This window comes from Trichosurus vulpecula, chromosome 3 (genome assembly GCF_011100635.1).
Source record: "Trichosurus vulpecula isolate mTriVul1 chromosome 3, mTriVul1.pri, whole genome shotgun sequence".
In the NCBI taxonomy this organism is placed as follows: Eukaryota; Metazoa; Chordata; class Mammalia; order Diprotodontia; family Phalangeridae; genus Trichosurus; species Trichosurus vulpecula.
In genome coordinates this window covers 190,515,911-190,587,999 of record NC_050575.1, presented here as the reverse complement: position 1 = coordinate 190,587,999, position 72,089 = coordinate 190,515,911, and the positions used below count along the sequence as shown (strand labels likewise).

At 39.5% G+C, this 72,089-nt stretch overlaps 1 protein-coding gene and 1 long non-coding RNA gene across 3 annotated transcripts; one reads left to right on the top strand and one right to left on the bottom strand.

Annotated features, from left to right (window-relative positions):
• The first annotated feature begins 17,112 nt into the window (after positions 1-17,112).
• Positions 17,113-23,844, top strand: PCK1 (phosphoenolpyruvate carboxykinase 1). 2 transcript variants are annotated; one of them, XM_036749150.1, is made up of 10 exons: positions 17,113-17,210; positions 17,434-17,645; positions 18,045-18,226; positions 18,944-19,147; positions 19,247-19,434; positions 20,589-20,751; positions 21,215-21,439; positions 21,530-21,661; positions 22,246-22,341; positions 22,774-23,844. In XM_036749150.1, the coding sequence occupies exons 2-10, from the start codon at positions 17,434-17,436 to the stop codon at positions 23,226-23,228; spliced, it is 1,857 nt and encodes a 618-aa protein (XP_036605045.1). In that variant the 5' UTR covers positions 17,113-17,210; the 3' UTR covers positions 23,229-23,844. The 2 variants fall into 2 exon arrangements, with proteins under 2 accessions (XP_036605045.1, XP_036605044.1); XM_036749149.1 differs by having other exon boundaries at positions 17,375-17,645.
• A 10,492-nt stretch (positions 23,845-34,336) lies between these two features.
• Positions 34,337-54,602, bottom strand: LOC118840758. Its single transcript, XR_005009815.1, has 4 exons — positions 54,454-54,602; positions 52,718-52,819; positions 36,910-37,045; positions 34,337-34,688 (listed from the first exon to the last, which is right to left on the bottom strand). It is a non-coding gene; the product is annotated as an uncharacterized LOC118840758 (long non-coding RNA).
• Between the last annotated feature and the right edge of the window lie 17,487 nt (positions 54,603-72,089).

Sequence of the window (72,089 nt, the reverse complement as noted above, 5' to 3'; positions counted from 1 at the left end):
TAGTTGCTGATGTTCAGCTAGAAACAGTCCTGGACAAATTTCTATCTTGTCATTACTCATTTCTATCTACTGTTCTTCAGACTGCTGCACAGGTGGATAAAGTCATTGCTTTGATAGTTGAATAAAGTATTAGGTTGTAAGTTCATTTTCCATAGGTTCACTTAAAGCAGTATCCCTAGCACAAATCCAGGAGCTTTGTCAGGGATGACATGCACCTTGTCCTTTTCCCGTATGATTTTCACTTCTGATAGGTCTCAATAGTTTGATATCTTTCCATTCTCAACAGCTTGGAAACTGAGTATTCCATACGGTAATATCTATTAAAAACATTGTCCTAATATTTTCATAGATCAGTGTTATGTGTGGGCAGTTACAGGCAATTTAATCTTTGATGATACCAAAGTTCAAGAATAGGTTATTGGGTTGAGTTCCCAAGACTATATTTTGCCCCTGTAGTATGAATAATTGCTATCTGTCAATAGATAAAACATAGCAAGCTTCTGACATAAAATTTTAGTCAGTGGGCCATGTCTTGCTAGGTATGTGCTAATTTTTTGTAGCCTACAGTGATATGCTGCCAAATTTCTACTATTTCATTTTGTAAATTTTCATTGACCACTAAATCTAGGCTCCTCAAGGTTACTTCTGTCATTCCTGGTGGTAATGACCTGCTTTTGAATTATCATCCTAAATTTCTCCATTTCTATAAATAAATCTGAATGAGTCTGCCATTTGTTAAACACTTCCTTATCAACATATTGTTGCTTGAAGTCTTATGTATGTTTCCCATGGAGGGCCATTTGGTTCCACTCTTGGATCTTAGCTATTTCATAGGCTGTATCTACAGATGGTGGAATATCGGTTTGTTTGTTGTTGTTCAGTTATTTCAGTTGTGTTTGACTCTTCATGGCCCCATTTGGGGTTTTCTTGGCAAAGATACTGGAGTGGTTTGCCATTTCCTTCTCCAATTCATTTTACATATTTGGAACTGAGGCAAATAGTGTGAAGTGACTTGCCCAGGGTCACATAGCTAGTAAGTGTCTAAAGTTGGATTTGAATTCAGGAAGTTGAGTCTTCCAGAATTCATGCCCCCAACACTTTATCTACTGCACCACCTAGCTGCCCCACAATACCAGTTATATTTGATAATTCCAGTGGCATATACTTATTTTTCCCTTTGCTGCTCCATTGCAAAGTGGCAGTTACTTGTTTGTTCCAGAAAGACTTATGTAAACACCTTAACCTGTTTTTTGAGTGATTGAAAAACATGTTAGTCATCTACACTCTTTTTTTATGAGGAAGAATTAATGTTTCTAGAGTTGCCTTGAATGATGTGCCCTGTGTTTCATTACCATTGCATGGATTTTTGTTTAGATACTTTCTAAATCTGTTTTCATTCAGTTTTTATTCCAAAAATGTACATTGGTAATTTAATTACTCCAAAAATATTCTTCTCATTGACTCTAGGATGCCAGTAAGCCTCTTGACATATACAGGCTTAGCTTTCTCTTTGATAAGTTTATTTTTGTTGTGTCTTGTCAGGAGAAAACCAAGGCATTTTTTTTCTTTTGCATTAAATAGTATTTTATTTTTGTCCTACAATTACATATCAAGAAAAGTTTTGCATTCATTTTTATAAGATTTTGAGTTCCAAATTTTTCTCCTTCACTCCTTCCCCTCCCCTCTTCTGAAAATTGTAGGCCGTTTGATATAGTTTATAATATGCTATCATGTAACATTTTCATATTCATCACAGTTGTGGAAGAAGAAACAGATCAAAAGAAAAAAACACGAGAAAGAATAAAGTAATTAAGAAAATATGCTTTGAGCTGCATTCAGAGCACATCAGTTCTTTATCTGGATATGGATAGCATTTTCCTTCATGAATCCTTTGTACTTGTTTTGGATCATTGTGTTGCTGAGAAAAGTGGAGTCATTCATAGTTGACAATCACACAATGTTGCTGATGCTGTGTACAATGTTTTCTTCGTTCTGCTCATTTCACTTTGCATCAGTTTGTACAAGTCTTTCCTGGTTTTTCTGAAATGCACCTGTTCACCATTTCTTATTACACAGTAGTATGCCATTACATTCATATACCACAGCTTCTTCAGCCATTCCCCAGTTAATGGGCATCCTCTCAGCTTCCAATATTTTGCCTTCCTGAATAGGGCTGCTATAAATATTTTTGCATATGTAGGGTCCTTTTCCCTTTTTTATGATCTCTTTGGGATACAAACCTAGCAGTGGTATTTCTGGATCGAAGGGTACAGTTTGGTTGCCCTTTGGGCATAGTTACAAATTGCTTTTCAGAATTGTTGGATCAGTTCTCAACTCCACCAACAATGCATTAGTGTCCCGATTTTCCCACTTCCTCTCCAACAGTTATCATTTTGTCATATTAGCCATTCTGATAGGTGTGAGGTGGTACCTCAGAATTGTTTTAATTTTCATTTCTCTAATCAAAAGTGATTTAGAGCATGTCTTCATATGCCTATGGATATGTTTGATTTCTTCATCTGAAAACTGCTTGTTCATATCCTTTGACCCTCTGCCCCTATCAGGTAGTTTTGGGGAATGGTTTGTATTCTCATGAGTTTGACTCAGTTCTGTATATATTTGAGAAGTGAGGCCTTAGTTAGAGATACTTGCTGTAAAGATTATTTCCCATCCTTCTGATTTCCTTCTACTCTTGTTTGCATTGATTTTGTTTGTACAAAAGCTTTTCAATTTAATATGATCAAAATTATCTATTCTACATTTTGTAACTCTCTCCATCTCTTGTTTGGTCATGAATTTTTCTCCTTCCCATAGATCTGACAGGTAGACTATCTTTGCTCTTCTAATTTGGTTGCTTCATTGTCTATTGTACTTTTTAGCAAGATGTGCTTTTAATTTGTCTAAGTAACCTTTGTTGTTGTTGTTTTTTTTGTTTTTTTTTTTTACTTCAGCTGAGCAAAATAGATTCTGCTCCAGCCCCTCACCCTTACTCTGTTTGTGTGCCTCTCTGCTTCAAGTATGTTTCTTGTAAGGAACATATTGTAGGATTCTGGTTTTTGATCCATTCTGCTAATTGCTTCCTTTTTATGGGAGAATTCATCCCATTCACATTCACAGTTATGATTACTATCTGTGTACTTCCCTCCATTCTATTTTTCCTCCTGTTTGTCCTCTCTCTCCTTTCACCCTTTCCCACCTCACCAGCATTTGACTTTTGTCTACCACCTCCTTTGATCTGCCCTCCCTTCTTTCAGTTCCCAATTCCCCTCCCCCCCCTTTACTTAATGTCTTCCCCTCCTACTTCTGAGTCAGGTAAGATAGATTTCTTTCTTATTTTTTGGGGGGAAGGGCAATTGGGGTTAAGTGACTTGCCCAAGGTCACACAGTTAGTAAATGTGTCAAGTGTCTGAGGCCAGATTTTGAGCTCAGGTCCTCCTGACTCCAGGGCCAGTGCTCTAGTCACTGCGCCACCTAGCTGCCCCTCTTAAGATAGATTTCTATATTCAATTGATTGCTTATATTGTTCCTTCTTTGAGCCAATAACGTTTTATTACCTATAACTGCCCTGTGATGTAAGTTAGCAAATTATTATATTGATATATTTGGGAAATTCAAACAGTTTGGGAAATCAGAACCTAACTAACCCTCTCAAAACTACCTGGTATGGGCGGAGGGTGAATAATACAATTGCATATATAAAATTCTGAACCCATGCTTTAGAATTTGTTATTAAAAATATGCTCAAGGCCCTTGTATCCAGCTAGAATCACTTACATTTGACATATATAATTATCTGATCTTGTTGCTTTCTCAAAAAATGTTCCACTCCAATTATTTAGAACTCCAGTTAATTCCAATTCCCCTCTTAGAAGTAGAGACTGATAAAGATCTAGTGCTAACATGAAAACATTGGTAACAACACTCTTTTTAAGTAGATGACCTCTATTACACAAATGAATTTACTTAAAAGATGCTAACTGTACTCCAGTTGTAACAAAAGACCTGGGTATGGGATGTGTAAATATACTAAGTAATTAAATTCCAAATTGTAGTAAATAAGTTATCTATAGTAAAACATGTTCATTTATTAACCATGTCCAAATGAAATGGATATTATGCCATCAACTACTGTTCTCAAATACTCTCTGAACATGAGTACATATTTAAGATAACTTGTGTGTCAGAGAATGCTCTATATACAATTTCAGTTCAAGGACTTAATTTTACCCATGACTGTTAGCAGGCATATGACAAACCCAAGTACTTTTTAACTTAGTTGTTTACATACTAGCATCTTATTATAGTAATTTAGATGTGTTCCAGCATTAGTCTATTTAATAGACTAATTAAATAAAGACTAAATATTGTATACTTATGTTCTACTGACCACCTGTCATGATTGTTGAAACTTATCATAAAAGGAAAAGAGGGACATAGCTAGAGTAAAGGGAAAATGCGCTCCCTAGCTTGATGTCAATTCCAGGCAAAAGTCATAAGCATCCAATTGTATTGACAGAATGTCACAGTCAGGCTCAGAATTAGCCAGGTGGAAAATTTTCCTATTCAAGAGGAAATATCACACTGAGGAAATCAAGTCAGGAGAGTCCTGTCTCTTGTTCATTTGTTTCAGTCATGTCTGACTCTTCATGACTCCATTTGGGGTTTTCTTGGCTAGGATACTAGAGCTGTTTGCAACTTCCTTCTCCAGCTCATTTTACAGATGAGGAAACTGAGGCAAACAGGGTTAATTGCCCAGGGTGGAACAGCTAGGGTGTGTCTGAGGCCAGATTTGAACTAGAAAGATGAGTCTTCTTGATTGCAGGCCTGGCGCTCTATCCATTGCGCTGCCTAGGTATCCAGTTAGATCTCAGGACTCTGCCTTTCATCAGTGAAGATTCTTTAACAGATCTTTGCTATATCAACTTCACGGAAAGCCATTATCATTATCTTTTATATTTCTAAATAGTTTTCAAACATATTTACTTCAGTCTTTTAATGATTGAATCTATAACCCAAGAGAATTTAAAAAAGAGTTTGCTTTTCGACCAATATCTCTAGTACAATGAACTATCAAATATATGGTAGGCACTTTACAATCGTTATGTCACTTAGTTCTCCCAACAACCCCAAAGCACCAACTTTAAAACAACTTGTTTCAAGATCACACAGCTCTCAAACTTCCTGAGATTGTAGTGTAGTGTAGTTTTTCCTGTTCCATGCATTTTCCCCAACATTTTGTCTTAATGCCAAGTAGTAGAATAGATTCTGATTTATCACAATTTTCTTACTAGAAGATTACATCCCACTTAAAATGAAACCAGAATAAAGTCAATCGCACCTGGATCTATTTACACAAATAGTATCATATGGAACCTCAATTTTTTGTTTATTTGTTTACCAGCTCATCTGTTGCCAAAGATTTAAATGTGGCATTCTTGTGCTAAATTCTAATCTGCCATAATTTTCCTCATAGGGGAGCATCCTTTTGACCACATTCTGATTTGGTTTCAGGATATATTTCAATTAAATCTGGGTTTTAAAACTACCAATGGCAACATTTAAAATCTCAAAAAAAGTTCTGGCAGAGTTTGGAGATTGAGAACTCATTGTTATCATTTAGATCAGGGCTGTCCAAAATATGGCCCGCAGTGCGATTTTATGCCGCCTGCCTGTGGGTTTTAATTTTCATGAGTGAAAAAAATAAAATAATAATTTGCATGGAATGCATGTTAGATTTTCCAATTCCATCACTACTAAATAATCTCATTGATGTTAATTTTCTTTGGTGTTTTTAAGCAGTATTATGGATGGAACATATTGCATGGAATTTTCAATCAATCTGTGGGATGTGTTCTGTCTGCATGATACAGACTAGTTAGTATACACCTACCTTTATACTGTTATGCTGTCCCTTTGTTGTTTTGTGTTTGCTTTTGCACTTCGAGCCTTGGCCTGTATTGATAACGCATATTCCCCCATTTTCTATTAGTGTACTGTATTTTTTATTCTGGGTGCGGCCCTCGAATAATTATTTTATTTTAATGAGGCCCTAAGGTAAGGTTGGACGGCCCTGACTTAGCTCATTCTTAAAGACATGTACCAGTTACTCCCAGCCCTAATTTTCCTGTATTTACCTCAAATCAAGAGCCCAACCAGATTCTTGCTCCCACCTTCTTACTTGCCCTGAAGTGAGAGGTAGAATAGAGGCCTTGGGAGCAACTTCCAGTTCCCAATCTCCAATTTGGAGCCCAAGCATGTCCAGCTGCCAAAAAACAAACGAATGAACACGTGACTGTTTTCCATTTCTTTATTATTTCTATGAAATCAAAAATCTTCCTCAGACCATTTTCAACATGCTTAAACTCTCTTCCTTCGTTTCTCTTTCTATATTTTTATCCCCTCCAGTGGTCACACCTTTCTTATTTCCTTCATATTCTTCTCCTAAACTTTCCTTTACTTACTCAATTCTTACCTTCTCTGTTTTTTCAACTGTACTCCAAACTTTCTTCACTCCAGTGAATGTTTCCTTTGTAATTTTAACACATATTATTGTTAAACAAAATCAACGACTTAATTAGAACTTTTACTTCCTTAAGATGTTTAGTTTATTTCAACTCAAGTGAATTTTTCACTAATTTACCTGTAACAACTAAACTCTGTTAAATTATTGCTTGATTAGTTATTATTAAGGTATTCTCTAGAAGATTAACGCACTTCAGATCTCTCCCATTCTCCCAGAAAGGGAGGAAAACTTGCACTACCCATTCCTAGTCCCAATATATGAAGAAGTTTGTGCAACAAATGCCTCAAAAATCCATTAAGGTGTTCTTAGTAATTACAAAAACCTTTAAACCATAACCTTTCAAGGCAGAAGGCCTGTGGTGGCCTTCTGTTGAGGTACAGGGTTTCTGAGTTCTCTAAGACCTAGTTAACAACTTATAAAATCCTGATCTACTCAAATGACAGTTAAGGTCTGTTATGCTGTTTACAAGAGTCAAAGCATTTTTCTAAATTAAATCATAATTACTCTCTTCTCTTTATGTTTACTTACTCTTCATTATTCAGAATCTGGAGCGTTACTATTCTGTAATTTCTAAATCAAGAGAGTCACTTTTTTTCAATTCCTAACAACATTTCTTCTACAAACGGTCTTTACAATGGTAATTTTTGAACATTAGTTGCTGTCATTCTAAATTACTTGTATTTAAGGCCAATATAAAGAAACCTTGATGAAAGTATACCTTAAAGGATAAAAGCTTATTTTTGTTGTTTTAAGCACATCGCCCTGGTATCAGAAGTTGAGTAGGCACCTATAGGGATAGAATGCCAGCAGGGAGCAGAGAATGGTAGCCCCAAGTTTGCATAGGAGATCTCATCCCCAGTAGTTTTAGAAGGGGGTTTAGGCATAAGGAGAAAGTAGTGTTCTACAGGAAAGGAACCGGTAGATCCACGCTAGGGTCTCATTTAGGAAGATGCTGAGGTTTCCCTGAAACCCCAACAACATTTAAGAATTCACTAGAAGCTCATTCGGAATTGAACTTCCTTATTAGGAATGATTTGGAGGCTTCGGTATCTAGTGAATGTGTCCTCAGCTTTAAAAGTACCATGAGGTTCACTGTTTTGAGGAGAAGAATGCAGATAACTGGGTTTAGGTAGGACCTCAGGCTCTAAGAAAACAAAAAATCTTTCTTCAAAACCCACAGTCCTTAGCCCTATCCAGTACCTTCATGCATTACTGTTCCTTTGAGAATCTCCAGATCCATTCCCTTTTTCATTCTTGAGCTCTCTTCTTTTCTTTCTGAGTTCTACAGTACCATGGACCTCCCTTCTTCAATAAAAACACTCATGTAAATTGAGAGATTTTGAGATTCCCCCTAATATTGCCTGTGTGAGAACCTCTGGAAAAACTGGTAGGAGAATAAAATGATTTGGACTGACCCTTCCTGCACTACAGAAATGACAGCTTGCCCTTTCTCTTTCTCCTGCATGTCTCTCTCTCCTGTTTTTCCTTTTTTTTTCTTTCTCCCTCCCTGTCTTCATAGCCAAGTTGGCCAATACTCTTCAGCTCACCTATGAGTATCTCATGCCATCTGGGGTCTCTTTTGTAGAAATGCCTTCTTATTTCAGACAATGATTAATTAACAAAGTGTGTGTTAATAATGCATGCATATTGAGGGTCGATGGGGTCTAATCGTACATACAGTTTAGCATGCTTGCACAGCCTATCATAAAAGTGATTAGGATCCTCACCCTGCTCCTGCACTGTCTTCTGGGACTTCGTCCAGTTTTCTGGACATATTGTAAAATCATTCATACTCTTAAGCAAAAATTGCCTGACCTGCTGGAATCTGATGTAATCATCAAACAATTCCCTGTATGGGCCATCAAAATGATGTAGTTTGGGGTTGCTGGGAACCACAGGGTGGCATCTGCCTGGAATGAATTCATGCACAAAACAATCTTCCAGTCAAGAGGCAGTTTATTGTAATGCCAATAGAAGTAGGCAGGGGTCCTAGTAAACCTGCCTACTCATCATTTCTTATGGAACAATAGTATTCCATTACATTCATATACCACAACTTGTTCAACCATTCCCCAATTGATGGGCATGCCCTCAAATTCCAATTCTTAGATATCACAAAAAGAGATGTTATAATTATTTTTGTACATGTGGGTTCTTTCCCCATTTTTATGATCCCTTTGGGATACAGATCTAGCAATAGTATTTCTGGGTCAAAGGGTATACACATTTTTATAGCCCTTTGGGCGTAGTTCCAAATTGCTCTCCAGAATGGTTAGATCAGTTTACAACTCCACCAACAATGTGTTAGTGCTCCAATTTTCCCACATCTTCTCCAACATTATCATTTTCCTGTTTTGTCATGTTAGCCAATCTGGTAGGTGTCATGTGGTACCTCAGAGTTGCTTTAATTTGCATTTTTCTAATCAAAAGTGATTTAGAGCATTTTTTCATATATCTATAGAGAGCTTTAAATTCTTCATCTGAAAACTGCCTGTTCATGTCCTTTGACCACTTATCAATTGGAGAATAACTTGTATTCTTATAAATCTGACTCAGTTCTCTATATATTTTAGAAATGAGGTCTTTATCAGAGACACTGGCTATAAAAATTGTTTCCCAGCTTTCTGCTTCCCTTCTAATCTTGGGTGCATTGGCTTTGTTTGTGCAAAACTTTTTCAATTTAATGTAATCAAAATTATCCATTTTGCATTTCATAATGTTCTCTATTTCTTGTTTGATCATAAACTCTTCCCTACTCCCTAGATCTGTCAGGTAAACTATTCCCTTCTCTCCTAATTTGCTTATAGTGTCATCCTTTATATCTAAATTGTGTACCCATTTTGACTTAATCTTGGTATACAGTGTAAGATGTTGGTCTATGCCTAGTTTCTGCCATACTATTTTTCAGTTTTCCCAGCAGTTTTTATGAAATAGTGAATTCTTATCCCAGAAACTGGAGTCTTTGGGTTTATCGAACAATAGATTACTATAGTCATTGACTACTGTGTCTTGTGTACCTAACCTATTTTACTGATCCACCACTCTATTTCTTAGCCAGTACCAAGTAGTTTTGATGATTGCTGCTTTATAATACAGTTTTACATCTGGTATGGCTAGGCCACTTTCCCTTGCTTTTCTTTTCATTAATTCCCTTGATATTCTGGGCCTTTTGTTCTTCCAGATGACTTTTGTTATTTTTTTTCTAGCTCTATAAAATAATTTTTTTGGTAGTTTGATTGGTATGGTAATGGATAAGTAAATTAATTTAGGTAGAATTGTCATTTTTATTATATTAGCTCAGCCTACCCATGAGCAACTGATATTTTCCTAATTATTTAGATCTGACTTTATTTGTGCGAAAAGTGATTTGTAATTGTGTTTATATTGGGTTTGTCTTGGCAAGTAGACTCCCAAATATTTTATATTGTCTACAGTTACTTTAAATGGAATTTGTCTTTCTGTCTCTTATTGTTATGCTTTGTCAGTAATATATAGAAATGCCGAAGATTTATGTGGGTTTATTTTATATCCTGCAACTTTGCTAAATTTGTTTATTATTTCAAGTAATTTTTTTTACTTGATTCTCTAGGATTCTCTAAGTATACGATCATATCATCTGCAAAGTGATAGCTTTGTTTCTTCTTCGCCTATTCTAATTCCTTCCATTTCTTTTGCTTTTCTTATTGTTAAAGCTAACATTTCTAGTACAATATTGAATACCAATGGTGATAATGGATCCTTGTTTCACCCCTGATCTTGCCAATTGTATTTTTTTAAGGAATTGTTTTCTACGGTCACTTTTTATCCTTTCTTTTCCAAGCTTCTGATTCTCTTTTGCATACCTCCCATTTCTTTTCCTAATTTTTCTTCTACCTCTCTTATTTGACATCTAAACTCTTTCTTGAGCTCTTCCAAGAAGGCTTTTTGGGCTTGAGGTCAGTCGATATTCCCCTCTGAGGTTTCAGATGTAGGTATATTGACAACGTTGTCCTCTTCTGAGTTTGTGTTTTGGTCTTCCCTGTCCCCATAAAAAGAGTCTATGGTCAGCGTTTGTTTCTGCTTTTTGCTCATCTTGTTTGCCTATTTCCTGGCTTTTAATGTTGAGCTCTGCTTCTGGGGTATAGGGGCCACTGTCCCAAGCTTCTTTGTGCTGGTCACTGGCTTTATGTGCTGGGGTCTCAGGTGCTGTCAACTGGAGACTGTAGGGGTCTGTCAACTTACCTGGTGCTGAGCTGGGATCCTAGTGGTGGTATCTGGCATGTACTAAGGCCAAGTGGGGTTCTTCTGCATTTTCCCAGGGCTATATTGAAGCATGTGGGGGCCTAGCTGTCGGAGGACATATGCCCACCCAGGGCTGCGCCAGCACATGTGTTGATTCTCCGAGCTGGAGTCTGCTAGCTCCCCTGGCTATGCTAAGGCTTGTGGGGGGTCCTGGTGTTGGCATTTGCCTGCTCCACCACCCTGGGGCTCAGGATCTCCTGCTGGTTTGCTGAGGTAGGGCTTGATGCTGGCTTGTGGGAATGATTCCTTTCCTGGAATGCGCTCCCCTTTTACCTGAGTGAAATGGACCTTTCCATTAAGGCAAGCTTCCCGGGCTAAGAGACTGCTCCACCCTGTCTTTCTGCTGGCTCAGCTGTTCCAGGATTTTTCCTGGGGACGTATTTTTGATTTTTAGAGGTCAATATGGGAGGATGACAGAGACTTACTGCTTACTCTGCCATTTTGGCTCCTGGAAGTCCTTCTTAATTCCTTTTAAAATGTGTATTTTTAAAAATTCTTAAATGTGACCTAGGAAAATCTGTGAGACAAACACGTACACACACACGCACGCACACATGCACACATGCACACACACAGGCACATGCACACAAAGACAGGGAATGCAAGGTTGTCCCACCAGCTGTTAGCTTGAAGCTTCAGTAACAGTCTCTGGATTTTATTTCTCTTTTTCAGGCCTCTTCTGTTTGGAGAAGTTAAAAAAAGATTTTAGTTCATTTTCCAACTCAGCTTGTTGAATGGGCAATAAAGTTACTGTCTCCAAGAGTTCTTTTCTCTAAGCTTGCAATTAATTCTCCAGAGTCCCTCCCAAGGAGCCACATGGTTTAGCTGAATAACCTAATCACAGGCCAAGTAAGTCCCTAGCAGGAATTCCTTCCTGACTATTCAAGATGTCAAAAAACTGGATGCCAGTTTTTTTGGCATCGGAACTAGGGGTCAGTTAATGGCTAAAGAAAAACCGGTGGGTCATGTTGGTGCTTTTGATATGAATGAAACCTCCTGGGAGGACACAGAATTCCTTCGTTGACCCTTGCTTTCTAGTCACAGTGCCCTGCTCATCCAGGGTAGGTGCAGTGATGCAGCTGCCAATGGGTTTGTCCCACTTACTGTTAGTAAAATGGATCACACTGCCTGGTGAGCTAGATTGAAAAAAGTGGGGTCTGACCAGGTAGGGAAAAGGATGGATTTCAGATTATGGTACAGCATATTAATTTTCCTCACTCAAAACTCTCATTCTCTATTTTCCTTATTATAAACAGTTTTATAATTGTTTAGTCCAAATGACATTTCGATATTATTTGAGAAAGTTATTATTATTTCCAAAATGAAAAGAGACATTTAAAGCTAGCTATTTCTATGGGGTTAGTAATAAGAAAAAAGTACTGGATCTGGAGTCAAGGAATCTAGGTTCAAATCCTGACTTTCTTAATACTTACCTGACTTTGAGAAAGTCATTTCATTTCTTGAACAACAATATCATTGTGTTATCTGTAAAATGAGGTAATTGGACTAGAATTAAGGCTTCTTAAACTTTTCCACTCGTGACCCCTTCAGTACTTCTTAAACTGTGGATCTTGACCCCATATGGGTTGCGCTGGACTAGATGACCTCTGAGATGCATTTCAAATTTGACTTTATGATCCCATGATGTGTAACATAGCCCTGTAAAGGCCTTTAAACCTGGACTATTTAATATTCTCTATGTAAATCTATGCAATGTACATGGAGTGAGCAGAAGAATCTGACTTAGGATCTAGCTTGGAAAATATATATATTTTTAATTCTCATGGAGAAAGATTGTCAGCTTCTGAAATATGTAAATTTGCCCTGTACATAGGAGGTGCTCATTAAATGTTTATTGAATTGAAATGAATCTTAGCTAAGCAAAACATAAAAGACATCTTTGACAGGACAAAGTACAAGCATGGTCCTGGCTGTCGTATTAACCAGCTGTGTAAACCTTTTTAAGCAGGTGTGTTCCCTTTGCTGGCTATAGCTATCTCTATAAAATGGAGAGTTAGACTAGATGCTCACTCATGTCCTTCTACCTGTAACATTATAAGGTAGGAAAACCAGTTAACTTTTAAAACACATGCCAATCTAGAGAAATATTGAGTTTGCCTGGTAAATGCAGAAAATGTAAATATTTGTTTCTAACAGAATCAATAAAGGTTGAATGACCAGGTAGATGTAAGATGATGATTTTCATGGGCCATCTTAGTGGAACCCTGAACAGTATTTTTCTTTGGGTGGAAACTTTCAAAGGAATGTTAATCAATTAATCCATCAAGTGACATCTCTGGCTAATAAAAGCCAGCAGTTGATTTACGCAAGTACATTGTTTGGTTTGAAGATTTGGGATTTGGACAGTTTCTTTCTTATCAGATTTTGGAACTCTCATGGGTCTGGAAAATCAAAGCTCCTTCGTTTTATTGATATATATATATATATATATATATATATATATATATATATATATATATATATATATATATATATATATATATATATATATATATATATATATATATATATACATTTTTTTATCCAAGCAAGGTTGGAATTCTTCTTGTGAGTTTAGATTCCCAAACCAAATGTCAGTTGCTCAATATGCATGTGCTTTACTCAACCCTTTGTAATTTAGCTTCCCAACTCCATGCTTTCATGGAAGCTGTTCCCTCCAGTTACCAAGGATCTCAACTGCTATCTGTTCTCATTCTCTTTGACATTTCTACAACTTTTGACACTTTCCACCACCCCTTCCTTTGGGGCAGTATCTTCTCCTCTGGCTTCTGTGACATTATTCTGTCTATTTTCTTCCTTCTTTCTGTCTCCTTCTTTGTCATTTACTGAATCATGATCCATCTCCTGTTCAGTAAGAATGAGTGTTCCCCCAAGATATATATATACACACACACACTCTCTCTCTCTCAAATGTCCATGGATTCAGTTATCATCTCTGTGTAAACAATTCCCATATCTACATTATCTCACCTTAATCTTTAGTCCCACATTACCAAAGCTTGAAGGACATCTCCACCTGGGTGTCCTATCATCATCTCAAACTGAAGACATCCAAAGGAACTCATTGTATCTTCCCTTCTCCCAATTTCCAAACCCATCCTCCTCTAAACTTCCCTATTTCTATTGAGGGTATCACCATCTTTCTAATCCCAACTTCAGGCTTATCCTATGCTTTGTTCTCTTCTTCACATGCTCCCCCTGCTTGATATCATTGGTTGCCAAATTTTGTTGATTTTACCACTCCCACCTTACCCCTTCTCTTCATTCATGTGACCATTTAGATCAAGCCCTCATCATCTCTTGCCTTTATTATTATTCCAGCTTCTATCTGTTTTCTATCCCACTCTCCACAGCTGCTATTTAAAATATTCTTGTTTCTCTTCAAGCCTCTCATAGCACCCACTCCCATCACCATTTCATCTGAAGACCTCCTCTCATCCTTTGCCAAAAAAATTGAAACTATTCACCAGGAACTCCATCATCTCTCCTCCTCATCTCACATCAGTCAGACATCTTTAATTCATCCATCATTCTGGTCTCAGATGAAGAGGCAGCTTTTCTCTTTGCTAAGGCCAACCCATATACATTCTCTAGTAGCATTCTTCTCTAGCAGATTGCCCCCACCATCATCCCCACTCTCATCAACTCTGTGGATTTTTCCTTATTTGGTTCCTTCCCTGTTGCCTAAAAACATACCCATTTCTCCCTCATCCTTAAAAAACTTTTGCTTGATTCTACTATCCCCAATAGCTTTCATTCTGTATTTCTCTTCTTCTTCATGGATAAAATCCTTGAGAAAAATATTGACATTAGGTGCCTTCATTTCCTCTCCCCTCATTCTCTTCTGTAGCTTTTGCATTATGGCTTCTAATTTCATCATTTAGCTGCACCTGTTCTCTCCAAAGTTACCAATGTCTTAACTGCCAAATCTAATGGCCTTTTCCTCAATCCTCATCCTTTCTGAGCTCTCTGCAGCACTTGACACTGTTGATCCCCTTCTGGATACTCTCTCTTCCCTGGGTTTCCCTGATGCTACTCCCTCCTGATTCTTCTATTACTTTCACTGTACCTTCTCAGTGTCCTTTGCTACTGCTCTTTTCATCGATGTGATGCTGACTTACCATGGTTGTTTCCTGAGGCTCTGTCCTGGGCTGTCCTTCTTTTCTCTCTATGCTGTGTCCTTTAGAAATCTCATCAGATTCCATGGATTCAGTCATCATCTCTATGCAGCTGATTCCACATCTCTGTGTTCACCACTAGTTTTTCTCCTGAGCTACAGTCATCAATCACCAGCTGCCTCTTGGACATTTCAAACTGATCATCCTGTAGGCACCTTGAACTGACTATGTACAAAATAGAGCTCATTAACTTTCTGCCCACACTCTTCCCTTTTCCATATGTCCCTATTACTGTTGAGGGTTCCACCATCTTCTCAGTCATTCAGAGTGGCAGCTTTTATGTCATACTTGATTCCTTACTCTCAAAAGAAGAAAGAAAGAAAGAAAGAAAGAAAGAAAGAAAGAAAGAAAGACAACCAACCCATCAATAGCAAAGCATTTAAGTGTTTTATGCCAGGCACTGGGCTAAGCTCAGGGGATGAAAAGAAAGGTCTAAAACAGTCCCTGACCTCAAAAAACTTATATTCAAGAAACTTACATCCAGTAGCTCAGGAGAGAACTAGTGATGAACACATAGATATGGAATCATCTGACAATAACTAGCAACCTATCAGATGTATTCAAAATGGATGGGAGGTATTCTTACCAGGGAAGGCACTAACAGCAGGGAGGACCAAGAGCTGTCTCCTGTAGATCTGCAGGAATCTAGAAAATCCTGGAGGTTACTCCCACTATGTCCCTCTTTTCTCTATATTTCTTCCTCTATCAAGACCCTGAGTTCTTCCCACTCTTCCCCTTACTTCTACTTTATTTTATTTGCTATCTTTTCCATTAGAATGTATGCTCTTTGAGGTCAGGGACTATCTTTTTTTTTTGTTTTGTTTCTGTTTGTATCCCTAGCTCTTATCACAGTGCCAGGCATGCAGTAAACACTTAATAAATGATTGCTGAATTTGATCTGCCACATCTGTCTCCCCACCCTTCTCCACTTTCTTCTCTCTTTCCTTGACTGAAGAAAGGCCAAAACTGTTTTATCCATTTTGAGAGAGTATTTTTTCCGAGTAGAGAAGCATAAGTGAAGCCAATAAATGTTTATTGACTGACTGAATTGTTCAGAAGAAAAAGAAAGCTCCATTTTGTCTGTTGCAGCTCATCTTATAATTTTAAAAAATGCATCATGGCTCATGTTTTAATTTTCTTTTTCCTCTGCCCCCTACGTATGCATAGGATTATCCTTACAGGTATAGAATGCCTAACCCCAAATTAGAAGTGAGGATCTCCAAATCCTTCAGCTATCAAAATAATAATAATAGACATATCTGGAAGGAACCTAAAAAGTCATCTTCCTCAATCCTCTCATTTTACAGATCAGAAAACCGAGGCCCAGAGTGGTAACAGCTAACATTCTTATAGCTCTTGGAAGTTTGCAAAGCACTTTACATTTATTAAAGTAGGTGGCAGAGTTGAGATCCCAGCCAGGATCCCCAGCCTCCTGCACGCAGGAGCTTTCTACCACACTTGGGCACCTTCCCTGTAGATCTTAATCAGAAAGTCAGCATTTAAATACCCTCAGTCCTTGAGCTCTCAGCCTGGGCCAATATACCAGACTTTCTCCAACTTCAGGGGATTTGGCCAAGGTGAGGAAATAGCCCTAGGATGATAGGCTAATCCAGTTTTTAGTCAGCTAACAACCTCGTGCAGCAATATACAAAGTGTGCTGGTTTATCTTATGCCAACAATCTAGGCAATCCAGGAGTCTTTTCCAACCTACTCAGGACTCATACACTAAGCCCCAACTGCCTTTTAAGAAAGGCCTCTGTTGGGGTTGTTGGTTTTTGGGTTTTTTTTTTTTCATCCACAATGACTTCGGTCAAAGTTTAGCAAGTCAACAAATTGTGCAAGGGCTCACAGGGGACAGTCCAGTGGAGAAAAAACTGCTAGTATTCATTAATCAGCTGTCTGTTAAATAAGTGATAAGTGAGAACACCCCCCCCCCCCCCTCCCCGGCCCATTATTGTCGCAAGTTGTTCCCAGACACCGCAGTTCCTGGCAGCTGTCCAAAAGATACAGTTCTGACGTAAGGGCCAAGCCTCCCTCATCCTAGAATGGGGGTTGGGCTCTCCTTCCTAGAGAGTATTTAAGGCGAAGGGTGTGCTTGCAGACACAAACTTCCCAAAAGGAAGAAGCACTCATCGGAAGGAAGAAACTGCAAAACAACACCACCAAAAAACCGCCTAGATCTCTGAGACCCTCCAAAGAGAGGAGATGTAAGTAGAGCTTTTATGCAAATCTGTAAATATTTTAAAATGTTAAACTCATTTTCTATTTCCAGATGCAATAGCTATCTAGTGATATGAAATACAGACAAAATGTTGAAAACTCCTTTGAGGGTGTTAGGCTAACTGAAAGGTCTCTGTTGTCTCATTTTTAGATTGTGCAGATAATTTCTGCCTGCCCATTCATTCTGCCAGTCTGGTCATGCCTCCCCAGATGCAGAATAACATGAACCACTCTGCTGAGGTCGTCCAAGGTAGCCTGAACACTTTGCCCCAAGAAGTCCGAGACTTCGTGGAAAGTAATGTCCAGTTGTGCCAGCCAGACAAAATCCATATCTGCGATGGTTCTGAGGAAGAGAACAGGAACATTCTTGACCATATGGTAGAACAAGGCATGATCAAGAAACTAAAGAAGTATGATAATTGGTAAGGAAAAAAAACCTGAGAATCCTGACCAAAGTTTGGGACACTTATTCTCTCTTGTTTTGTGTCTTCAAATGATCTTTAATGAACTATTATATGATCCTGTGATTTATATACAGATTTTGTGAAACCTCTTGAGCCTTTTAAAGAGTTCTTGTTCATTCATTTATTGTTTATTAAGCCACTACTGAGAGAGGTGAGGGAGGAAGGATTCTGAGACAGAATCCATTTCTAAACCATTTTCCCACTTATATCAGTTATATTTTTATGAGGTTTATCTGCTGTCTTCTGCCTGAGATTCTTATGCATTTCATTGAAAGAAACCCTGTGTATATACACTTATATTAAATTTTATCTTTAGATTCCACTAATAATGACATACACATTCTTGACTTTCGCCAGCTGGTTGGCTCTTACTGATCCCAGAGATGTGGCCAGAATCGAAAGCAAAACTGTCATCATCACCCAGGAGCAAAGAGACACAGTACCAATCCCCAAGACTGGAATTAGCCAACTAGGTCGCTGGATGTCAGAAGAGGACTTTGAGAAAGCCTTCAGTGCCAGATTTCCAGGATGCATGAAAGGTAAATAAAGCACTTAATATGACAAGATGCAAGTATAATTTTCCATCATTATTCTACATTTATGATTCTAACCATAATAAGGATACTTTTTTTTTGCTAGAAACATAATATAGTTCCCTCCGATATTTTAAATTTTTACATGTAAAAATTACTAAAGTCAAGAAGCATACTTATTATGTTATATTGAAGTATATATTATATATTAATAATGATAACAATGATGATAGCCAGCATTTACATGGCACTCTAAGGTATGCAGGATGCATTATACATGTGTTATCTCCTTGGCTTCTCACAACAGTCCTGTGAGGAAGGCGCTATTATTATCATCTTCATTTTACTGATTAAGAAATCGAGGCTGAGAAGTTGTGATTTGCCTGGGGTCACTTAGCTAGCATCTTCAGTAGGATTCAAATTCGGGTCTTCTTGGCTCCAAATCCAGCCCTCTATGCAACTTAGCTGCCTGATATGTACATGCCAAATAATAATTCAAAGTGAAGTTTCATTAGGATATTACGATTTAGTCTAATTTCAACACACACTTAAATCTCCTCATTGGTGTTGTTTATTTGGGGAAGATAGGATATTGCAAGCAAGAAATAATTTATATGTGGCTGTTAGCCTTTAACAAAACTTTACCTGGGAGAATGCTTCAAATTAAGCCTGAGGTTTCCTGTGTCTCATCCTGTTTCTCACCTACTCTTTCTTGTTCCCTAGGCCGAACAATGTACGTCATTCCTTTCAGCATGGGCCCCATTGGTTCTCCTCTGTCAAAGATTGGCATTGAACTGACAGATTCACCCTACGTGGTGGCCAGCATGAAGATCATGACCCGAATGGGAACATCAGTCTTAGAAGCACTGGGAGACGGGGAGTTTGTAAAGTGCCTCCATTCTGTGGGCTGCCCTTTACCTTTAAAAAGTAAGTGTACTGAAACCTACTTGTAGGACCTCCAGCCAAATTTTAGGCAAACTCCATTCAGAGAAGTTGATACTCACTTTCCTGTGTCACGTTTTATAGAACCTTTAATCAACAACTGGCCCTGTAATCCAGAATTGACCCTCATCGCTCACATCCCTGATCGCCGAGAGATTATTTCCTTTGGAAGTGGTTATGGTGGAAACTCCCTCCTGGGGAAAAAGTGCTTTGCCCTCAGAATAGCAAGCAGGATTGCTAAGGAAGAAGGCTGGCTTGCTGAGCATATGCTGGTAAGAGGACAGCAAAAAACAAAATGAGAATTAGCTTTATTCTGCAGCAGGTCTCAAAGGAAAGAACTAGGATTAATAGGTGGGAATTTAAGGAGGTAGATTGTGGCAGAATTCAGTTCAACAAGCATTTATTATTGTATGCAAGGCTCTTAGTGATAATTAGAACTGTCTAAAGCTGGAACAGGTTGCTCATGTAGTAATGAGCCCTCCGTCACATTCTGTTCCAAAGCAGAGGCTAGATTATTGCTGGTCAGGGTTGTTATAGAAGGGATTCATGTTTCAGGTAAGGGTTGACTTAGATTAACTTTGAAGTCTCTTTTAACTCTAATATAATATAATTCTATAAAACTTTCTTCTTGGTATTTGCATAGATTTGAATTAGACTCATAGGCTTATAGATTTAAAGATGCACAAAAGAGACTCCAGAGATCATCTAGTCCAACTCTCCTATTTTTACAGATGAGGAAACTGAGACCCAAAGAGCCAAAGTAATTTGCCCAACATCACACAAGTCCTATAGTGGCATGCCTTGGATTTGAAGCTAGGTCATTGGATTCCCCTCCTAGAATACCTGAGCTCTTAAAAGTAGGGGTAAATGCAAAAATGAGACTTAACGTGAGTCATAATGGTGCACATGTTTCAGAAAATAAGGGGACATTCCATTTGATGAACATGTTAAAATAATGGTTTAGCCTATTTTAAGGTTTCCAGAGAAGAGTGAACCTAAGGAGAGTGCTGAGAGCACATAGGTGGTTCAGTGGGTAGAGTGCCAGGCCTAAAGTCAGGGAGACTCATCTTCCTGAGTTCAAATCTGGCTTCAGACAGAGCAAAGACCCTGGGCAAGTCCCTTAACCCTGTTTGCCTCAGTTCCTCATCTGTAAAAGGAGCTGGAGAAGGAAATGGTAAACCATTCCAGGATCTTTGCTAAGAAAACCCCAAATGGGGTCATGGAGAGCTGGGCACAGCTGAAAAAAACAGCTAAACAACAACAAGGAAAGCTCTCGTCAATCTTTTGTCAGTTTGACTTTAGCATTTTGAAACACTAATACTTAAAATCAAATATTTAGAAGCAGGGGCTCCTCCCTTCTTTGGCTTTTGAAAGACATACTGTAGGGGGCAAATGGCTGTTCTACAAGGATTCCATTTCTCACCAGATCATGGGCATCACGAATCCTGAGGGCAAGAAGAAGTACTTTGCAGCAGCTTTTCCTAGTGCCTGTGGAAAGACCAACTTAGCAATGATGAATCCAACGCTCCCAGGGTGGAAAATTGAATGTGTTGGTGATGATATTGCTTGGATGAAATTTGATGAGCAAGGTAACTATTTTGGTCCTTTGTATTACCTGTGAGGATGAGGTGAAAATTTGGGGTTTTTTTGCTTTCAAAACATTTTAAATTATTTATATATATTTCCACGAGAAATGGTTCTGTTAGAAATGTATTTTTGAGAGCATTTTCCCTTAATTAAAAATCTGGATTAAAAATATAATCTGTATGTTGATTTTGTTTACATATATAACCATCAAAATGTTGTTTGATGGGAAGCTATCTGAGGAGCAAGTCTTGAAATTGAATGTAGTGCTTTACAGAAGCAAAACAAACCTAAATTCCAGAATAAAATGGCTATTTAGATTAGAGAGGGATGGAGGAATACAAAAAAAAGAGCTTTGAATTTGTCCAGAAAAAGAAAAAAAAAGTGCTTACACCTAATTAAAATACATTTTCAAGTATAAATGATCATTTCATATTCACCTCTATTTTAATATTTTAAAATTTTCAGGCAACTTAAAGGCTATTAATCCAGAAAATGGATTTTTTGGAGTTGCACCTGGAACTTCTGTGAAAACAAATCCCAATGCTATTAAGACCATTCAGAAGAACACCATCTTTACCAACGTGGCAGAAACAAGTGATGGGGGTATTTACTGGGAAGGCATCGATGAGCCTTTAGGCCCAGGGATTACACTTACATCATGGAAAAACAAGGAATGGACTCCAGAGGATGGTAAGAGCACACAAAGAGGACCATGATGGACATGCTAAATTACTCCTAATATATGCTTCTAACCAACATCTCCCTTCTTGCTTTGCCTAGGAGAGCCTTGTGCCCATGCCAATTCTCGATTCTGCACTCCTGCAAACCAGTGCCCCATCATTGACCCTGCCTGGGAATCTCCAGAAGGAGTTCCAATAGAGGGCATTATCTTTGGAGGCCGTAGACCTGTTGGTGAGAGCGGCATTTATTAATAATTAAAAGAAGAGGTGGATTATTATTCGGACCTGTGATTTTCCTGTTGTGGGCATAGTAACCCCCTCCACCAATCTATATTGCAACCTATCTATGTCTAAGATAAATACTAGAGAACTACTTCAGTTACATAGAGTTTAAATGATTCACCCAGTTATCATATTGCTAGTAATTATAAGAAGCAGGATTAGAATTCAGGTCTTCCTGAATATTGGCCTGTCACCCTGTCCATCACATCGTGCTCTCTCTCTCTCTCCTGATGTATGGCTTTTAGGGAAATCTAGAAATGTTCAATATTTCCATTGGAAATTGCATTTCTCAACTTCCAGGACAATGTTTCACAGAAAAGACATATTCATTGTGGGTACTGCTTGAGTCACTGAGCAAACAAATGTAACTAGGCTGCCCTCAGATGACAGTCCAGCCTAGTAGAACCTGCCAGAATTTATGTCCTAGTGATGTAGTTTTGGAGAGCCAAGGGTCACTTCCAGATTATATTGGTGTGTTTGAGCAGGACTTCAGTGGAATCCCAAGTTCTAAAGTACAGTTTTTCTTGCTCATAGGAGTACCTCTGGTCTATGAATCCATGAGCTGGCAGCACGGAGTATTTATCGGAGCCTCAATGCGGTCAGAAGCCACAGCGGCAGCTGAGCACAAAGGTAAGAGGAAAAAATTTTAAACCATAGAGTTTGCTAGCAAGTTTTACTATTAGTGTTTAAAATATTAAACATATTTACCCACTCAACATTGTATGGCATTTCTTTTTCTCTTATTGTCATCTATACTTTTTTTTCTTGGTCTAGATCTTTGGAAATTCTTTAGTTAGTTCTTGTGTCACTTATAGTCCTAGAGCATAGGAAAGGGTAACAGTATAATTGGTCCAAGGTCATATAGCTAAAATTTGTCAGGGTCAAATCTCTTGACTCCAAAGCTGGCCCTCTAGTCATAACCCCATAATGTCTCTGTCTATCACTCAGTATTTATTGTGCTATTATAATGACTTGGAAAATTCTGGCCTAGTCTATAAGGAATTATTGTTGCCAAATAGAGACATCATATGCATTTCATATTTCTCTCTGTTTCTTTAATAGGCAAAGTCATCATGCATGATCCATTTGCTATGAGACCTTTCTTTGGCTACAACTTTGGGAAGTATCTGGCTCATTGGCTTAGTATGGCTCAGCGCCCAGCTGCCAAACTCCCCAAGATCTTCCATGTCAACTGGTTCCGGAAGGATAAGGAAGGCAAATTTCTTTGGCCAGGATTTGGGGAGAATTCCCGTGTCCTGGAATGGATCTTCAATAGGATCGATGGAGAAGACAATGCTAAGCTCACACCCATTGGTTACATCCCTTCTGAAGATGCCTTCAATCTCAAGGGCCTGACAGATATCAATATGACAGAGCTCTTTGGCATCTCCAAGGAGTTCTGGGAGGAAGAAGTGGAGGACATTGAGAAGTACCTTGAAGTGCAAGTCAATACTGACTTACCTTATGAAATTGAAAGGGAAATCAGTGCTCTTAAGCAAAGAATAAGCCAGATGTAATCAGGTTAGCACAGATTGTTCATATATTTGTTTGCTTTTTGGAGTGGGGGGGAACTGATGACTAGTTTCCAATTCATAAGATGCCTAGCCAGGTAAATGACCACTAAGGGTAGAACCATAATAAATGCACTAGGCTAGCACTATAATGAATGCACTGATAAGCCTGGTACTAACTCTGAGAAGCATGATTTAATTTTTCAGATAAGGTATTAACTTCAGAGATTGAGAGGGAAAAATCTTAATCGTATCTCCATTATTCTACCTAGTGAATGGTTTGTTGTATTTTAAGAACATTTAGACATTAGCCCTTATTCATCTTAGCAATATCACAGGGGACTACAAAACTCAAAAAGAAATATACTTGAGATGTACATATGTGTGTTTGTGTGTGTGTCTGTGTGTATGTGCTTCTGTATGTACTGTTATTAAAACATATTTAACATCTTTAGAAAATTCTTGGGAAAGATTACTGGTTAGTCTTTACTAGAATGAAATGTCACTATTAATAATATATCTGTAAATTATTTTTATACACTACTGCTTACATTTATTATAATTTCTAATTTTGGCATGGCCTGCTTTATAAAATTATTCAATAAACTTTTTGTAGAAAACATTTTACTTGGCTGAATTTTTTTTTGAGTCACACAGGAAAAAGGTGTCTAGGTCTTTCTGGTGGTTGGCTGTAGAAGAGATTCCTTGCTTAAACATCACTTGAAACATTCCCACTAATGGAAGTAAAAAAAAGAGTATATTTATGACAGCACTCAGTGGCTAGAGATGGGGTAAGCCAAGTGGTGAGGGAAGGAAAACAGACAAAGAAGAAAGAGAAGAAGGAAAGGGATCATCTCAGTATGGTCATTGTTCCCAGAAAGGGTATGGCAGTCTATTCCCTGTTGCTCTGCTTAACATTCTGGCAACTTTCCAAACCAAAATACCCCACCCAGACCATCACTCCCCTTTGTAGATTGTCTCCCCCTATTAAAATGGAAGCTTATTAAGGGTAGAGTCTGTGGCTTTCTATTTGTAACCCAAATACTTAAAACAATGATTGCATACTGTAAGCACATTTTTTTTTATGGAGGAAAGGAAGGAAGAGAGGAAGTAGAAATGGAACAAAATGTGAGGTAATAGTGCAGAAAATTATTTGGATTAACTGAATTAACCAAACCATTGGGTAAAATATTTGGAAAATGCTACAAGAATTCAAAATGATGATGTTTTCTTCATCCCTCCTTACTGTAGGTCCAGGTCACGATAGCATATGTGCAAAAGGTATGCCCAGGTATGCCCTAAAAGAGGCCCTTCAGCTTCAATTTGTCTGTCAAACAAGGTATGAAACTCCCAGGGGATAATTAATTCCCTTCTTGAGTTTTTCTTGTCTCACTGAGGAGGCCTGTATTGTAGGACTGATGAAGTGTGAACTTGTTTGGTTTTAGTCCTGGGTACCTGGACACCTGTTGCCTCTAAAACACAACTTTAATGATAATTGACTAATGAATGATTGAGAATTCATACAGCAACTTCTGGGTGAGGTTTTTACCATGGGGATTCTGGTGACTCCATTTATTAATTTGTGGATGAATTGAAAGGCTTTCACAGACTCTTTGGGAGTCTATTATCTTTTCTGGAGAGGCAGCACCTTAAAAGGCACCAGTCAGGGGCAGCTAGGTGGTGCAGTGAGTAGAGCACCGGCCCTGGAGTAGTCAGGAGGACCTGAGTTCAAATTCGGCCTCAGACGCTTGATACTTGTACTAGCTGTGTGACCTTGGGCAAGTCACTTAACCCCAATTGCCCTGCCAAAAAGCAAAAAAAAAAAAAGGCACCAGTCCTGGAGTCAGGACACTTGGGTTTGGGTCTCATTACCAGCACTGCCTAGCTGTGTTGTGTACCAGGTAAGCCACGGAATAACACTGAGCTTTGGTTTCCTCATTTGTAAGATGGGATGCTAGGAGCTCTGGGAGAATGACAGACTTTAAAGGGTTGTACCCATGGGAGTTACCCTCATTTTCTAGCTATGGTTAAGTGGAGAAAACCCTGGCTTTGGAGATGGAATCCAGGGCCTGGATTCTACTAGCTGCTACCCACTAGCTGTGTGACCTTGGACCAGTCACTAACCTCTTACCAGCCTCATCTGTAAAATGAAGATAGTACCTGTATTACTTCGACTCCACAGGGTTGTCAGGAGGATCAAATAAGATAATGCATGTGAAGTATTGTTTTTTAAAGAAAGATGCCATAACAACAATAACCATAGCTAGCACTTACAGCACCTTAAGGTTTGTGAAATGCTTTACATACATTATATCTGATTTGATTCTAATAACAACCCTTGGAGGTAGATGTTATTATCATCCCATTTTATAGAACCAGGGACCAGATTGAATGAGGTGAAGTCACTTGTCCATGGTCACACACTTAGTAAGTGGCTAAGGCAGATCTTCATGATTAAGTCAAACGTTCTGTCCATTTCACTCCCATCTACTAGTAATAGTATGACAAATTCTTCCTGTGCGACCAGCGCTAAACTGGGCACACTGGAGTTGGGAGAGGAGTGGTAGTGGCAGAAGTGATGGTCTGGGCCCTCAAGAACATTGTAATCCAAACACTGCTTTAGATACTTTGACCCAAACTTTTTTTAAAGGTTTTGTTATTCGTCCTTAAGAAAGCCACATGTGATACACGTGCACATGCACACACATACACGCACACACACAATTCATACAATATATGTATTGGATTTGAGACATTTATTCTAAGGTGTTTTCCTACTTATGCATAGCAAGGTTGTTAAGATTAATTGGAATTATGGATAGATTAGGTACATAAGACACAGTAGTCAATGACTAAAGTAATCTACTGTTTGATATACCCAAAGACTCCAGTTTCTGGGATAAGAACTCACTATTTGACAAAAAATTGCTGGGAAAACTGGAAAATAGTATGGCAGAAACTAGGCATACACCAACATCTTACACTGTATGCCAAGAAAGGTGAAAATGGGTATATGATTTAGACATAAAGGGTGATACCATAAGCAAACTAGGAGAGCAAGGAATAGTTTACCTGTCAGATCTATGGAGAAGGGAAGAATTTATGACCAAACAAGAAATAGAGAACATTATGAAACACAAAATGGGTCATTTTGATTACGTTAAATTAAAAAGATTTTTCACAAACAAAGCCAATGCAGCCAAGATTAGAAGGGAAGAAGAAAGCTGGGAAGCAATTTTTACTGCTGGTATTTCCAATCAAGATCTCATTTCTAAAATATATAGAGAACTGAGTCAAATTTATAAGAATACAAGTCATTCTCCAACTGATAAATGGTCAAAGGATATGAACAGTTTTCAGATGAAGAAATTAAAGTTCTTTATGGTCATATTGTTGAGGTTTAGTCTCTGCCCATGCCAAAACTGTTGGGGTTTCATGATGTGTTGTGGTGGAACTGTCTCAAAGAATTCAGAGTCAGACCACCTCTAATCCAAGTATAGGCATTTATTGAGAGCGACACCTCACATGAAGTGGGCTAAGTTCCAAAAGGAACCAGCAACTTTAGAGAAAGCAAGATGGATTTTTATAGGGTGAAGATGCAATTACATAATCAAAATTTACATAGAATATAGGAATATGATTAATATCAAGAAAGCAGGAGGAGTTTGTTAAGGGATTAGGTAATGAAGGAGGGGTCCAGCCTCAGTGGCACTGCACAGGCACTATCATAGGTTGGGCCCCTTCTACAGTTTGGTGGTCAAGCATCCTGGTCATGCTGCCCTCCAGTTGTCTAGCCACTGTGGTCCTGCCAGGTCAGGATAGATAGTTAGGTATTGTGGTCCTGTCTTGGGCTAGATGGATGATGTGGTTGTGACTGAATACAAGAACATGCCTGTTTCTGTGGGAATGGGTCTGGGGGCAGTAGCTAGGTAGAGGCAGTGGCTGGGTTCCCATCATATGGACACACCTGCTGTTTCTGTGGGAACTAAGAGTTCAGGGATATACTTGTTGTTCTGGTGAGCAGTGAGGCGTAAGTTAGGACATTGGCGGGGTGAGTGGCTTAGGTAGGTATGGTGGGCCTATAATGAAGTTAGAATATTGGGGTTGGGAGCAGCTCTATTAGGACTCCATCAATATGAAAGAATGCTCTAAATCACTATTGATTGGAGAAATGCAAATTAAAACAACTCCGAGATACCACATCACACCTATCAGATTGGCTAATATGACAAAAAAGGAAAATAATAGAAGTTGGAGAGGATGTGGGAAAATTGGAACACTAATACATTATTGGTGGAGTTATGAACTGATTCAACCATTCTGGAGAACAATTTGGAACTATGCCCAACGAGCTATAAAACTGTGCATACCCTTTGATCCAGCAAACTACTAGGTCTGTATCCCAAAGAGATCATAAGATAGGGGAAAGGACTTACATGTACAAAAATATTTATAGCAGCTCTTTTTATGGTGACCAAGAACGGAAATTGAGGGGATGCCCATCAACTGGTGTATGGCTGAACAAATTGTGGGATATGATTGTAATGGAATACTATCGCTGTATAAGAAATGATGAGCAGGTGGATTTCAGAAAAACCTGGAAAGACTTACATGAACCAATGCTGAGTGAAGTGAGCAGAACCAGGAGAACACTGTACATGGTAACAGCCACATTGTGTGATGATCAACTTTGATAGACTTAGCTCTCTACTCAGCAATACAATGATCTAAGACAGTTCCAAAAGACTCATGATGGAAAATACTGTTCACATCCAGAGAAAGAAATATGGAGTCTGAAAGCAGATTGTAGCGAACTATTTTCACCTTTTGTTTGTTTTTTCTTTCTCCTGGTTTTTCTCTTTTGTTCTGACTCTTCTTTTACAACATGACTAATGTAGAAATATTTTTAATATCAGATTGCTTGCCATCTTGGGGAGGGGAGAGGAAAGGAAGGGAGGAAAGGAAAGGAGGGAGAGAGGGAGAAAAATGTTTGGAATTCAAAGTCTTGTAAAGTGAATGTTGAAAACTTTCTTTACATGTAGTTGGAAAACATAAAGTATTATTTAAAAAGATTAACTAGAATCTTGAGGTTAATATCTTGCAGATGGGAATGTTCTCTCAAACAGCAGAAACATTTTAGTCAGCTAGGCCACATTTATTTATTTATGTTTTAGTGGTCTTGATGCTTAAAAAACAGCTATTTCTCAGTATTGTACCCCATTAACAGACATCTTTCTTACAAAAAAGAAACGGTTAATTAAAGTGACACTTTGATCCTATCTGAATGTGTGTGGCTCATCCCTGCATTGTCTCTCTTCTGAAGAAACAAAGGTAGGTATGTATCATCATCAGTGGTCTGGTGCCAAATCTGGTCAATTCAGTTAGCTGAGTGACATCTTGTGGTGTTGCTTTTCCTTTACATTACTGGTATTTTAGTTAATAATAGGATCATAGATTAAAGATGGAAGGGAAGTTGGAGGACATCTAGTTCAACCCCCCTCACTTTACAAATGAGGAAAGTGAGGCCCAGAGAGTTTCAATGATTTGCCCAAGGTTTTCTTGGTTTTGCTTATTTTGCTGATTTCATTCAATTCATATAAGCTTTTCTGAATCCTTCATATTTGTCATTTCTTGTGGTACAATAATGGGGCAGTTAAGGGGTACAGTGGATAGAGTGCTGGGTCTGGAGTCAGAAAGACTCATGTTCCTGAGTTCAAATCTGGCCTCAGACACTTATCAGCTGTGTGACCCCGGGCAAGTCACTTAACCCTGTTTGCCTCAGTTTCCTTATCTGTAAAATGAGCTGGAGAAGGAAATGGCAGACCACTCCAATATCTCTGCTACAAAAACATCAAATGGGGTCACCAAGAGTCAGACATGATTGAAATAACTGAATAACAAGTGGTGCAATAATATTCCTTTATATTCATATGCCACAATTTGTTCAGCCATTCCTTCAATCAATGAGCATTCATCTTGTTCCTCATCTTTTTGGCACCACAGAAAGCCAGCGAGCATTGATTTACTGTGTCCTGTTGTGTGGCTTTTTATCTTTGGAACAATCTCTGCTATCAAGGAATCTATAGTTTGCTCTGGGAGAGAAAACACACTTTTCTTGTGTAATAACTTGGAAATTTATACAAGGTTTGTACCACCTGATTCTTTACTTGCTGACCTGTAGCTTTGTACGGTCTGAGGGTCACAGAGTAAAAGTGGGTTAATCACGACTGGCTTCTAGGAGGAGGTGAGTTGTGAGTAGAGCTTTCCGAGAAGTGGAAGAGCTTAGTACAAGGGCGGGGAAACTGCTTCCTTGAAGCCACGTGTGGCCCTCTAGGTCCTCAAGTACAGCTCTAATCCGTTCAAAGGACTGCCCTTGAGGACCTAGAGGGCCACAGTGGCCTCAAGGAAGCAGGTTCCCCACCCGTGGCTTGGTACAAGGGCAAGCCATTTCCTAACCAAGCTGTGCCTGGCATAGCCCCTAGCCACCATATAATACTCTTGTGACCTGAGGTAAGTCTGCACGATTTGTTATTTTTGGTTTGTAGTGTGTTCTCCTACAGCATCTTGCTGTTTTCACAACTACCCAGGGAGGCAGGCAGGGCAGAGATGAGAAAGAGCACAGATTCTGAGGTCACTGGATCCAATCCCTTCATTTTATGGTTGGGAAAACTGAAATCCAGAAAGGTTAAATTACTCCCCTAATGCCACATAGGGAAGGGGAAACGCTGAGTCAGACTTCGAACTCAGGTCTTCCAATACCAACTCCAGAACTCTTTCCGCTATACCTACAAATAAAAATGGACGTTTTACAAATAAGTTGGTAGATTTAGAGATGGATGGGACGTTTGAGCCTGTGGAGTCCAAGCCCTTTATTTTACAGATGAGGAAACTGAGACACAGAGAGGTTTCACAACTTGCCCAGGGTCACACAGCTAGGAAGTGTTTTTGAGGTAGGATTTGAATCCAGATCTTCCTGATTCCAAGTCTAGTCCTAAAATTGGAAAGTGACTCAGAGACAATCCAATTGAAACCCCTCACTTTCCACAAGAAGAAAGCAAGGCTTAGGGAGGTTGAGCTGCCTGTCCTTGTCACGCTGGGTTAGAACTGTGACAAAATCCCAGGCCTCTGATTCCCTGGCAGCTATTTGCACTACTCTCCCATGACTCTAGGGAACAAGTAAACCAGGCTTTTTAGCTGAATCTCTACCTCTAGGATTCTCTGTGGTCTGCATTAATTCCAGGAGCCCAGGTTAGGATTTGGGATAAATCCCTAGGTTTTTTGTGTGGAAATGCAAATATCATACCACAATAACAAACAAAACAGTAACCTGCCCCCTCCAGGCCTTTTGTGAAAACCAAACAAGAGGCAGAGAAGACTCAGGAACGTGAAAAGGTAATCTCATTAGCCTCCCTTCTGCTTCCACCACTCTCCCTAACAAATTTTGTCACCTTAACCCTTGCTTCCCCCATCTCTCATTGCTTTTCTACTTGGGCTCCATCAGATTTTTCACATCCCAGGGGCACCTATCCTAAAACAACAGAAGTCTCTTTGCTCCCGTCCACCAATACCTTGCCTGGGGAGGAAGGGATGGCCAGGGCTCAGAATCTCAGAGTTGGAATTGACCTTAGAGGCTATTTAGTTTGAAGTATATGGGCTGGAATCTCCTTTATACCATCCCAGGAGAGTAGTGATCCGACATCTCATTGAAGGCCTTCAGTGACATGGAACTCACGACCTATTGAGGAAGCTGTTCCTTTGTTGCACTGTTCCATTTGCTGAAAAAAATTTTCCTTATATTGAATCTCCATTTGCCTCTCTGCAGCTACCCCTGAAGAGCCTCCATTGCTCCAAATGCTACCAAAGAGGGGCCAAAGAGAGAAATTCTAAACTCATTTCTGATGAATTTAGAATTTCTAACTTAAGCCTTTCAATTACTTGAAAAGAGCTATAAGCCCCTTCTCTTCCTTTGCTCCCCTATCACCAAGATTTCTCTAATTTCAATGGATCCTCATCTGGCATAGCAATCATCCTGATCAGCCCTTTCTGGGCCTATTCCAGATTGCCAATGTCCTTCCTAAAGTGTGACACCCAGAGCTGATCACAGTTCCCCAGATGTCCTCTGTCCAAGGCAGAGGACAATGCTGCTATCGCTCCCCTTGCTCTGTTTTGGCTGCTGAGTCACAGTATGGACTAGAATCGAGCTGGCAGCACACCAGACACCATTGACTGATAGATCTCAGAATCCTGAAGCCCATCAGGAGAGGACTCCCTCCTTGTAGGTGGAGAGCAATGCCAAGTGCCTGTGTGACGGGCAAGGAGTGGAATTGGTAGCGTGGGAGAGAGGAGAGCATCAGGCTCTTCAGTCTCTTCGCATCTCCTGAGTCTCTTCAAGTTTGCCAACTCTACCCTGCTTCTCATGAAGGCACAGGGCATCACTCTCAGCCCATGAGGAGAGAGTCCCTTACCAACGAGCTTTGGGTTTTGAGTTACACAATAATGATTATCTAATTATGCTTTTCCTGACTTATTTCACACACATATCCTGCTCACATTTTATCCTGTTAGACTAAGTCTAGGGCTCTGGCTTGTCAAGATTTTTTTGGACTTTGACTCTGTTAGTTACCCCTAGCTTTGTGTACTGTGTGGAAGGGATCTGACACTGAGACCAAAATGGGATTTTTCTTCTTATCATCATCACCTACAACAACTTTGGACCAAAAAATACGCTCTATTGTGAGAAGTGTCAAGCACCCTAAAACCTCAAAGTATCATCCCTATATTTTATCTCTGATACTATCTTCCTTTTACTTGCTTAGATGTCTATCTCTCTCTGTCGCTGTATTTCTGTTTCCCACTCTATGTACATGTATGTGCATATCTACATTTCTATTTTTGTCTCTCTATCTGTTTCTCTGTGTGTGTCTCTTTATATTTCTTCTCTCTCTCTCTCTCTCTCTCTCTCTCTCTTTCTCTCTCTCTCTCTCTGAGAACCATCTCCACCATATTGTCTTGTGTAGTTGAAAAAGCAGTAGAGGAGGGGATTGTGGGAGGATAGTGGCATGTGAGGAGCCCAGATACCCCATAAACCTCCCAGAAAAGTTTTAAAACATGTACCAGTTTAAAAAGAAGTAAGAAAAATCAAATGCAGACTCCTCCAACCAGTCTTTCACAGAAAGATGGCTGGAATTCTTTGGAAACCCTGAAGTAAATGAACAAAGATAGGTGGAAGGTCTTGTACAAAACAACCCTTTGGTGGCAGTGGAGCCTAGTGGGGGCGAGGGGCGGGGATGGGAGCTCTTGCCCAGTGGTGAAGAGAAAGCTCCCCAGGAAAAGCCCAACTTTGGGAAAGCTGAAGCCCCATGGCAAGAGCCGGCTCAGAGGCAGCCCAAGAGTCCTGCGTCAAAAGCCCAGTAAGGGGACAGCACCAGAGATTGGTGATAAGAGAAATGCTCCAAGCAGAGCCTAACTTGGGAATACTCCAGAGCCCTGTGGTAAGAATCTAAAGGGGCAGAAACCCAGGGCTGCATCAAAAGAAAAAGAGAGAAAGGTCCCGGTGAGATATAAGATGGGATAGAACAGGAGTTTCTACCACAGGAAAAAAAAAAGCCTTAATGGCAGGATTGCCAGAGTCCCTAGCCACAGCAGAAGAAAGATCTTGAGGAGCATCCTGACAGTCTCATCTCAGAGCAGTATTCAGGAAGCCTAGGCTGGAACTACAACAGAAGATATCATCAGGCAATTCTTGTAGAGATTGGGACTTAGTCTAGTCACTGCCCTCAGCATCAATCAGGGCCTATCTAGGTCATCCAGGAGTTTTCAGAAGGAGTCTGGCTCTTGTGCAGTACCTCATCCCAGAACTGAGACTACTGCTGTCTATCTATCTATCTATCTATCTAATACTATAGAAGAAATGTATTATTTAAATAATTGAATATCAGAAAAATACATTGAACAAGCCATAAGGGAGCTCCTGGAGGAAGAAAACTCCAGGACCAGATGGATTTACAAGTAAATTATATCCAGCATTCAAAGAAAAATTAATTGTAATGTTACATAAACTGATTACAAAAATAGGAAAAGAAGGAATTCTTCAAATCTTTTTCTATGATACAAATATGGTCTTGTTACCTAAACCAGGAAGAAACAAAGCAGAGAAAGAAAGCTACAACATTATTTATCTAAAACCAAAAGCAAACATGACACATAATAGAGAAAAATTAGCCTTTCTATTAACGTTAGATGTAAAGCAAGAATGTCCATCATCACTACTATTTAACACAGTGCTAGAAAAGTTTCCTAATGCAGTAAGACAATGGCAGAATTGGTGTGAATATGGTTCCAGACTTGGGGGGGGGGGAATAGGGAGGAAAATGGGTACATCCAGGGGCAGGGCTGCTGTCAAAGCTGTGGAAGAGATGGCTGGACAGCTCAAGTCTAGAGTGAAGTGAAGCATGGCTGAGGCTATGTGACATTTCCAGCTCTAATGATTTGTCTATCTCTGTCTTTGACTATACTGGGTATAGTTTTAATATATCAAGTAGTATTTCTTGAGTACCAAATATGTGCATGCCATGGGTATTTGATACAGGAGTTACAAAGATGCATATAATTTGTAAGTATATTAGGTACAGTTAGTTAATCCATTTTTTAAATGAGAGGTCTAAAGGACCTTTAATATAGCTCTGACATTTTATGTTCCAAGGCCTCTTTCAGCTTTAGTGGTTTGAGTCTATGAATCTAAGTTCTTTCTTACAGAACAAATGATTCCTGAGAAGAAATTGCACACGTTTGAAAAGCCCCAGTACTCTGGCTAGTCCCTTTCCCCCAGATAGTTGGCGTGGAAACTGTTTATTGGGTTTAGACGCTTTCTGAAACATTGCCTATGTCCTCAGTTTTCTATGTTGGCAACTACCCATGGACCTTTCTCCTTCTGCTCAGGCTCATCAGAATTACTGAGCAAAGTGCAGTGTGCCAAAGGTTAACAAAAAAAGATAACCCCAGGAGAGAATGGGGTTCCCCGGTACTGGCCTATTGCATCAGCCCAGAGTCCATAGACCTTGGACAGAGTTTGAGCCCAACAGGCTGAGGCAGCAGTAACCTGCTGTGGGCTGCTTATTTACACTAATCTTTCCCTAAATCTTTTGTTTCATTTTTATTTTTTAAGAGATCATAGGATTTGGAGCCAAAGTGCTTATTTTTACAGATGAGGAAACTGAGGCTGAGGGGGGACAATAACTTTCCCATGGACATGTAGGTAGTAGGCAATAATGAATGAGAAGCGGCAAACTGTGTTTCTGACATAGGACCAGTTGTTCTAAATCCAGTGGCCTTTTGTTATCATCATATTCTTAATCATCCATCATCATCATTGTAATCAGTCAAATGGCAGCTGGTGAACTTGGATGCTTTCTGTGGGCTTCCAGTGCTCTTATGTTGTCTCCTTCTCTCCCTGTCTTCTGTGGTATCCTTTCAGGAGAATGAAGTGAAAAGGCCACAAGTTAGAGGAACCAAGTTTGAGTCCTGGTTCAGACCCTTCCTGACAGTGTGACAAGTTACTTAACTTCTTAGTGTTGGTGTTCTCATCTGTGAAATGGGAATAAAGCTTTCACTGCATAACTCATAGGGTTGTTGGAAAGAAAATGCTTTGTAAACCTTGAAGTACCATATTGATTATTATTGTTATTATCATGACACCTCCTTTCTTTCTGTCAATATTCCATAGACTCACAAAACATCAGAGGAGGAAAGGACTTTTGAGATTATCTAGACAAGCCTGTGCTTGAACAGAAATCCCCTCTATAGCTGACAAGTGATCATTTTTCCCTTCCTTCCCCTTCCTTCTTTCCTTCCTTCCTTCCTCCCTCCCTCCCTCCCTTCCTTCCTTCCCTCCCTTCCTCCCTCCCTTCCTTCCTTCCTTCCTTCCTTCCTTCCTTCCTTCCTTCCTTCCTTCCTTCCTTCCTTCCTTCCTTCCTTCCTTCCTTCCTTCCTTCCTTCCTTCCTCCTTCCCTCCCTCCCTTTTATCCTCCCCTCCTTTCCCCCTTCTCCTCTCTGGCCTGCTGGAATAGGCCTGTTCTTAAAGCAGCTTTTCCTAGCAGAGTTCAGGTCACTTGTAGAGCTCCCTGAATGTTTCTGTTAAAATTTTTTGCAAAACTAGCTCTCTTAAATTGCCTGATTTGTGCAGAGGGTGAACAATACAATTGCATGTATAAAATTCTCAACCCAATTTTTAGAACTTGTTATTAGAACTAACTCAAGGCCTTTGTATCCCATTAGAATAATTTCTATTTGACATATACAATCATCTGATCTTGTTGCTTTCTCAAAAAAAAATTTTACCCCACTTATTCACTTCAACTGCTCATTCCCCCTCTTATGAGCACATAGGTAAACAACACTTTGTAAGGAGATGACTTCTTTACCTAAGCTTAATTGCCACACAAACGAATTTACCTAAGAGATATTTATTTTACTCTAATTTTAACAAAAGACCTGGGATAAGATGTGTAAGTAGACTAAGTAAACAATTCCAAATTGTATCAAATGAGTTGTCTGTAGTAAAACATGTTCAAATGAAATAGATATTACAGCCATGTAGACCACCGTTCTTAAACACTTTCTAAACATGAAGACATACTTAAGGTAATTCTTGTGTAATTTGCTTGTATTTCAGAACATGTTCTATGTACAAGTTTATTTTAAGTACCTAATCTTACACACAAATATACAACTACTAGCTGGTAGATGACAAGTCCAAGTACTCATCTACTTAGTACTTAGATACATGGGGTGTTCTGGGAGAGCTAGCACCTCTGGCGTGAGGGCTGCTGAGCCTTTGCAGGGCTGCTCATTCACCTTTGGTGTCTATCTGATTCACCCAACTCTCACCTGTGACTCCAAGAAGGTGTAACATGTGCAGTAGCCATGGCCCAGCAAACTCTCTTGGCAAATGGGCTAAACTAGGCTGAGGGTAGCTGATAGATCTCAAACCTCTTAGTGTGTTAGGGGATGTCTACCCCAAGCATGGAAAGACTTTTGTCAGCAGAATAGGAAGATGAGAACAATTTGTTCCAACAGCCATGAAGGTGGTTGAAGCAGGTGCTGTGGAGCACTTAGAGCTTGGTCATACACCAAGGTCATCCACTGCATCTTGGCCCACCAACAGCTGCCTTGACTTTTTTTCCTGCTACTGGACTACTGACTCAAGAAGAGAGTGAGGCTGAAGATTTTGTGCAACTCTGCCTCACTTTAATTCAGTTTGTGCACAAGTCAAGACATCACCTGTGATGTCATTGGTTCTCTTTGAAAACAAACAACAACACTTGTTTGTCTAGGATATGGAAAAGACTACAACTTCAGGCTGAATAACTTAAATCTTACATATTTTCGTCTTATGATAGTGACTTAGATGTGTTCCAACATTAGTCTGTTAGATAAAGATTTAATATCATGTTCATATCTTCCCTTGACTGCCTGCCATGATTATAGAAATTTGCCAAACAAGGAAAAAGAGGAATATAGGTATAGTAAGAGAAAAATGCTCTTCCTAGCTTGATGTCAATTCCAGGCAAGAGATCCCCATTGTACTGACAGAATGTCACGGCCAGGCTCAGAATTGTTAGCCAGGTGGGAAGATTTTCTGGTCAAGAGGAAATGTAACACTGGGGAAACTGAATCAGAAGAGTCCTACCTCAGTCCATGCAAAAAGTTGCTCTCTCAACATTTCCCTGAGACAGAAATCCTCCTGTAGCAGTTCATAGGTGTCACTCCCACAGGGCTGCTGGCATCATGGTTCATTGGCTCAATGTCATTTCTGATAATCATACCTGGAATCAGAGTCAGAAAAATATCAATCACATCCCATAAGATTTAACCTTAAAACAGAAAGATTCAATAACCACAGCTTAGGACTAGAGTCAGTAATATTCCCATGTTATTGAGAATAAATATTACAGATTGACCTCTTAATTAAGTGCCTAAGACTGGAGTATGTTAAGACTAAGTTGACTCAAGATATAACTTCAATGTATGCCATTCCAGGTATAACTTTGTACTTTTCATAATCATAAGACATCCCGTATACCGCTACTATAAATTAAATTTTGTAAAAGAGTGTTAGTAATACAAGAGGAGATCTCATCTCTCAGTAATCACATTCTGATGTCTCATTCCTGGTAGAGTAGTAAGTCACGGGACGGATGGAGGGGATGAAGCTCTGGGTCAAAACACCCAAAGTCACCCTTTTCTCTGTTCTTAAAATAAAAGACTTGTAAAAGCCAGTATAGCTAAGTGTTAGTGCCACAGAGCACTTTTTAAAGTTCACACGATGGTTATACTTCAAACCTTCAGGAGATGAGAGATCTTGCTACCAAGTTAAGATGTAGCTTTAACACAGCTAAACAAATTTAGGTGGAACCTACTTTCTTAACATAATTTGATTTGTAATCTAGCAGGGTGTGGAGCTAACTAGTTCTTTCACCTCAGAATCTTGCAGATCTCAGGTGTAAGCATTATAGAGCTTTATACCATATCACCAGCAGAGCTGAAACAAGCTTATGATTGTGCCCAAATAACAAGTTCCAAATATCTGATTAAATAAAACAATGAAGAATTTTTTTGGAAATCATTGTTATAATCCTAATGAAATGAAACACTTAATGAAATAGTACCTTTCTTATTTTTTTAAAATTTATTTTATTTTTAATTTGTGGAATAAAGCAAGCATTTCCATAACATAATATAATAAAAAATTACACATGAATATGCAAATCTACTATGTATAACTTGCTATTTTAAATATACAACAAAGTTATCATGAAATTTTTTTTCTTTGTTTCCTTCTCTCCCTCCACCCCTGTCCTCGAGATGGCCACCATTAGACACAAATAAGTATGTGTATGTATGTGTATATACACATGTATGTATGTATGTGTATATATGTATATGTATATGTATATGTGCACACACATATATATGTAAAATTATTCTATACATTCTCCTATTTATCAGTTCATTCTCTGGATACAGATACATATGTCCTTTATAGTTAATTTAGGTATTTATAATAGTCAAAATAACTTATTTGCTCAAAGCTGTTCTTAATATTACTGTGCATATTAATTACTGTATACACTGTTCTCTTGGTTCTGCTCATTTTGCTCTTCATTATTTTGTGCAAGTCTTCCCATGTTTTTCTAAGATCATTGAGCTCATCATTTCTTATAGCACAGTAGCATTCCATCACAATCATGTACCACAACTTGTTTAGCCATTCTGTGATTGATGGACATCCCTGCAATTTCCAGTTCTTTACCACCACAAAAAGAGCTCCTATAAATATTTTAAAACATAGTTATTTTCCTTTTTTGCTAATCATCTTTGGAAATAGACCTAATAGTGGCATAGCTGGGTCACAAGTTATATGGGTGGTTTAATAACTCTTTGGGCATAATTCCAGATTGTTCTCTGAAATGGTTGGATCAGTTCACAATTCCACCAACTATGAATTAGTATCCCAATTTCTCCACATCTCCTCCAACATTTGTCCCTTCCCCCTTCAATCTGGTAAGTGTAAAATGATATCTCAAGGTTGTTTTAATTTGAATTTCTCTAATCAATAATGACAGAGCATTTCTTTATATGACTATGTTGTTTTGATTTCTCATTGGAAAACTGCCTGTTTGTATCCTTTGACCATTTATTGATAGGGAATGACTTTTACTCTTGTAGATTTGACAAAATTCTTTATATATTTTAGATATTAGACCTTTATCTGAGAAACTTTCTGTAAATTCTGCCCCTCCCCCATTACCTGCTTTCATTCTGATCTTGGTTACATTTGTTTTATTTGTACAAAGACTTTTTAATTTAATGTAATCAAAATTATCCGTTTTACACCTGACTTAGCTCCCTATCTCTTGTTTATTCATAAATTGTTCACCTATTCATAAGTCTGATAAGTAATATGTTCCATGTTCTTCTAATTTTCTTATGATATCTTTATATCTAGGTTATGTATCCATTTTGACTTTATCTTGGTAAACGTTGTAAGATATTGGTTTATGCCCAGTTTCTGCCATACTACTTTCTAGTTTCCCCACAATTTTTATCGAATAATGAATTCTTTTCCCAAAATGTTATCTTTATTCTTGTCAAATACAAGGCTATTGTGTTTATCTGCTGCTGTAAATTGTGTGACTGCTCTGTTCCATTGATCTACCTTTCTATTTCTTAGCCAGTACCAGATAGGTTTGCTAATTACTACTTTATAATATAGTTCGAGATCTAATACTGCTAAGCCTCCTGCCTTTACATTTTCCCTCATTATTTCTTTTGATATTCTTGATTTTTTCCTTCCAAATGAATTTTGTTATTGTTTTTTCTAATTCAGCAAAATATTTTTTGGTAATTTAATTGTGATGGCATTGAATATATAAATTAGGTTGGATAAAATTGTAATTTTTATTATATTGGCTCTGCCTACCCATGCACAATGAATATTTCTTCAATTATTTAGATCTGATTTTATTTGTATAAAAAGTTTTTTTGTAACTTTGTTTATAGTTCCAGGGTTTGTTTTGGCAGGTATTTTATACTGCCTAGAGTTATTTTAAATGGGATATCTTTTGTTATCTCTTCTTGTGAGGTTTTGTTTGTGCTAGATAGGAATGCTGATGATTTATATGGATTTATTTTATATCCTGCTACTTTGCTAAAATTATTAATTGTTTCAACTAACTTTTTAATTGAATCTTTGGGATTTTCCAAGTATATCATCATATTGTCTTGCAAAAAGAGATTTTTTAAATTTCCTCACTCTCTATTCTGATTCTTCCTATTTCTTTTTCTTTTCTATTGCTATTGCTAGGATTTCCAATATAATATTGAATAATGTTGGGGATAGTGGGTATCTTTGTTTCACAGCTGATCTAACTATTCTAACTATTTTTGTAATATTGGGGATTTTTATATCCATATTCATTAATCAAATTGTTCTATAATTGTCTTTCTCTCTTTTTACTCTTCCTGGTTTAGGTATCAATATCATATTTCTTTCATAAAAGGAGTTTGGTAGGATCCTTTCTTTACCTGTTACTCCAAATAATTTATTTAATGTTGGAATTAGTTGATCTTTAAATGTTTATAGAATTCATTTGTAAATCCATCTGGTTCTGGTGCCTTTCTTTTAGGAAGCTCATTTATGGCTTGTTCAATTTCTTTTTCTAAAATAGGTCTCTTTGGATATTCTATTTCCTCTTCTGCTAATCTAGGCAATTTATATTTTTGTAAATATTCTTCCACTTCACTTAAATTGTTAAATTTATCGGCATATAATTGGGCAAAATTACTCCTTATAATTGCTTTAACTTCATCTTCATTAGTGGCATATTCACCCTTTTCATTTTTGGTACTAGTGATTTTAAAAGAGTGGGTTAAAGAACAAATCATAGAAATAAATAATTTCATTAAAGAGAGTGACAATAATGAGACAGCATATCAAAATCTGTGGGCTATAGCAAAAGCAGTGATTAGAGGAGCATTTATATCTCTACATTCAAACATCAATAAAATAGAGAAAGAGTAGACTAATGAATTGGGTATGCAATTAAAGAAACTAGAAAAAGAACAAATTAAAAATCTCCTATTAAACACTAAATTGGAAATCTTAAAAATTAAAAGTGAGATTAATAAAATTAAAAGTAAAAAACATTGAATTAATAAACAAAGCTAGGAGTTGGTTTTATGAAAAACCAAAATAGATAAACAATTGGCTAATTTGATTTTTTAAAAAGTGAAGAAAACCAAACCATTAGTTAGCACCATTAAGACAACTCTTTAGGAACTGAGTTTATAACCTAACAGTTGTTTTGTTCATCCTTCATTCTTGAAGAGGACCGATGACATCTCAAGGTGATGTCTTGACTTGTGCTTAAACCTGATTTAAGTGAGGCAGAGCTGCTTGAAGTTGTCAGCCTCTTTTTCTCCTCCGGAGTCATCAAAATTCAGCAGCAGAACAAATATCAAGGGGGGAGCCAAGATGGCCACATGAAGGCAGCGTCTTACCGGAGCTCTCTCACAAGGTCTGTCAGATTCCTATAAAAAAGTGAATTTGAGCAGATTTGAGAGAGTCAGAAACCACGAGCAGTCTGCGTGGGGCAAATTTCTGAGTCGGGAGAGGCTGAGAGGCCGAAGGCACGAATCTGTAGGCTCGGAGAGTGCTCGGTGCAGAGCTGCTCCAGAACAAAGCGGAGACTGCCGGCCGGGAAATCCACATGGGAGACAGGCTGGGAGAAAGCTGGGCGCCCGAAACCGGCGGAGATCCCCAGGCCTCCCAACACAGGACGGCAGTCTGCGGAAGTGACGAGAGGCAGCGCAGCGCCACTGGCCGGGAAACACCGACTCCTGAGGCTTGCAGCTCAAACGTATGAACGCGGTTTCTTGAACTTCCGGGTAGCATAATGTCCAGGTAAACGGCTATAATCCCTCTCCTCCCCACCCAGAGAATTCCTCGGGGAAAAAAAAAAAAGAATGCTGGAATTGAGCAGAAAGTAGTGGGGCTTCAGTGGTCAAATAGTACAAGTTCATTAGTCCCAGAGGGGCAGAGTCGGAAGGGGTCAACACCACGAGCCCAGACGTAATCTTGCTCCCCCAGGGGAAGTGCCAGACATCAGCTCAAACAACAAACAGCTGAGACCATTGCTGAAAAGCAAGTGCTGGAGAGCACCCATAGGGAGTGAGAAGCCAGGGAGCCAGACCCCTCCCCCACACCTCAGGAAACTGAAGGCTATAATTCTAGAGTCACAACCCCCAGAATAAGAAAGCTGGGACAGAAAGCCCTGAGGACCAAAGGTAGAAATTCGTTGTAAAGCCAGGAAAAGGCAAACCAACATGAAGAAGAACACAAAAAAACCGAGGACAATAGAGTCTTTTTATGGAGACAGGCAGGATCAAAATACCAATATGGAAGAGGACAACAATGACACTGTAGATACATCGGATACCTCAAAAGGTAATATGAACTGGTCTCCAACCCTAAAAGCATTGCTGGAAGAGCTAAAGGAGAATTTTAAAAACCAAACTAGGGTACTAAAAGAAAAAATGGAAAAAATGGAAAAAAATCCACTGATGAAATCAAGTCCCTAAAGAATAAGATTGGCGAAATGGCTACGGAGATTAAGAATCTAGAGAGAGAAAATGACACCCTGAGAGGCAAAATCAACCAATCGGAAAAGGAGACTCAAAAGCAAAATGAAAACACTAACTCATTAAAAATTAGAGTTGAGCAAGTGGAAGCTAATGAATCTATGAGGCACCAAGAAGTAGTGAAACAAAACATAAAGAACGAAAAAATAGAAAAAAAATGTGAAATATCTGATTGGCAAAACAACTGACCTGGAAAATAGATCCAGGAGAGACAATTTAAGAGTTATTGGTCTACCGGAAATCCACGATGAAAAAAAGAGCCTTGACAGTATCTTCGAAGAAATTATCAAAGACAACTGCCCAGAGGTCCTAGAACCAGAGGGCAAAATAGTCATTGAAAGAATTCACCGATCACCCCCTGAAAGAGATCCCAAACTGATAACACCAAGAAATATTATAGCCAAATTTCAGAACTATAAACTCAAGGAGAAAATACTGCAAGCAGCCAAAAAGAAGCAATTCAAATATCATGGAACTATAGTCAGGATCACGCAGGATCTCTCAGCTTCCACATTAAAAGACAGGAGAAATTGGAATATGATATTCCGAAGGGCAAAGGAGCTGGGACTACAACCAAGGATCAACTACCCAGCAAAACTAAGCATAATTTTTCAGGCAAGGCGATGGATGTTCAATGAAATAAGGGAATTCCAGACCTTCCTGATGAAAAGGCCAGAACTCAATGGAAAATTTGATCTCCAAATACAAAACTCAAGAGAGACATAAAAAGGTAACCAGGGGGAAAAACCCCCAAAACCTTATTAACCAATAAGGGCAGGTTGTTTACATCTTTATGTGGGATTATATCATCTTATGTATGTTTTATACATATATATATATATATATATATATGTATATATATATATATATATATACTTATATAAGTCAGTCTTGAGAATGGTACAGCTATTATGACAATTGAAAGGGATATACATAGGTTGTGAATTCCTGTATAAATTAACTGATGTAAAGATATAAAATATAAGTAAGAGACATAAAGGGAGGGCTATGAGAGAAGCGGTAAGGAGGTAGTAGAAAAGGGTAAATTACACCAAATGAAGTGGCACAAAAACATATTATAGTAGAGGGAAAGAAGGGAGGGAGAAGAGCAGCATTTGAGCTTTACTGTCATCTGATCTAGTTCAAGAAGGGAATAACATACCCTGATAAGTTTAGAAATCTAACTTGTCCTACGGGAAGTAGGAGGTGAAGGGGGGAAAAAGGTGGTCAGAAGGAAGGGGAGAAGTAGCAAGTGGGAAATGGTAAGATAAGGGAGGGGAATAAAGAGGGAGGGTAAACTGAGGAAGGTGGCGATCAAAAGCAAAACTTTGTTGAGGAGGAGAAGGGGAAAGGGAGAAATAAAAGCATAAACAGGGGGAATTAGGATGGAGAAAAAGACACAGATAGAAATCATAACTCTGAACGTGCAGGGGATGAACATTCTCATAAATCAGAAGCAGATAGTAGAATGGATTAAAAACCATAATCCTACAATATGCTGTTTACAAGAAACGCATTTGAAACAGGGGGATACACATAGGGTAAAGGTAAAAGGCTGGAGTAAAATACATTGCACCTCAGCTAAAGTAAAAAAGCAGGTGTAGCAATCCTAATCTCAAACAAAGCAAAAGTAAAGATAGATTTAATTAAAAGAGATAAGGAAGGACATTATATCCTGCTAAAAGGCACCATAAACAATGAAGCAATATCATTGCTTAACATATATGCACCAAATGGTAAGGCATACAAATTCTTAGAGGAGAGGTTGAGGGACTTACAGGAAGAAATAGACAGCAAAACTATAATATTGAGAGACCTCAACCTCCCCCTTTCTGAACTTGATAAATCTAACCTCAAAATAAATAAGAAAAAAGTTGAGGAGGTAAACAGAATTTTAGAAAAGGCACATATGATAGACCTCTGGAGAAAACTGAATAGGGATAAAAAGGAATATACTTTCTTCTCAAAAGTACATGGCACATACTCAAAAATTGACCATGTACTAGGGCATAAAAACCTCACAATCCAGTGCAGAAAAGCAGAAGTAGTCGAAGCATCTTTTTCAGTTCATGATGCAATAAGGATCATTTTTAATAAAGAACCATGGAAAAATAAGCTAAAAACTAATTGGAAACTAAATAATTTAATTCTAAAGAATGAGTGGGCCAAAGAACAAATCAGAGAAACAATTAATAACTTCATTCAAGAGAATGACAATAATGAAACAACATACCAAAACTTGTGGGATGCAGCAAAAGCAGTTTTTAGGGGAAGTTTTATATCCCTAAATGCCTACATGAATAAAATAGGGAAAAAGGAGATCAATGATCTGGGCATACAGCTGAAAAAGCTAGAAAAAGAGCAAATTGAAAACCCCCAATTAAATACCAAATTAGAAATACTGAAAATCAAAGGAGAGATTAATAAAATTGAAACCAAGAAAACTATTGAATTAATAAATAAAACAAAGAGCTGGTTTTATGAAAAAACCAATAAAATTGATAAACCTTTGGTCAATTTGATTAAAAAAAAGAAAGAAGATAATCAAATTACCAGGTCACCTCTAATGAAGAGGAAATCAAAACAATAATTGGGAATTATTTTGCCCAACTGTATGCCCATAAATTTGACAACCTTAGAGATATGGATGAATATCTACAAAAACATAAACTGCCCAGGCTAACAGAAAAGGAAGTGAAATTTCTTAATAACCCCATATCAGAAAAAGAAATTGAGCAGGCCATCAATGAACTCCCTAGGAAAAAATCTCCAGGGCCAGATGGTTTTACATGTGAATTCTATCAAACATTTAAAGAACAACTAATTCCAATACTTTGTAGACTATTTGGGAAAATAGGTGAAGAAGGAGTCCTACCAAATTCTTTTTATGACACAAATATGGTACTAATACCCAAACCAGGAAGAGTCAAAACAGAGAAAGAAAATTATAGACCAATTTCTCTAATGAATATTGATGCAAAAATTTTAAATAAAATATTAGCAAAAAGACTGCAGCAACTCATCACGAGAATAATACACTATGACTAGGTAGGATTTATTCCAGGAATGCAAGGCTGGTTCAATATTAGGAAAACTATTAGCATAATGACCATATCAACAACAAAACTAGCAGAAACCATATGATCATCTCAATAGATGCAGAAAAAGCCTTTGACAAAGTACAACACTCATTCCTATTAAAAACACTAGAAAGCATAGGAATAAGTGGAACCTTCCTTAAAATTATAAATAGCATCTACCTAAAACCATCGATAAACATTATTTGTAATGGGGATAAACTAGATGCATTCCCAATAAGATCAGGGGTGAAACAAGGATGTCCATTATCACCCCTATTATTCAATTTGGTACTAGAAACGTTAGCTGTAGCAATAAGAGAAGAAAAAGAAATTGAAGGAATTAGAATAGGAAAAGAAGAAACTAAATTATCACTTTTTGCAGATGATATGATGATTTATTTAGAGAATCCTAGAGAATCAAGTAAAAAACTACTTGAAATAATAAACAACTTTAGCAAAGTTGCAGGATATAAAATAAACCCACATAAATCCTCAGCATTCCTATACATTACTGACAAAGCCCAACAGCAAGAGATAGAAAGAGAGATTCCATTCAAAGTTACTGTAGGCACTATAAAATATTTGGGAGTCTATTTGCCAAGACAAACCCAGGGCCTATATGAACATAACTATGACACACTTTTCATGCGAATAAAATCAGATCTAAATAAATGGAAAAATATCAGTTGCTCATGGTTAGGCTGAGCTAATATAATAAAAATGACAATTTTACCTAAATTAATCTATCTATTCAGTGCCATACCAATCGAACTACCAAAAAAATTATTTTACTGAGCTGGACAAAATAATGACAAAATTCATCTGGAAAAACAAGAGGTCTAGAATATCTAGGGTATTAATGAAAAGAAATGCTAGAGAAGGTGGCCTAGCCATACCAGATATTAAACTGTACTACAGAGCAGCAGTCATCAAAACTGCCTGGTACTGGTTAAGAAACAGGGGTGTGGATCAGTGGAATAGGATAGGTACACAAGTAGGAGAAATCAACAAGTGTAGCAATCTACTCTTTGGTAAACCCAAAGAGGCCAGCTTCTGGGCTAATAATTCACTATTTCAGAAAAACTGTTGGGAAAATTGGAAAATGGTAGGGCAGAAACTGGACATAGACCAATATCTTACACCATATACCAAAATAAAGTCAAAATGGGTTCATGACTTAGGAGTAAAAGCTGATACTATAAATAATTTGGGAAAGCAAGGAATAGTTTACTTATCAGATTTATGGAAAAGTAAAGAATTCATGACCCAACAAGAGATAGAGAGCATTACAAAATGCAAAATGGATAATTTTGATTATGTCAAATTGAAATGTTTTTGTACAAAAAAAAGCCAATGCAACAAAAATTAGGAGGGAAACAGAAAATTGGGAGAAAATCTTTGCAACTAGTATCTCTGATAAAGGCCTCATTTCTAAAATATACAGGGAACTGAGCCAAATATATAGGAGTACAAGCCATTCCCCAATTGAGAAATGGTCAAAGGATATGAACAGGCAGTTTTCAGAGGAAGAAGTTAAAGCTATCTATAGGCATATGAAAAAATGCTCTGGATCACTACTGATTAGAGAAATGCAAATCAAAACAACTCTTAGATACCACATCTCTCCTGTCAGATTGGCTAAAATAACAAAACAGGAAAATGATAAATGCTGGAAAGGATGTGGGGAAATTGGAACATTGTTACATTGCTGGTGGAGTTGTGAGCTGATCCTGCCATTTTGGAGAGCAATTTGTAACTATGCCCAAAGGGCTATAAAAATGTTCATACCCTTTGACGCAGCAATACCACTTCTAGGGTTGTATCCCAAAGAAATCACACAAGCGGGAAAAGGACCCACATGTACAAGGATATTTATAGTGGCTCTTTTTGTGGTAGCCAAGAATTGGAAATCAAAGGGATGCCCATCAATTGGGGAATGGCTGAACAAGCTGTGGTATATGAAGGTAATGGAATACTATTGTGCCGTAAGAAATGGGGATAATACGGACTTCGTAACAACCTGGAAAAACCTACACGACATAATTCTGAGTGAGCGGAGCAGAGCCAGGAGAACATTGTACACAACCACAGATATATGGATTATGTGAGGACCAACCCTGACATACTGCGCTCTTCTCAGCAACATAAAGTGCAAGGACAACTCCAGGGGACTCACGATGGAGAATGCTATCTTCATCCAGAGAAAGAACTGTGAAGTTTGAATACAGATTGAGGCCCACTACATGCTCGCCTTTTTTGCTTCTCTTTTGTTTTTGTTTTTGGGTTTTTTTTTGGTTCTGTTTCCTCTTTCTCATGATTCATTCCATTGGTCATAATTCTTCTCCACAACTTGACTAGTGTATAAATTAATTCAATGCGAAGTTATACATGGTAGTTATATGAGATTCCATGCCGTCTTGGGGAGGGAGGGGGAAGGGAGGGGAGAAAATCTGGAACTCAAAATTATGTAGAACTGTGTGTGGTAAACTAAAAATAATAAATAAATAATTGAAAAACAAAAAACAAAAAACAAAAAAAAAACCAAATATCAAGATGACTGGGGATGGCCCAGGATGCAGTAGGTGACCTTGACTTTTCTAAATTAAGGTCTTTCTCAGGTCTCAGTTTGTCTGAGGCAATGCCCTTTCAATGACTAAAGACTAGGTAAGAACTGAGACAAAAGATGGCCCAATTTCCCATCACAAAAATACTAATCTGGGAGGGGAAGGCCCTCTAGTTTCTGGCCAGAATAGAAACTAATCACCATTTACAGTCATTCTAAGTCATCAAAGTCTAAACAATGATGCTGTAAGTGGAGAAAGGCACAACAAATTTGATTTAGTTGAAATATGTCCTGAAACTAAATTAGAATGTGGTCCAAGTGTGTTCCCCTATTAGGATAGTTGTGGTAGATCAGACAGTAGTACATTAGCTGGTAAACAAAATTCTAAAAAATTAATTAAGATCCAGCATGATATCATTTATATAAATAGATCCAGATGTGATTGACTTTATTCTGTGTTCATTTTAAGGGAGATGTAGTCTCCTGGTAAAATAATTGTGATAAGTTTGAATTTACTCTACTATTAGGCTTTAAGATACAATTTTGGAAAAAATGCACGGGCCAGGAAAACTTGAGTTATATACTCTGATTTCAGAAAATTTGAGAGCTGTCCGATCTTGAAACAAGTTGTTTTATCTCAGGATTTACTAATCTATAAAATGGGTAAGGTGGTAGTGTCTACCTCCAGGTAGGCTGTTATATGACTGTCACTGGGGACTACTGTATTTGGCACTCAGGACCTACAGTAAGAAAAGCAGTCTCTGAAAGTTATCCCTAGAACCCTGAGAATAGTAGTAGCTGCCCTCTAGAAGCCTGACCTGACAATCCAAACAGAAGTTGGGGAATGCTGCTATTTCTCTCTTTCCTTCCTTCCTTCCTTCCTTCCTTCCTTCCTTCCTTCCTTCCTTCCTTCCTTCCTTCCTTCCTTCCTTCCTTCCTTCCTTCCTTCCTTCCTTCCTTCCTTCCTTCCTACTAATGGCAACTTTTAAAATCTCAAAAAAATCTCTGGCCTAGTGTTTCAAGATTGAGAACTCATTGTTACCACTTAGCTCATTGTTAAAGACACGTGGTGGCACTCACCACTCCCCTGGAATTTTTTTCTATATACTTTCAAATCACCCCAAAAGCCTGATCAAATCTTTGTCCCCACCTTCTTACTTGTCCTGAGGGTGACAGATAGGGTATGGGGGTGGAGTTGGGGGAAAGTAACTTTGAATTCCCTTCCCTCTGCTCCCTTTCCCCTGCTTATTTCAATGAAACCTCCAGCTTTTAAACTTTTATTTTAAACTTCCTTTTAGCTGCTCAATTCCTAAAGTTTCTACATTTCAATAGAATCCCATACTATTTATAGATCTGAATTGTCCTTTAGCACAAAAAGTTGTTACTCAAAACTTATGGCTTACTAAATTATTATTTCCTAAAGTGTATGGTTCATTTTCAACTCAGGTAACTTTTTGACTAATTTTCCTATAACAACTAAACTCTGTTGGATTATTGCTTGATTGGTTACAATTTAGGTCTGGGCCATCTTGAGTCATCTTGCCACTAGACTCCATGACTCTGGAGGAGAGATTGAGGTTCAGCATTAATTAAATCTAATTCACACCTTTGGTCCTCTTCACGAATGAAGGATGAACAATCTGTGAGTAGTAGCGGTTCTCTAAGGAACCAACTCACTGTTTGAGTTGGAGGAATGCTATCTTCTCCTCCTCCTCCTTCTCCTTCTCCTCCTTCTCCTTCTCCTCCTTCTCCTTCTCCTTCTCTTCCTCCTCCTCCTCCTCCTCCTCCTCCTCCTCCTTCTCCTTCTTCTCCTTCTTCTTCTTCTCCTTCTCCTTCTCCTTCTTCTTCTTCTCCTCCTCCTCCTCCTTCTCCTTCTTCTCCTCCTTCTCCTTCTCCTTCTCCTTCTCCTTCTCCTTCTCCTTCTCCTTCTCCTTCTCCTTCTCCTTCTTCTCCTTCTTCTTCTTCTTCTTCTTCTTCTTCTTCTTCTTGTTCTCCTTGTTCTTCTTCTTCTACTTGTTCTTCTTCTTCTTCTTCTTCTTCTCCTTCTTCTTCTTCTTCTCCTTCTTTTTCTCCTTCTCCTTCTCCTCCTCCTCCTCCTCCTCCTTCTCCTTCTTCTTCTTCTTCTTCTTCTTCTTCTTCTTCTTCTTCTTCTTCTTCTTCTTCTTCTTCTTCTTCTTTTCTTAGCACATGCGGTCCCTTTCTCCATTTGGGGCATCATATCCTTACATGTGGGTGCTTGGTCCAAAGGAATATAATTTTTGGTTGCTTATAGTTTGTAAGATATCTTGGGGCTTGGGGCTAGATTTTAATTATTTAAAATTTTTAATTTACTTTTTGGTGATTTTGGTAACTGCAAGTTTGCATAGGAGATCTCCTCCCCATTAGGTTTACAAAGGGATTTAGTCATAAGGAGGGAGGAGTGTTGTACAGAAAGGGGACCCATGGAAGCTGTGCTAGGAGGTAATTTAGGAACTTGCTTAGGCTTCTCTGAAATCCCCAACAACATTTAAGAATCCAATAAAGGGACATTTGCAATTGGGTTTAATTATGAGGACTGATTTAGAAGCTCCAACAGCTAGCAAACAGTCATAGTATGTGCCCCCAACCTTAAGAGTAATATGGAGTTTACTGTTTTGGAAAAAGAATGGGATAACTGGGGCTAGGAAATCAGGTCCTGAGAAAACAAAAAAATCCTTCTTCAAAACCCACAGTTCCTAGCCCTACCCAGCACCTTCACGCATTGCTGTTCCTTTGGGAACCTCTAGATCCATTCCCTTTTTGACTTCTAGGAATCCTAGGTGGCACAGTGGATGGAATTCTGGGCCTGGAGTCAGGAAGACTCCTCTTCTTGAGTTCAAATCTGGCCTCAGACATTTGCTAGCTGTGTGACCCTGGGCAAGTCACTTAACCCTGTTTGCCTCAGCTCCCTCATCTGTAAAATGAGATGGAGAAGGAAAGAGCAAACCACTTCAGTATCTCTGCCAAGAAAACATCAAATGGGGTCATGAAGAGTTGGCCATGACCGAAACATGACAGGACAACAACTGAAAAATCCATTCCCTTTTTGACTTCTAAGGTCCCTTTGTTTCTTAATGCAGCCTTGAGCAATGTGAACTTTGTTCCTAACGTAAAAACATTCTCACAATACCCAAGGTTTAGATATAGCCTCTGACACAGTCTATACAATGGCCTCTTTAATGGCCTATGTAGTAGCTTCTGAAGCAGTCTGCTCAGGGATGTCAGAGACAGCCCACACAGGAGCAAGAGTAGTTTGAGCTGGAACAGGCAATAGCAGTTTGCTCTTTCTCCTCCTGTCTGTCCTCTCTTGTTTTTCTTTTCCTTGTTTTCCTTTCTCCCTACCTTCCTAGTCAATTTGGGCTGCCCTTAAGCCGACTTATAGGCATCTCATGCCATCCAGGGTATGCTTTATAGAAATGTCCTCTTATTTCAGGCTATGATTGATTATGGGATCTAGTCTCACATACGATTTAGCACTTTTGCAAAGTCTGTCATAAAATGATTAAGATTCTCACATGCCTCCTGCACTGTCTCCTGGAACTTATTCCAGTTGACATGCTGCACAGTCATTCATACCCTTAAGCAAAGATTGCCTGGCCTGCTGGAATCTGATGTAATCATTTGTTTTGTTGGGATCCCAATCTGGGTCCTTAAAGGCCAACTGGAAACACCCTGGAGGTCAGAGACCTCTCCCTCCGCTGGAACTAAGCCATTTGTTACTTCTATGATGGCTTATCTCTCTCTTGAGTAGTATTGTAAGCTTTCAAAATGACTTAAAGTGATCTATAATTGCTCTGGGGTTCTCATCAAATCTAGGAATATTTCTTCTCCAGATAGAGAGGTTCAAGGAACTAAAAGGCTGGTGTTGTCATGAAGGGGTCGGCAAACCATATGAAATGGTCAGGGAACTACATGCTTTTAGGGGTGCTTGAGACCCCAAAATACCAGCATGCAGGGTCCTGCTTGGAAGAATTCGACGCAAGCCTTCTCACAGCCAAAGAGAGACAAAGTTTACTACAGATTCACCATAATGGTTGTCTTAAGAAATTTCACCCTTTGTGACACTCGTTTTCACAAGGGTAGATGGAATCTGAGCACCTTAGTGGAGGCAAGATGAAACTTATATACAGGAAGATTGTAGGAGGGATCCAGGGTGGTCCTGGGGTGATGGGAGGAGGGGTTTAGGGAGGGTCTTGAGGAAGTAGCTGAAGACTACCTGGAGATAACAGAGAATGTAGGGCTAGGCTAGTTTAAGGGTAACAGATTTAGCCATAGACACTTTGACAAGATCAAGGGTGGAAACTAGCCAGACAATGGAGGGCTAAGCTAGGTTAGAGTAATCTAGCCTAGAGATTTGGGCCTAGCAATAATGAAGGGTTTATGGCCTCAGGCAAATGCCTCATCTATTGGGAAGATTCAAGGGGAGTTCAAGGGGGCTCCCACAATCCAAACCTCATCATTCCCCCCTAAAACAAATGGGACCCAAATTCCTTTGGGATAAAGGGTGGAGGTCTCAGCCTCTGGAATTTCTTCCTGCTGTCAAGGGGTGTAGAGCTATCGCTGCCTTGATGGGTCCAGTTCAAGGGGGTCAGACTTCAGAACCTGGCCGATGCCAGGTCCAGTGGGCTAGAGACCTTGGATTCAGTTGAAGGTCGGTGTATCACTGGAAGAGGCTGGGGTCTTCCAAAACAGTAGTTTGAGGTCCTCCAAGGGCTCACAGGTATATTCTGGAGTCTCTAGGGGAAAAGCAAGAGGTGACACTGGTTTAATTCTAGAATTATGAGTCCGGCTGGGGAGGCCCTTGAGTTTTACTGCCATTGGAGTGGTGAGTATGACTAGATAGGGTCCCTTCCAATTGATATCTAGCAGGAATCCCTTCCTGACTGCTTAAGAGGTCAAAAAACTGGATGGCAGTTTTTTAGCTCCAGAACTGGTGGTTAGTTAATGGCTAAGGAAAAACCTATGAGTTATGTTGGTGCTTTTGATAGGGATGGAACTTCCTGGGGAGACATAGGATTTTCCCTTTGACCCTTGCTTTTTATGACTGACTTCATAGTGTCATACTTGCCCACAGTAGGTGAGCCTGCCAATGGGTTCAGTCCTTTGTCTGGGGACCTAGTTTATAAACTGATGGGGGCAAGATTAAGGACAACACCCCAAGAGTGTATCTTTCTCCCCCTAAATGAATTCAAGAGGTGTTGTCCCTCAGCACCAATGATGAAACTACTGCTAGAATAAAGACAAGTGTGCTTCTATTACTGTGCCATCCAGACTGATCAGACCATGATGGAAAGCACAATCTCCTTTACACCAATAGTGGGATATAAATCAATTTGATCTATATTCCCCTAGGACCCCAACTAAGAGACCAATTAGTGATATTTCACTAGAGCTCCTTAATTCTCTAAGAAAAAAAAAAAACTGTAAGAAACTAAAAAACCACTGATAGCAGAACACTGTGCAATTCTCCAGTTAGAAATGTTAGGAATTTCTCAATTCTCCAAAAATTTTGGAGAACAGCAAAGGAAACAAGCAAGCTAGTGCCCACTTTTCTAGTAGAAATGTTGGAATTTTCTCAGTTTTTCATTACAACCTGGTGCACACTCAAATCAACCTTCTTATTATCTCCCAATTTTATTTGGAGAGACCTTCTTTGGAAGAAACAGAAGATCTTGACTTTCAGTGGAGAGTCAGGTAACAGCAGCAATTCCTTAGAAGAAAAACCCTCTTGTTGGGTGGAAAATGTCCACTGGCTGCCAAAGAAATTTTCTAAGTAGTCTGGGGGACTTGGCCTTTCCCCTGAAATGCTGAATGAGCACCCAACCCCCACCTACCCTTACACTAGTGCAGTACTTGGTATGTAGTAGACACCTAATAAATATTTGCTGCATGAGTGACTGAAGGAAGACGATTGGCCCTAATGAACTCTTTGGGTCCTTCTGTTTGAGAGCATTTGATGATTCCATGACTGTTGAGAGGCAGGATAGTATAATAGACAAACAGGGTCTGGGTTCTATTCTTTGCTCTATCACTCATTGGTCACATGACTTTGGTCTCCTCACTGAGTCTCAGTTTCTTCATCTGTAAAATGGACGTAATAATACTTGCACTCCTTGGACTTTGCAGGGTCTTTGTGAGACTCAAATGTAATAATGTCTGCAAAGAGTTATCTAACCATAATGAAGTATTTAAGCAGGAAAAATTGTCATTTTGGTAGTGAATGGATAGAGACCTCTGGCCTCTGCCTCAGCACATGATAGCTCCCACTTGTATGTTCACCAACATTACCATTAGGGCAAATTCCCTGATGAGGAAAGCAATAGCTAGGACTTCCTTCTGGATTTAAGTAATTAGGATCTTAGTAACACACCACAAATACTTGAATGTTGTTCTGTCTCCAGGCGGAGGTTTGGAAGACATCAGAAATGGAAGCAGAAAACAGGCCCAACTTGCTGAAACTTGCAAATTTCTTTTCATTGACATTTTTTCCTTCCAGTTGGTGTCTACCACCTGCTAGGAGCACAGACCGTGCAGGAGCTGTATTGCTACAGACACATTTCTATCTTCAGTGCCTTTCTGTAATGGGATATGCAAATTTATGAGCATTCTCCGAGCTTTCCAAGCCAGAGTAAGCAACAGAAATCTTCTCTGGGCAAAGTTATTTGTGTGAAATATGCTGTAAATATTTGTCTAGCCCAAGAAAATAACTTAAATTACATAATTAAACTCTCTATAGACTCGGCTTTCTTATGAAATGACTAGGATGAGGGGATGGACAACAGCTGTCCTTTGGTTTTTCTGAAGCAGAGACTGTTTCTTTGAGAAGACATCTTCTTTCCTCTGGCATTATAAATGCCTTGCTGCATTTCTGGGGCTAATGAGAAACCAGGAAAAAATGTCATCTAAAGACCAGAGCACTATATTCAGAGTCAGAAGACCTAGATTTGAATCCCAGCCTGGCTAATTACAGCCTATGTGAAGTTAGGTAAGTCCTTCCCTTCTCTGGTTCTCAGTTTCCCCACCTGCATAATGTTGGGATCATATATTTAGAAATGGAAGGGATCCTAAATTCAACCAGTTCAATTTAAAGATGTTGGAAACTGAGGTCCAGAGAAGTTAAGTAATTTGCCCAAATTCACATAGTTAGAAGACATTAGAAGTAGGATTTGGACCCAAACCCTCTAACTCCAGAGTCAGTGCTCTTTCCACTATTCCACTCTTGGCATTGGACTAGAGAACAGTAATATCTCACATTGATATGGTACTTTAAGATGAACAAAGCATCTCCCTGGGAGCCAGGTTACATAATTCCTGTTGTTCTCAGTTTGCTGGTGGTGATTGTATTCTTGTAGGAAACTCCCTCTACCAAAGCAATTGTTCTGCTCCTTCTAGTCTTTGCTGGGGTGTTGAGAAGTCTCTAGAGACTCTCTAGCCACTAGATCCCTGGTTGCCTCTGTCTATTTTTCAGATTAAGTAAATAGCCTTAGAGTATGGTCATCCACTTGGCAAATGGCATTTGATTATAGTCTACGAATAGTAACAGCTGTGCAAATGGCATCAGAAAAATTCCTTTATTCCACCTCAACCACCAGGATACCCACTCCCTGCCCTTCAATTCATCCTGTGGTGTTCTATTCACCACACTTCTTCTAAAGAGCATTGACTCAGAGAAAGAGGGTTTAGGTTCAAATATCATCTCTGATATCTCCTCCCGGTGTGAGTAAAGACTCAAACCCATGTCCTTTGACTCCAAACCTGGGACTCTTTGTTCCATCACACTGATCTCTATGCATCCTTCTAGCTTTAAATTTTATGATCATCAATAATAATAGTAATCGATGTCTATACATTTCTTTTAAGGCTTCAAAGTCCTCCGAATACCTTTTCTTCTCAGATCCACCAGTGGGGAGGTGGCCCAGGTTTTGTCATCTTTATCACTACCCTTGTTTGAAGAAAAGAAAAAAAAGGCAGCTAAGATTCAGTGAGGTTAAGTGAATTCTTCATGGTCACACAGCTGGTAAGTATTAGAGCCTGGGTTTAAACTTAAGTCTGCTTCTGACTTCAAGTTTTGTGTTCCATTCTAGGTTTGAGCCTGTGTCTCCAATGTGTGTGTGTGTGTGTGTGTGTGTGTGTGTGTGCATATCTATATCTATATGTGAGTGTGTATAAAAACTAATAGTGGATTCTGTCCCACCCAAAGAACAAGGTTGGGGAGAGGGGAGTGGGAGGCAAGCCTGTTATTCACACCTCTTTTGTCCATATAGTGTAAGTTCTCAGGTCCCTTTCAGCTCTAAATGCTGTGATCCTTTTTCTACTTTGCCATTTTGCTTAGGATGGTATCTAGAGATGGTTCAGGCAAGAACTAGATTCTCAGAATGTTATTCAGAAAATTATCCCCTTGCCCCCAACCCGTTCGGGTTCTATATTGTGTTGGCACCTCCTTCCTCATTAATAGAACACCCTGCCTCAATGTGACCGAACTTTGAACCAGTCACTGAACTTGAAGGGTCCCTGAAGGGCAGGGATTTGCTGTCTGCTTTGAAGCTGTGCTGCCCAAAGGAGGTCTGTGAATCATACAGAAGCTATTTGTTATGGAAATGCACTCCAAGTCACTGGATTCCACAGGGATTGCAATTTATATTGTGAATTAACTCCCATTATCAGAAAGATTCCCGTTGACTCATGGAAATTAAAAATAACCATAGGGAAGAGGGAGATGCATTTGAAAATTTAGGACCTCAGTTGCAGGGGCAAGAATGTGTTTGCTTTTTGCAAACCGACAGCAAAGCCCAAAGTCATCTGAGGGAAACCAGAACAGAGCTCCATCTGATCAAGCAATTCTTCCAAGGCAATATAGGGATAAGAGAAAGAGAAATTACCACATAGAGACAGATCAGCAGCAAATTGAACAGAGCTTAGTAATTTTCCATAATAGTATACAACAAAGAATCACCATTTCTGTCTGTCTGTCTGTCTTTAGAATCCTTCCTCTTCTCTCCATTCATACTATGGCTCTAGGTCAGGCCCTCGCTATCTCTCTTCTGGGTTATTATAACAATCTACTAATTGGTTTTCCCACCTCCATTTTCTTCCCCATTTTCCACACTAAGCTCCTGGAGAGTAGAGATAGTTTCATTCTTTGCATTCAGATCCCACAGCACGTGACAGACTGTAGGTGATTAATACATGCTTGTTGACTTATTGATTGCAAAAGTAATCCTTCAAGACACAAGGCTCATGGTGCTCCTGCTCAAAAACTTTCAGGGGTCCCCTCTTGCCCTAAGATAAAACTTAAACTTTTCATCTCAGCCTTCAAGATCTTCTGCAATCTGGTTCCAACCTACCTTTCTAACTTTTTTTTTTAAATTGCTATTCTTTATTAGCTCTTCCTCTAGCCAAAATGGGGCTGCTAGTCCTCCTTGAACTCACCAGCCCTTCTCTTATGCATTGACACAAGATTTCCCTTTGTTAATGAATGCACTTCTTCATCTCTATCTCTCTGAAAGCTTGATTTCTTTCAAAGCTTATGTCTCTCTTCTTCTATTTAACTCATGTTATTCTTCTTCACATACATGCATTTCCTCAGTAGAGTCTAAGTTCCTTTAGGAGGACAGGGACTATTTTGTTTTTGGTCTATAACCCTAACTCCTAGCAAAATGACTTGGATATAATAGGAGCTGAATAAATATTTGTTGAATCAAAATGTCTGTTTGTCTTTCTGTTTACCTTATTCTTCTATCAACAGAAATACTGCGTCCAGTTTGAGGGGGCATGATAGTTCCAATGTACTCTGCCCTAGCCAACTCACCTCAGTTTGAGGGTGGGGCAGCACGTTTTTGGGAGGACCTTTGACAAGCTGGAACATGACCAGAGAAAGGTGACCTAGATTTGGACCGAAAACCGTGTTATATGAGGATTGGTTGGCTAAGAGACTAGAGAAGGGAAGACATAGAGAAGAAAAGAGAAGAGAAGGGGGAACATAACTGTCTTCAAATATTTGAAGGACTCAGAGGGTGGGAAGAGGGATTATATTTGTTCTGTTTGTTCGAGGTGGGCAGAACTAGGATCAATAAACAGAAGCAAAAGTGAGGTAGGTGTGAGATCAATATGAAAAAAATATCCAAGCCCTTCGAGCTGTTGTAGGACTATGTTGGGAGGTAGTGAGTTCCTTGTTAGTGAGAGCTTCCACATAAAACTGGATACCTATTCAGATGCCCATGCCTCATTTGGACTGGGATGGGCATATAAGTCAAAGTACTTGAGAGCGGTCACGAGAACGGAGAGTTATCCAGGTGGAGATTTGTCTCCTGTGTGTCAGATGAAGAGAACTGATAAGGTGTCAAAAAAGAAAAATTTATCTGCCCTACACCCTCTTCCCTTCTCTTTCCATTCTGTTTTCCTTGGTGATCTCATCATCTCCTAGGGATTCAACTGCCATCTTCCTATAGATGGAGGGCCATCTCCAGTCATCATGATCTATATCTGGCCACTAGACCCAGATGGCTCCAGAGGAGAAAGTGAGGCTGGTGACTTTGCACAGCCCTGCCTTGCTTAATCCAATTCACTTGCAAGTCACGACATCTCCTTCCTAATGTCATGGTTCTCTTCTAGAATGAAGGACCAACAACAACCCTACAGACAATTCTGAGATCTACTTGTTCAGCCCTAAACCCTCCTCTAACCTCGGGCTCAAATCTCCAACTGCCTATTGGACATGCTGAACCAGATTTTCTGTAGATATCTTAAACTCAACATGTCTCAAACTGAACTCATTATCTTTCTCTCCCAAACCCCCTCCCACTTCACAAATTCCATCTTACTGTCAATTTGGTCTTCCTCAAGTGCAGTTCTGACCATGTTATCTCCTTCCCTCACTCCCCATTTAATCAACTCCAATGTCTCTCTGTCACCTTTGAGATCAAATATAAAGTCTTCTATTTGGCTTTTAAAGCCTTTAATAACCTGGTCCCTTCCTACTTCTTCTATGTTTTTACACTTTACTACCCTCTACCTACTCTGATCCAGTGATACTGGCCACCTTGCTGCTCCTCTAAAAAGACAATTCCATCTCCCAGGCTGAGTGTTTTCAGTAACTGTCCCCCATGCCTGGAATTCTCTTTCCTCATCTCCACCTTCTGAATTCCCTGGTTTCCTTCAAGTCTCAGCTAAAACCTCACCTTCTGTGAGAAGCCTTTCTCAATCCCCTTAATGCCCTAATTATCCTGTCTATATATCTTGCTTGTATATAGTTGTTTGCATGTTATCTCCCCACTCTGAGATCATGGGAACTGCTTTTTGCCTTTCTGTGTATCTTCAGTGCTTAGCCCAGTGTCTGGCACATAGTAGGTGTTTATTAAATGCTTGTTGACAGATAACTGACTGGCCTAGGAGAACTTTTAACTTTTTGCTACCCTTGTCAGCGTAATTGCCAGAAGATTAGAAACCTCTGATGTCCCTTCCGTATCAGAGATATTATTATCTAGTCCAGTGGTGCTCAAATTTTTTTTTTATCTTGGAACCCTTTTTCATTCTTAAAAATTATTGAGGACCATACAGAGCTTTTCTTAATGTAGTTATATCTATCAATATTCACTATATTAGAAATTAAATCTGATAAATTTAAAAATATTTATTCATTTTCAAATAACAGTAATAAGCTCACTACATATTAATGTGAAGACATGTTTTTTATGAAAAATAATTTACATTTTCCAAAACAAACAAAATTCGGTAGAAGACTGGCATTGTTTTACATATTTTTTTGCAAATCTCTTTAATATCTGGTTTAATAGAACATATTTGGATTTTCAGATCTGTTTGTATGTTCAATCTGTTGTGATAAGTTGTTTCAGTTGAGGTATATGAAGAAAATCAAACCTCATACAGATATGTAGTTAGAAAGGGAAGAATAGATGGGGCGGAGCCAAGATGGCGGCTGGCAAGCAGGGACTAGAGTGAGCTCCGTACCCAAGCCCCTCCAAAAACCTATAAAAAATGGCTCTGAACCAATTCTAGAACAGCAGAACCCACAGAACAGCAGAGGGAAGCAGGGCTCCAGCCCAGGACAGCCTGGATGGTCTCTGGGTGAGGTGTATTCCACACGGAGCTGGGAGCTGGGAGCTGGGAACGGAGTGGAGCAGAGCCCAGCCTGAGTGGTGTGGACCATCCAGACCAGAAGCCGGGCGGAGGGGGCCCTAGCGCCCTGAATATGTGAGCTGCGGCAGTTACCAGACCCCTCGACCCACAAACACCAAAGACTGCGGAGAAGGTTAGTGGGAAAAGCTGCGGGAGTGGAAGGAGTTCGCGGTTCGGCTTCCAGCCCCAGGGGCAGTGGAGGTGGGGCAGCTACAGCTGTTGTTACTTCCGGCTCCAGGCCCACCTGGTGGGAGGAATTAAGTGGCGGATCAGAGCAGGAGTGCAACAGCCTGCTGAAGATCTAAGCCCAGCCTGGACTGGGGGTTCTTGGGGAAGGAGTAGTGCGGGTCTCACAGAGCTGGCACCTCCCCCCCAAATGTGGAACATAGAACTCGTTAGTCTACAAGCAGTCATACCCCACTAAAAAACTCAAGGGTCAAGTTAGTTGGTTGGGAATATGGCCAGGCAGCGAAAACGCGCCCAGATTCAGTCTCAGACTTTGGATTCTTTCTTTGGTGGCAAAGAAGACCAAAACATACAGCCTAAAGAAGACAACAAAGTCATAGAGCCTACAACAAAAGCCTCCAAGAAAAACATGAACTGGCCCCAGGCCATAGAAGAATTCAAAAAGGATTTGGAAAAGCAAGTTAGAGAAGTAGAGGAAAAATTGGGAAGAGAAATGAGAAGGATGCAAGAAAACCATGAAAAACAAGTCAATGACTTGCTAAAGGAGACCCAAAAAAATACTGAAAAATACACTGAAGAAAACAATACCTTAAAAAACAGACTAACTCAAATGGCAAAAGAGCTCCAAAAAGCCAATGAGGAGAAGAATGCCTTGAAAGGCAGAATTAGCCAAATGGAAAAGGAGGTCCAAAAGACCACTGAAGAAAATACTACTTTAAAAATTAGATTGGAGCAAGTGGAAGCTAGTGACTTGATGAGAAATCAGGATATTATAAAACAGAACCAAAGGAATGAAAAATGGAAGACAATGTGAAATATCTCATTGGAAAAACCACTGACCTGGAAAATAGATCCAGGAGAGATAATTTAAAAATTATTGGACTACCTGAAAGCCATGATCAAAAAAAGAGCCTAGATACCATCTTTCAAGAAATTATCAAGGAGAACTGCCCTGATATTCTAGAGCCACAGGGCAAAATAGAAATTGAAAGAATCCATCGATCACCTCCTCAAATAGATCCCAAAAAGAAATCTCCCAGGAATATTGTTGCCAAAGTCCAGAGCTCCCAGATCAAGGAGAAAGTACTGCAAGCAAGCAGAAAGAAACAATTTGAGTATTATGGAAACCCAATCAGAATAACCCAGGATCTGGCAGCTTCTACATTAAGAGATCGAAGGGCTTGGAATGCGATATTCCGGAGGTCAATGGAGCTAGGATTAAAACCTAGAATCACCTACCCAGCAAAACTGAGTATCATGTTCCAAGGCAAAATATGGATTTTCAATAAAATAGAGGACTTTCAAGCTTTCTCAGTGAAAAGACCAGAACTGAATAGAAAATTTGACTTTCAAACACAAGAATCAAGAGAAGCATTAAAAGGTAATCAAGAAACAGAAATTGCAAGGGACTTACTAAAGTTGAACTGTTTGTTTACATTCCTACATGGAAAGATGATGTGTATGATTCATGAGACCTCAGTATTAGGGCAGTTGAAGGGAATATGCATATATGTATATATATGTTTATGTATATATATGTGAATGTGTATGTATGTATATATCTATGTGTATATGTATGTATGTGTATGTATGTGTATATGTATATATGTGTTTTTATATATATATATGTAAAAGAGAGAGAGCAGACACAGGGTGAGTTGAAGATGAAGGGAAGATATCTAAAAGAAATAAAATAAAATTAAGGGATGAGAGAGCAACATACTGAGAGAGGGAGATAGGGAGAGATAGAATGGGGTGGATTATCTCCCATAAAGGTCACAAGAGGAAGCAGTTCTATGGGAGGAGGGGAGAGGGCAGGTGAGGGGAGAATGAGTGAACCTTGCTCTCATCAGATTTGGCCTGAGGGAGAATACCATACATACTCAGTTGGGTATCTTACCCCACAGGAAAGAAGAGGGAGGAAGATAAAAAAAAAATAAAAGGTGGGGGGATGATGGAGGGGAGGGTGGATGGGGGTGGAGGTAATCAAAACAAACACTTTGGAAAGGGGACAGGGTCAAGGGGGAAAATTCAATAAAGCTGGATGGGTTGGGAAGGAGCAAAATGTAGTTAGCCTTTCACAGCATGAGTATTGTGGAAGGGTTATACATAATGATACATGTGTGGCCTAGGTTGAATTGCTCAACTTCATAGGGAGGGTGGGTGGGAAGGGAAGAGGGGAGACAATGTGGAACTCAAAGTTTTAGAATCAGATGTTCAAAAAAAAGTTATTGCATGCAACTAAAAAATAAGATACACAGGCAATGGGGCGTAGAAATTTATCTTGCCCTACAAGAAAGGAAGGGAAAAGGGGATGAGAGGGGAGAGGGGTGATAGAGGGGAGGGCTGACTGGGGAACAGGGCAACCAGAATATAAGCCATCTTGGAGTGGGGGGGAGGGTAGAAATGGGGAGAAAATTTGTAATTCAAACTCTTGTGAAAATCTATGCTGAAAACTAAACATATTAAATAAATAAATGAGTAAATAAATAAATGAAAAAAAAAGAAAGGGAAGAATATTTTAATCAGCAAATAATGACAGTATCATTAGGAAAATAGTTTTGGCCTCAGGGACTGCCTTAAAGGTCCCTTGTGTTACTTTTTCAAAATTTCTCACCTCATCTAACCTTGTATCAAACCATCAAACTATTGCTCCACATACCCAGTCATTCACCCCTCAGCCATCTATTTTTCTGCATTGAGGTACATGACCTGAGTTCTAATCAAATTATTCTCTCTTTGGTTTATATGATGCAAGCTTTTTGAAAGTAGCTATTTTTTCTTTCTTTCTTTGTCATTCCAGCAACTAGCACAGTGCCTGGCACATGGCAGATGTTGAATAAGTGCTTCTTGATTTCATTATTCTTATATAATGTGGGATGACCTTGGCCCTAATTTCTGAGGATCGTTTGTCCCTTTTTTATAGGGTTCTCTCGTATTTAAGTTAATTACTGTTTCTCTTCCATAAGAGAACTACCAATAGGCCCATAGTAAGCACTTAATAAATGCTGATTTTTTAAAATTCATTGATTCTCCAGTTTACTATTGTTCAAAAGTCAGCCACCAGCCATTACATACTAATCACCAACTGATTTCTGTCTTCTTGGCTTTGGTTCTGTGTAAGAAGCCAGAGACAAGAGAGCTATTAGATGAGACCAAAGGGGGAAAAATCCATGAATGCCACCCAATCACTCTTATAAGAATTCTCTGTTTCATGCCACAATCCCAGCTAGGTTTCTTCATTAAGGGAGGGCAGCTCAGGCCTATGCCAAAGGCACAGACCTAGGAGTCAGGGGATTTGGAGTACAACACTTTCCTTGTGGGTCTTAGTTTTCTACTTTGTAAAACAAAGGGACAAGTTCACTAATTACTAGTATTTCTATAGCACTATTATTTTTATATATATATATAATAAATATATATATGTGTATATATGTATATGTATGTGCATATGCATACATACACATATATATGTATATGTACATATACATATATTACATATATACTAGTTGTTACTAAAAGCTTAGTAAGCACTTTACACATTTTATTTCACCCTCATAACAATACTGGAAGGTAGGTACTATTAATATCCCCCATTTTACAGAGGGAGAAACTGAGGTAGACAGTGTTTAAGTGACTTGCCCAGGCTCCCACTGCTAGTAGGTGTCTGAGGGGGGATTTGAATTCAGGTCTTCCTGACTCCAGGTCCAGTGCTCTATCCACTGTGCCACCTAGGTGCCTACCAGGGTACCCAGAGATGTATGGAGAGCACAAGGCATGCCTTGCAGTGTGTGCTAGGCCCATGACACAGATGACCTCTGAAATACCATCTCAGATTCTATAATATGCTGGTAGCCCAGGTAGCCAATCCCAAAGCATAAACTAGACCTAATCCTTCTTAGGAGATCAGTGTTCACAACTTAATTGTAAAGGCCTTTGGGGAAAAGACCCCACTTGTCAGCTCCCCACAACTGCTCTTTCCAAAGGTAGTACCCCTTTTATTTCTAATCTGAATTCCTCTTGCTCATGTTTAAATTAGCCACCCTGATTAGCATTCTGGAGCAATCCCTCCCAGGAAACAGAGAGGCAACATGGTAGAGGAGATAGGGTGCTGGGCTTGAAATCAGGGCGGCCTGGATTCATATCTACCAAGCATTCACTGCCCTGATATTGAAGGCAGTGACCCCTAAAAAAAGGTTTTGCATGACAATTTTCCTTAGTTGCTCTCTCTCCCTCAGCAGAAGTTAGTCTGGACCAGCCATCACTTCCTTTCCCATCCAGCTGTACTCTTCTGAAATTTCCAACATGCTCAGGCTCTGAGTCCCCTTCTTCCCACCTCCCTTTTCAGCTTCTTCTAATGTGTCTGTCGCAACAATCTGCTAGCAGCTGCTGTGGGGGTGAAAACCGAAAACAAGCCCAACAACGGGAATGCTGCAAGCCCAAGTTCTTTTGATCTGCTTTACTAGGGAAAGCATTGTTAACGGTTAACAATCTTACTTTGATCCAACATGCAAATATCATTCACTCAGCTCAGGGTGAATAGCTCAGTACCCTGAGCTTCAGAGCAAATACAAAGAAATTACAAACATTAACAGACAGACCTTGTCTGATTCAAATCTTAATGCATAGTTACCAGGGTTTAACAAAGTCCCAACATCCGGGTTTACAAGCTGGAGGGCTCTTAACTACAGCTGCCTGGAGTCTCCACGTCAGCACTCCACCAAGAGTAAGAGCCCTAAGCAAGTAGCTCTGTCTTCTCTTTTTATGCACTCTTTAGTCATCATCAAATGTCATCTGAGGCACCAGAATTTAAACTCTTACTGTTGGCTCTGGTCTTAGCAACTCCCCTTAGGACCCTGAGGGCTTCATGCCCACGTAGACTCAGCACCTAATAGATAGGGGTTTGGGCCTGGGGCTTAGCACCTAATGAGACTCAAAGACACCCAACTTAATTGATATTACAGTGTCTTCCCCCATTAGACTGTAAGCTCCCTGAGGGCAAGGACCACCTTTTTTCATATTTATATTCCCAGCACTTAGCGTGGTTCCTGGCACAGAGCACTTAGTAACTGTTTGTTCACTGACTGCTGTAATTAAAGAGCAGGAGGAAGAGCCCAGTCTATTTCCAAAGTAAGAAAGGAGTCCCTGTGGAAGGGGACAAGGCAGGCATGGGAGCAGCCCTCCTGTTCACTCTGCAAGCAAGCATGAGTTTGTCTCACCCCTTAGATTGTGAGCCCCTGGAGGGCAAGCACAGTGCCTGGCACATAGGTTCTTAATAAGTGTTTATCGACTGATTGATATTCCTGGGAGATTGGGATGTGGTACAAGTGGTCTTATGTATTTCTTTTCATAGAACCGTAGATTAGAGTCAAAAGGAACCTCAAAGGCCATCAAGTCTAACTAACCTCCCTCCCCCCACCCTCCCCCATGCAAATGGCTGACACTGTAGCAAAAGCAGTTAAGTGACTTGCCTGGGTTCACTTGATTAATAAAACAGGCTACAAACTCAGATCCTCCTGTCCACCCCACCATGCTGCCTCTGTTTCCCGGGAGAGTTTGCTCTAGAGTACTGATCTGGGTGGCTGATTTAAACCTCAGCAAGGGGGACTCAGATTAGAAACACCGAGTACTTCCTTTTGAGGGGGGCAGTGGATATCACAGGTGAGTTCTCTTTTCCTGCAGGCCTTTATGGTTGTCAAACACTGATCTCCTGGTAAAGATTAGGTGTGGTCTGTGCTTAGAGATTGGTTGGCTGGGTTCTCAGCCTGTTACAGAATCTGAGAAGGTATCTCAGAGGGTATCTGTGTCATAGACCTGCTACACATCACAAGACATTCCTCACATCTACACCCATTGCTAGGCATCCCTGGGCCTTTGGAGAAAAAAAAGTATATGGAGCTCAGAAATTTGAAATATAGCTATGCTGTGCAGTACAGAATTTGCCTGGGGCTCTCCATCACAGTTACTTTATATGGCATCACTGCGTATGGACCCAGAACAAAGCCGAAACTCTCATTTCAAACCAATTCAAGGCACACAACTAGGGCTGGTTCCAGCCCTTCCCCTCCCTCCCTCTCCTCTCTCTCTGCACAATTATTCTCACATGTGTTCTCTTGAACACATTATCTAATTGCATTAAATCTCAGTTCTTATTCTATTAACAGGCAGCTAGGCGGCACAGTGGATAGAGTGCTGGGCCTGGAGTTAGAAGACTCATCCTCCTGAATTCAAATCCGATCTCAGATACTAGCTGTGTAACCCCGGGCAGGTCACTTAACCATGTTTGCCGCAGTTTCCTCATCTGTAAAAATGAGCCGGAGAAGGAAATGGCAAAACTACTCTAGTGTCTTTGCAAGAAAACCCCAAATGGGGTCACAAAGAGTCAGACAGGACTGAAAACGACTGAACAACTCTATGAACAACTCACATGTTAAACCTCCTTCAACAGCCCAGACTAATGTCTCCCTAAGGCTTAACATTGGTGTCAAGGCCATAGGTGCCTCAGTCTCTGAAACTGGCTTGTGAAATTGCAGGTAGCTGCATCTTGGCACAGACTCTAGGACATAGCTTTCCTGTGTTCAAACTGGGCATTCCCAGACTAGTAACCTGGAGCTAAATGGGAATCCTTTCTAAAGTACCCCTGACAAGTTACATCCAGACTCAACTGGAAGACCTCCAGTGATAGGGAGTTTACAACCTTCTAGATAGCTCATTTAATTTTTGGACAGCTGTGAATTTTTTTAAAAGTTACTTGGTTTTTAAAAAATTAAATTTAAATTTTTTCCATTAAGAAAAACCTATTTTCTCTCCTTCTTATATTTCTGCCCCTGTCGTGGAAAAAGAAGAGAAAAATAAAATCCTTTTAACAAAAATGCGTAGTTAAGCAAAAAAATAATTTCCCCATTCATTGGCTATATACAAAAAAATGGGGTCCCATTTGGCACCCTGAGTCCATCACTTCTAAGATGACTCTGATTATCGGGATTTATTTCCAAGTATTCCATCCAGTGCTGTATCACAGAATCTCTGGAAAACGATGAACCGATGTCAAAGTTTAGTAGCATGAAAGTTAGAACAAAGGGGGAGAAGTGTCAAGAACAGATTTCCAATGGGGAGCCCCTGCCCTGGCCACACTGAAACAGACATTCTGTCCCTTTTTTAACCACAAAGAACAAGTGGTAGCTGAATTCATACGAATTCCCAGCAGCTCTCTTCAGGCTGGGGTAGGGAAGAGGAGGGTGGAAGTGGGGTGGGGTGGGGGGGTGGAAATCCGCCTTTGTGGTTGTAGGCAGAAGTGCTAGCCTGCTGTTATGCTAAAAATTTCTGTCTCTGAAAAGTTTCGGGCTAATTTTCAGGGAGAAAATTAGATGAAAAGTGGCTTTTAAACACTGAAAGTCTTGTGTTGAAAAAACTTAATTCCCATGGCAACATTTTCTTTTATCGTCCTAGCTGCAATGTCATAAATCGAGCCCCCTAACAGAGACACAATTGAGGTAATTGCTGCGGAGGAAGTCTGTGATGGGCCTAGGCCTGACCTTCAAGGGACTCCTTGCAAAACTGAGGTGGAAAACTTTTATACTCAGCCCATTACTTTTCTTTTCTTTTTTCTTTTCTGTTGTTTGTTTGCCTTTTTTTTTTTGAAGGGCAATGGGGTTAAGTGATTTGCCCAGGGTCACAGCCTATTACTTTTCAAGGAGAATTGAACTTAGCCCTTAAGTTGAATGCCAGAGAGCCAATGGCATGTTTGAGAGTTGCTTTTTTTTTAAGGGTATCAACGTAGTTCCCAAAAGAAAGTTTTAAATGTCACATTGCTATGCCTCTGGTTCAACAAACACTGATTAAACCCTACTACAGAAGCATCATTGTGTGGAGGTTAAGGAACTAGGCTTGGAAGAACTGGGTTCAAATTTTGCTTGTGATAATTACTGACTGTGGGAACCTCGGTGAGTCACCTGTGTGCCCCGGGAAATCCCCTAGAATTGATCTACTGATGCCTGGTGATCTGCCATTGATGGAGGGAGTAGCCCACACAAATGAAGTCATAGATTCTTCATGTATTTGTATATTTATACAATAAGGTCCTAGTACTTCCTATACCTGCTTATCATATGTGCAAGGCCATATGCTAGGTATACAGAAATAAAATGTGATAGTCCCCACCCTCAGGAAGCTTACAGTCTAATAGAGGAGATGCATTATGTACACAGATTATTGTAATGTATAGTGAAAGTGTAAGAGGAGCAGTGTGGCATAGTGGAAAGAATAGTGGACTTGGAGACCTGGGTTCAAATTTCAGCTCTTATGCTAGTGAGGTATAACAGCAACATGGGGAGAAGGAACACAAACCCAAGAGAACTTTTGCTTGGACATTTTTGTTTTCGGATGAGGGAGGAGCTGGTTGCTCACTCCCCAAAGATTTTGGCCCCCAAAGAATGCCCATAGATAGGCCTCATGTGGAGCCCATTAAGGGAAGATCGCTTGCTTGTAGGAAGGCTTGCACACTTTTTGTTAATTTCTAATTAGGCACTGAGCTCATTAGCTGAAAGAGTGTATATTCTAAGAGGTGAGCTTTTGCTTTGGGGGCTCACTTATGAGAAAGATGTTGTGATTCCCTGGTTGAGACTCTGAGTGGCCGTATGTTCAGAGCTCCCTGACTCCTCAGATGTAAAGGCTCTCTCATACCAGTGGTGAATGTAAAGTATATCTATATAGAGCAGTTTTGCTTTGATTCAGGCAGTAGAGCCCTGTCTGTTGGTCTTTATTTCTCTTCTCTGTAATTTCACTGTTTGTCTTTTACAGCTGTCTTTCCTAGTAAAGCAGATAAAAGAACCTGCACTAGTAGCTATCCTGGGTGTGCCAGTGTGGTTGTTATTACACTAGGTAACCACAAGTAAAGTGCTTAAATGTCCCTGAACTTCAGTTGGTTCATCTGTAAAAGAAGGTTATAATTATACTATCTGCTTCATTGGGTTATTGTGGAAAGAATATTTTGACAGCCTTAAAATGCCATAGAAATAGCACTCACTCACTCAGTTAATAAACACTTGTTGAGCACCTACTATGTGCCAGGGACAGTGCCAAGTGCTAGAGATACCAAAAAAAAAAAAAGCAAAAGATAGTCCCAGCTCTCAAAAAGATTACAATCGAATAGGGGAGACAACAAGCTATGCACAGGATAAGTAATAAATAACTAAAGAAGGAAAGCATTGGAATTAACGAGTTCAAAAAAGCTTCCTGTAGAAGATGGGCTTTTAGTCAGGAATTGAAGAGAGCAGAGGAAGCCAACAGGATGGAGATGAGGAGGAAAGGCATTACAGGGCACGGAGGACAGCCAGAGAAGTGTGAGTTATCATTCCTCTTATAGACAAGATGCCCTCTTAGAGAACAGTTCTTCAAACTCTTTAAGTTTAAAGTAGGCATTGGCATGGTATGGATGTGGCGGGTCCTGATTTGTGCCCGGCTCCATCCCTTGACTTCATTTTAATTCAATTCTATCCACTACAGCTCAATTCAATCCAACTATCATTTATTAAGCATTTACTATATGTACTCTAATCAGCTAGATGTCACAGTGGACAGAGTGCTGGGGCTTGGAATCAGGAAGACTCATCTTTGTGAATTCAAATCCAGCCTCAGACACTTGTTAACTGTGTGGCCCTGGGCAAGTCACTTAACCCTATTTGCCTCAGTTTCCTCATCTGTAAAATGAGCTGGAGAAGGAAATGGCAAACCACTTCACTCCAGTATCTTTGCCCCCAAACCCCAAAATGAGGTCACAGAGAGTCAGACATGACTGAAATGATTGAACATATGCAGACACTGTGCTGTACCATAAGGGAGATGAGGGGTTTAGATGCCAGAATCTCAGGATTGAAAGGGAACACAGTGGCCATCAAGTCTAGCCCATTCTTAAGAAGGATTTTACATAATAACTTTATTATATATTTAAAAGGAATAGCAAGTTGTACATAATAGATTTGCAGTTTCATGTACAATTATCTTTTTTATTATACTATGTTATGGAAATGTTTGTTTTAGTCCATAAATTAAAAAAGAGAAGGAATTCCCTCTATGGCATCCCCATCAAGTGGCCATTTAGCCTTCAGTTGGAGATTTCCAATGATGAGAAACTTATTGCTTTCCAAGGCAGTTCATTCTATGTTTCCTAACATACAGTCCCAGGTCTCAAAACTTCACACCTATGTGGAAAATTCACCTCTTCTTGTATCAGACCCAGGACTGTGGCCTGAGATGACCCTGGCGGAGAGGGTATGAAGGCCTTCCTCTCCTTAATGGGAGAGAATGTCAGGTACATCCCAGCACCTTCAAAGCACCCAAGAGACCAATAAAAACTTTGAGTGCCACCATACAGAGCATTGGGGGAGGTAGAAAAAAAGAAAAGAGCCCAGTTGGAAAGCTTTAGAAGGTAGGAAAATGGTTGCTTTCCTTGCATCTCAGGGCCAGATGAGCTTTGCTAACAGATGTCATCATTTACAAAGCCCTTCTTTGATGTGGTGCTCACGGAGATCCTATGAGGTGGATGGGAAAGAAATCGTTACACTCATTCAACAGATATGAAAATTGAGGCACAGAGAAGGAAAAGTGATTGGCTTAAGGACAATCTGCTAGTGAAGAGAAAAGAACACTGAACTTGGAGTCTTAGGAGGTGAGTTCAAATCTAGATTCTGTTATTTATTAACTGTGTGACCTCGGGAAACATACTTAACCTTCTCAGGACTCAGTTTCTTAATCTGTAAAAAATCGAGGGGTTGGACTAAATAAACTCTAAACCTAGATCTATGCTCCTGTGATTGGTTGAGCCACAATTCACTCTTCTATTCCTAGCCCGGTATTCCTGCCTGCTGGTATTGAGTCTCCATTGGTCTCTTGGGTGCTTTGGAAGTGCTGGGGTGAGCCTGACATTCTGATCCATTTAGGACAGCACAGGCCCTAAAGGACAGCTTTAGCTCCTTGGTCCTACTCTTCAGGAGTCAGTGTAACCTCCATGCCCTTTTTGTTCCCTTCTCACAGGTAAACACTGCCAACATGTAAGAACCTGAGCCAAGGGTGTAAAGTCCAGTGCTTCGATTCTCACTGGCAGAGGACTTGCCCTAGTAATCGGCTTGTTGTCTCCATTGCTGAACTCATGGACCTCTACCTTTCAGCCCACTGAGTCCAGGGCTACAAAACATGGAACTTCGCACTTTTTTATTTGTTTTTGTACTTGTTTTTTCTCTTCTGTTGACAATGTCATTATCTTTGGACTTGCTAGGAAAAGTCAGTAAGGCTCTGAGGACTGAATAATCTTCATTAACTGGCCTCATGTCTCCATAAACAGAGGCCTTGAAACAGTGACTTGACTGGTGGTCTCCTGTCCCCCGTCTCCTGTCTCTATATATTATCCTCTCCGCCCTCATGGAGCAAGCTTGAGGAGGAAGAGAAGAGTCTAATCATAACCCAACACCCAATGCAAATGATTCTTAATTTGGAGGTTGCCTGCAAATAGCTCTCCTAGTCCATGCAAAGTGGATAAATGTGGCCCTTATGATTCCATTTCATATACCTAGATAGACATGGGGCACATTAGGAAAATGAGCAAATATGCATGGAGGCAAAATCTATATTTTAAAGCTTAATACTTTGTGGAAAACCTGCATGGTCTGAGAACCAAAAATGGCATGTGCA

Bases quoted from the DNA above. Each gene is read 5' to 3' on its own strand.
- PCK1 (XM_036749149.1), top strand. From the start codon at position 17,422: ATGCCTCCCCAGATGCAGAATAACATGAACCACTCTGCTGAGGTCGTC. The intron at 17,646-18,044 runs GTAAGGAAAAAA...GACTTTCGCCAG, and splicing joins CTAAAGAAGTATGATAATTG to CTGGTTGGCTCTTACTGATC. The intron at 22,342-22,773 runs GTAAGAGGAAAA...TTTCTTTAATAG, and splicing joins AGCGGCAGCTGAGCACAAAG to GCAAAGTCATCATGCATGAT.